Raw genomic sequence first — 70372 nt, forward strand, 5'->3', positions numbered from 1 at the left:
GCGGTGCAAGGCGGTGCATTAACACACATCCCCCCCACCACAGGACTTCTCAAGCACAAGATATCAAAACCCCGGCCTTTCTCAGACTTTGCACACCTTTCCGGAAACGAAACACTGTTTCTTCCTGAGAAACTGAATAGCTTCTTGTTGTTGTTGTTGTTTTTGTTGGTTCGTCATGCAACGCGTATAGTGTGACGACGGGAAGAACGGCTGCAAAGTCGGATCGCGTATAAAGACCAGTTATCTTTCTTTAAGCCTTTGAGTTGAAGAAGTGTGGCCTATAGTTCAGCCTTGAGTTAACAAGATAGGTGAGAGATATGGATCAAAACCCGGCTAAGCTATGCCTTTAAGGTTCTAGTACTGATGAGTCGAGGATAAACACAGAAACATATAATAAGAAATCTGTTTACAGGTATCTTCGTTCGATTTAGCTTCCTTACAGCATTTTACCGCTGACTTGAGTGACCTATAAGCTGCGATCAGGCGAGTGCTTCGTATTTACTTCTTTTCTTTACCGGTCGCTAGAAGAACTGCGCCCTATCTTTTTTTCATGCGACCCCAAACTTGCCAATTGTCACAAGGTAATGTATGCCAGGTCCCTTTGCATAGTTACTAAATTCGGCATGGTAAATTGATCTATGAAGGTGTCTTGTCTTGGTGTCTATGAAAAATGCGATAAAAAAGGTTGACATTACGTGAAATCGTCGGCCATTAGGAATTAGCATTTTGTATGGTACATTATGGAAATTGCCGAAAAGTAAGGGGGGGGGGGGGGGACAAATGTCAAGAGGAAAGAGAAGTTGTTCTCCGTACAAATTAAAATCGTCTTAAACGTGAGTGCTCCAAAGTTCCCATTTCTTTGATAGATTGCTACACTCTTTTTTCTTTTTATAAGAATATTGTTTTTCCGGCCGAGGTTGAATATTTTTATTTTTCTACAGGTCTTAAGCTTAAAATATTCTTGTGAATATTCCTAGATTATAGGGTATGACATTTCTGTTTTCAAATTAATTTGGTGTCTGGAAGGTGCATGTCAAAGTAATTTCGGGACCAGCCTGAAAGTCTCATATGACTCACGTAACTTCTTGCAGAAATGCACAGTAATTATTTACACACATGAATCAATTGGGAGACACGTTTGGGCAACATAGATTTGAAGTCCCCCTGAAGGGAGGGCGGGTTGCGAGACTATAGTTTACAGTCAAAGGCGAAACGGACCACGAGGGAATGAAATCTAATGAGACTAGAAAACTGCTTCAACTAATAATTAACTCTTTTGATCTAATTATCAAAACAAAACTATTAGTATCGAACATACGGCTAGTGCTGTTTTCGCTGCTTTTTTGGCCAGTTTTGTCGCTTAGAAAAGGAATAATTTTATACGGCTTAGTTAAATGCATGTAATTGTACTTTAAATTTTCAACGCACAGAAATCTCAGGCTCGGGCTTATTCGAAAATTTCAGCCTCGATATTCTTATAGAACATATTCTCACAATAAAAAAGTGTACTTGTTATAGATTCCTAACTAACAACGGGAGACAGTCCCGAGCCGAACCGTTAAATTTTGGGGGGTCGTTGCTTTCAGAACCCCACGGCGTCACTTCCTGCTATCAGATACATATTAAAGCGATAGCCAGAGGCTATCGCTATTCATGGCAAGTTGAACTCAAGATGTTTCAAGCGTAGAAGATTACAGAAATCGCTACCGCGTAACAGGTATAGTTTACATGTTTTTGGCTTTAGTGTAGAGTGTGTTTCAAATTTATTTTGTTTAGCGAATGCCTACGATCACTTTTCGATGTAATCAAAGCTTGTAATCATAATATTGGGACATATACCAAACACACTTACGAGCCTTTCGATTATTACAATATGGAACAGTTTACATTATCTAGAATGTCTGTACTGTGTACCGCTGGCTAATTTTTTTTTTTTTAAATTACTTGATCTAAAAAAGATATTTTCTCGTTTGAGATCGAACAGAAATTTAAGCTTAGGAGCTGATGGATCTCAAAGTTTTTGCCTGATTTGGCCGGCTAATGGTTTTCAATGGAAGCAACGTGTTCAATTCGATCAGGTTAAGGATATCGATTTCCGATTTCCGACTTCCGATTTCCGAGAGCTTTCGGGGACTTGCCCTGGCTGGCGGTGTCATCTCTTTATTTCTCGCCCAGTTGGGATCATTCAGGTTCAAATTTAGGAAAACCACGAATTGATCATGATCAATTGATCGATCCATGATACAATTTCGAATGCAAAGATCGACGCGTAATCGGATCCCTGGGAAAAGGTCTCAGCCAGTAGTTTTAGGTAGAATACAGACCATGTTTTGTCTAGCCTGCGTAGTTGGCGGGATTTCTTGCGCAAATGCAGTTTTTCAGATGCAGAACCACTACAGATGCTAACGCCCTTTGGCGCTACCCCGTTCACTCACTGCCTGTGGAAAATTCGCTCGCTCCCTCAGCTCACCCACTAGAGCTTAAATGTACATGTGTTTTCCTGATTACGTTTAATGAATGAAACAAGAGAGAATGAAAATAAATAAGACCCTAATAACAATAAGTGAAAACAAACCTCGATTCAAAGCTAGATTCCCGTAACCATGGTAATCATTATTGTTCTATTTTTCTTGCTATAACAGCAGTGGCTATTAGCAAATTCGCCGTGTTCTTCAGCATTTTTAGGCCCAGGTCAAACGCCTTACTTTAAATGAGCCGAACCCAATTCAACCAGTTAGGCTCATGTGAAGTTCGGCGTTTGACCCAATTAACTTCGACTGATTTTATTTGGAGTGGCTGGGGCGTTCTTCACCCTTGGCCAGCCGTGAATAACGCCTGAAGGCCGACTTTGGGTCAAACGCCGATCTTCACATGACTCGAACCAAACGCGTAATCAAAGGTCTAAAGGCGCCATTTTAACTTTACCTTGAAAAACCACAGACCAGCAAGACCGCTTTTGTTATTTGTTTGGTGTAGCAGTTCGGTTCGACTGAATTAAGTTTGAAGTTTGACTCAAACAGGTGTTCTTTTAATTAGTTGAGTCGACCCAAACTGTCATTAGGTTCGGCTCATGTGAGGTACGGCGTTTGACCCGGGCCTTAGCAGTAGAAAGCTGTTAGAGCGCGTTCTTTCCACTTTTCCTCCTTGCCGTAGTGACAAAAAATGCTTAGAAAAACCTTAACTGAAAACTGACCAGTTCTATCAAGCAGATTTTCTGAGTCGTGGTAAAACATGCATTGAGGTTGTTGGCTCTTGGTCTTGCTTTCTCTAACTTTGAGATCGCTGACCGTGAAAACAGAAGTCACCCTTGCCAATTTATATATTCACACCGGATATAAACTAATATTTCTTCGTGGTAGCTAAATTCAACTAAACTTCGTAACACATCATGACTTCTAAGAAAAAACAAAAAGAAAAAGGTTTGGAAGTTGAAGAGGGTGTCAGACATGAAAGTAGAATTTAAAAGGCAGAGTCTTAATATCTTTCCAACGCAACTTCAATTGCGAAACTTTCAAAAGTTCAATTTCATTCATATAAGAAATAGATTAATTAATTAATTAATTAATCAATCAATCAGTCACTCAATCATCCATCCATCAATCAATAAAAAGTAATTGTTCCAAATTGATTGATCACTGCCATTAACCGTGTTAGTTTATCTGAGGTGTGAGACCAGATTAACGTAGTTTGTTTAACGGCTTAGTTTTGTGTTTGTGTTATTTTACAGAAGGCAATGGACCTTTAGAGCTTGGGCAGTTTGTTGCCCTATTTCAGACCATGTGATGATACTCTTGAGAATTCTTGCTTTCAAATTTTCAAATAGTCACGCGTACATGAATGATTAATTTTTAGATCGATAAAAGAACAATTCCTAAAAGATATCACGTGGTCTATAATAGGAACACAAACCGCTCAGGCTGAAAAGGTCTTTTTTCCTAACCTGTAGCTCCTCTCTTTTAGGAATATTAAGTTAAACGGCAGGATATTCTCAAGACAGCACATAGCGGAGTTCAAGCAAGCCGCACAAAACCCCCATAGAGTCTGGGTGTGAAATCAACCGACTCACCACAAGAAATATTGAAATCCAAACTGCAGAGCGATGAATTACAAAAGATGTTTCTGTTCGACATTGTCAGCTGTAGTTTTTGCGAGCTGTGTATTTTTATCAAGTTATGTTCTCAACAATTCTTGTAGTTTTCTGTCAAATTGCAGACTTGACATTACTTCAACCTGGCAGATGGACACTGACGAGATACTCAAAGACAAAGGGGTAATATTAACTGAGGAAAACAACCTCTTGAGACTGAATTCAAAACACCAACACGACTCCTTTAATGTAACGGACCTGGTTCTAAACGAACTTCACAAAGGATTCTTTGCTGCGATAAGTGAAAACGAGGCCAGCGGTTCATCGTTGGACAGTGTCGTTTGTGTTTCGGAACCAACAGTCTTAGAATGCCAAGAGGCTGGATTTGCTGCACTGCTATTGGCCACTTTAGATCACGTGTCGTACTGCCTCACGCTTGGGATACGCAAGGTGACGATTCATTGGAAAAACTGTCAGTCATCTTGTACAAAAGACCCGCGGATAAATTCATGGCCGGCATTTTTTGAGCCGATGAATGCGGGGACTGAGCTGAGTGCTGACAAAGTCATTTGTTTGGGAGGCACCATCGTCGGTAGAGTTCTTGCGCGTGAATCTGCTCGCTCTCTGACGCGTTTGAGTGCGCAGCAAATCAAACAGTTCAACATAGTTTCCAGGGAAAGCTCTCTTCTGGATGTTGGATTTAGGAAACGGCAAAGTCTGCCAGGCTACGAAGAAGGCGCGATAATTACATCAGAATTACGAAAATGGGCCTTCACTCTCATCACTGAACATTTTCGACCACAAAAGATCATTCTGACACGAGTGAACGAATTTTACACGAATAAAATGCGGGGATTCAGTATTCTCGGGGTCCATGTGCGTGCGACAGATCATACGGCTGAGACTGAAGATCACACTTTGCCCACAATGGAGAAATGGATTCACGATGCTGAAGCAGTATTTGAAACACTGAGAGAACCTAAGAGAATATTCCTGGCCACTGATAACTATGAGATTATTGTCCGCTTTGGAGAACATTTTGGAAAGAATAAGGTGTGACATGAAGATATTAGAAAATTCTGGTCTATATGACTTGGGCTGTGTTTTTCAACAACAACAATAATTTTTATGAGCTCGGAAGAAAAAAAATTCCATGAAAGACATTAAGTAGTCATTAGAAGTAGATTAATAAGATAGAAAGAAAGTACAGTGAAACTTGTATTAAGCGGACCCAATATTAAGCGGACACCCTACAGCCGCTGAAGTCCCAAAATTTTCCTCCCGCATTTACTGTAAAATGAACCTACATTCAGCGGACACCTCTGTTAAGCGGACGCGGACACCAATATTAAGCCATTTTGTTGCACAAAACCTGCAATAAGCGGACACTTCAAGGGCTTTTTACTTCTAAGAGTTCAGCTATAAAAGAGTCCTTTAGCATTGTTCAGTGATGTCATTTTAAAGCTAAGTAGATTGTTCCAGATTGATACGCTAGTCTTTGATCTTACTCTCTGTTACACTGTGTTACAAAAGGGTTAATAGTTAACTATTATTGCACAACATATTAGAACATGCTTAGAGCGGACACCCGGTATTAAGCGGACACTGCTGAGGGTTTCATGGGTGTCCGCGTAATACAGGTTTCACTGTAATTTTTTTTTTTCTAAAGAGAGCCTAGAGGCTAAAAGAACCGTTACGTTTTCGAGTTAGCACCTATTAGCCATTTAATGTTATTTTTATAACATCATTGCTTTAAGTAAGCTTTCTATATTTTTCCATTCATGCATGTCAAACAAGACGCATATAAATAATTTCAAGATTTCAGTTTACTTTCATTTTGTTTCAACTGTCAAAGGCGCGGAAATTGTATTCCCAGGATCACGATTCTTTAATCTTTTTTTCCGTTTCTCTCACTTTTAGTGAAGCAGTGGGTTACGGGGGAGGATATCTGCTTTGATTGTTTGACAGCGAACAGTAAAAAAAAACAAAACAAAACAAAACAAAACAAAATAGCTTGAAAACAGTGTTGTCTACTAGAGACATCCTGTTTGGGGAAACCATGCACCTTTTCTAAAACTTTCCTCATAGGAATCAGTCTGCTTCCAATATTGAATAGAGGGGGTAAGTTTCTAAAGAAACTGTGGTTCTGCGTCGGTGGGGAGTATAATTTGGTTTTGTCAACTGGGTTGATAATGTGAATTGGCCACCGTAAAGAGATTTGAAAGCTTTCGAATCTCTTTACGGTGGCCAATTCACATTATCACATTATCAGAGTGTGACCGTGCGACTAATGTGTAACTTCCCAAACACAAACGGCTAGTAGTACGCAAAGAAGTTTGTAAACATTTTCCATTTCATTTCAGGTGATTTACACTGCTGCTGTCAGGGCAAGCAAGTACTACTCCAAGCATCCAATCACCGGTGGGTTCACAAACGACACTAGTCCTATCGAGATTGGTTCCCAGGTTCTTATCGACATCCTGCTGTTGGCCAAATGTAATCATTTCCTCCATGGCGAGTCAAGCGTGGCGACTTTAGCTTCCCTTTTCAACCCAGAGATGAAACTTTTCTTTATTGGAAATTTAGGACAGGATGTTCTTGTGGTAAGTTTTCAGTTAGGGGGAATAAAATAGTCAGATTCGGATTAGATTCCAATTGATTGTGCCCCCAGTGTAGAGTTTGTTATTGGCTATCGCCTTGCTGTGATCATGAATTGCTGTTTTTCCAGACGAGTCTGTGTTCAAAAACATTTTTGTTCAAGAAGGCATACAAACAAAGCGAAAGATGAACACAATACTTGATTAACTGACGCTTTCGTCTCTTTTGCATTTCAAATCGCTGAGAATTGCAATAGCAGCTATTTTTTTTACGCAAAAGTCCCCGTTATAGTCAGAGAAACCAACTACCCGAAATATGTTGAATTCTGGACTTGCACCCACCTTACGATTTAGTGCATTTATGCCAAAATTGCATGATAATGAGGTGCAAGGATGTGCAAATAGATGACAAGCACCTGGTACTTATTGGTTTTGAAAATGACTGGGCAAAGCAAAACAACAGCAACAGCAAAACAAAAACAAAACAAGGGTGTGCACATAGTTGATAAGCACCTCGCATCCATTGGTTTTGAAAATGACTGGGCAAAACAAAACAAAACAACAACAACAAAACAAAACAAAAACAAACAAACAAACAACAAGGATGCAAGGGTGTGCACGTAGTTTAGAAACACTCGCATCCATTCGTTTGGAAATGGCGCAGCAAAAAAAACAACAACAAAAAAACAAAAACAAAAACAAACAAAATAAATAAAGAAATAAAGAAATAAACCAGATTGAAAGTTAAACTTAAATTACAGCATAATATATTATTACAAATGAAGGTAACATTTACTCAGAATAACTAAGAAGCTAATCTGAAGCTAAGCTAAAAGCTAAGCTGAGTAAAACTAAGTAATGTTTACATATCGGATGTAGGTTGGCGCTAAAGCTTGAATAAAAGAGGAAGAGACAAAAAATAATAATAAAGAATGAATAAATAAATAAATAAATAAATAAGATAAATAAATAAATAAATAAATACCAGTTGAAACCTCATGAGCAGTAAGACTGTAAGATATTTAACTTGATTTTTTTTTAAACGTTTTAAGGGGGAGGTGTTTGATACTTTCGTCAAGAACAAAACAAGGACTCATGAGACGAGAAAGGCGCGCTTCCATATGTACCTCTATTCCCAGTTTACTTGAAAGTTGTTGCTCAATGAATATACAAAAACGGAAAACATTCGATAAGATGTTTTTTTTTTTCTTTAGGACGGCGATTCCAAACAAAAATCTCACTCTGCCATAAGTGACAGTACAGCAATACAGAAAAAGGAGTTAGGAAAGCAAGGTCAGATGGTTAATTGGTATTCCAAAACCAAAGAATCTTACGGTACTTGCCCAAACATGGCCATACGACGGCTGATTGGCCCGAAGAAAGTAAGAGCTGAATTAAGATAAAGAGAATTACAGGAAAGTAGAGTTGCAATCCATAATTAGATGTCGCTTATTTCCAATTCATACCCCATTGTCCATTCTTCGTTTTGCCTGAGAGTTTTTCTGATCGTAGTTATGAGCGTTATTGACGTGTTTATTTTGAAAGCAACATTCTCGTAATTGCGCACTGATTGCACTTTTTAATTCGGAAAACGTGTTACTGTATTGCAGAACATTACTGCTTCACACTCACCGTATTCACAAATGGCGGCCCTCCTGGGGCGAGCGAGCGGTAAAACACGAAAACGAGGCGTTGTAGGATGATCGGAGAAGTGACGGGGCTAACATGTCTGTTTCACTTTGTGAGGACGATATTCCTGGCTCATCTCTAGCTGGCAGAAACCCAGCAGAGCTAAAAACTGAAGAGTCACGTTTTTGGCGCAAATGCAGAAACGAGCCAGCGAAAGGACTGCGGACAAAAGCTCATGTTCACCCAGTAACGTCTCCGATCATCTGTAATATTTTTAATCCTACAACGCCTTGTTTTCTCGTTTGACCGCTCGCTCGCTCCTGGAGGGCCGCCATTTGTGAATACGGTGCATGCGCATGTAGAATATAGTTGTACCATAATAACATACCGATCTCCCTTGCAGCGAGTTCACTATTTCGATTACCACCATCACCACTGCTTGTGTAATATTTCTCAAACTTACTAATAATTACCCGGTCTTAACACGAGAGACAATGTTTCAGCAGGATATCCAAACACTGAGAAGAAAGTTGAAACTACGAGCACGGCGGAGTATTTTTGACGAAATTCGAGGTGTTTGGATAGTCGATGCAACACTGTCTCGAGTGTTTTATATATCTTCTCAATCAAAATAAAAACTGTGGAATAAACGTACAACTAAAATCGTCAAAATCTATGCTAATTAAGACCGGATATCCAAACCTCCTTAACGGTTGTGATTTTCTTTATTTTAACTTGATGAATTATTAATGTGTTTGAGAATGTACTTTTCCGACTACTTGCAATTAAGGATGATTTTCAGTCCGTACTGCGCCCTCTGGAAAGTTTGTATACGTTTTATTTTCATGTAAAACATCACAAATGTGAACATTTCGCAACTACTTACATGAAGGAAATTCAAAGTTTCATGTCAACCGCCATTACGGATGCGAGGCTTTTTGCTTCGTTCTTTCTCATATCACTTGATGAAACAACTTCGCAGCTGTAAAAATCAATGAAGCTGTTGGGAAAAGAACTTGAAAAGCCTCAAAGATAACGTATGTCGTTTGTAACGAATAACAACGATTCGCATTCCATCGAGTGAGACATATAACGTTTATAAACATTAGGGTGCTGAGACTGCGCAGTACGGACTGGAAATCATCTTTAAGGATCAACAGCCATTAGTAAGTACAAAATGCAAACAATCAACAAACAATATTGTTTTTCTTTTTCTAGAGGGATGGCGATTTAAAAGAAAAACCTTTTCCCGACAGTAAATATAGCGAGGAGAAGGAAGTCGAATGGGAAGATGGATGGGAAGATCAGCTTCAGAGCCTTGCTGGGTGTTTCCAAGCTAATGGTCCTTATAGTGCATGCCCAAATATGGCCAAAGGACGACTTATCGATTCAAAAGAAGTCCGGTCATTTTTAGCGAAATAAAAGTGAATAAAATTATGGATTAAACAGAGACTTTTTTGCGTGCTCTTGTAATCTTGGGAAAAACGGCTGCTTTCTCAGCTTGAACCGTTTATGTACGCTTCGACGGCATATCAAGCGAGTTTGTTAACCCAGTGTTTGTATTTTTCGAGCCAAACATACGAGCCCGACAGGCCGCCGGAAGCGCACGCTATTGGCGATAAATCCGGTCATATGAGATTAGTGAATGAATATTGCAGGATATCAGGGACCGATTGAACGAGGGGGATATATAACCCTTTCTAGTGGATAAATTGCTGACAAGTGGATAAGCATTAGCCAAAGAAACGACTGTAGACCCCACTGTAGATAGATATATCGTAAATCTTCGAATTAACCCCCCCCCCTCGAATAAGCGCCCCCTTCGAATAAGCGCCCCTCCTATCGGCCAAATTTAAAATAAGCGCCCCTCATCGAATAAGCGCCCCCCTCCCCTCCCCCTATTTTGTGGATGAGTAATGAGACAACAAAGGCTGTATTATTTTCGTCGTGTAGTATTAGGACAAACAATAGACTGCAAGGCTGATACTACATGAAAAACGTTTCTAGACACCAACATGACAAGAACCGATAAAGTAGGATCGCAACAATGGACAACTGTTTCGCCCTTCTTGGGGCTCGTCAGCACTGTGTAGCGAAGATATGTAACGCAAGCCCAACAGCCAACGCGCATAAATTGCAAAATGACCCGTTCACTATATCAAGTTCAGTACTTTGAACTCACTTGCGCCTCGAAACACGCGTTGCCACATCACGTGTTTCGGGGCGCAAGGAGACAAAGTGTCAAGATTGGTGTCTGGCAAAACAAAAGAATAAATGTGGCTGGACAAGGTCAGCCTAAACATTTAAACATTCAGCCGCATGGCCAGTACCATGCTTTAAAAACGCAGCGTATCAGATCTCTTGTAGATCCTACATTGGCAGCGTTTGTCGTATGCGGTCCCTTGCAGTTTCTGGTTTCTCATTGTAGTATTAGATTTGCACATTGTTTCAATATGTGAACACGTTAAGTGAACACGTTGAACACGTTGAGTACTGACGGTGCCGTGATTTAAACTTTAGGATCACAAAGATCAGCTTTTTATGTCGATAAACAGCTTATGTTGTTGTTTACGCGCAGATGATGTATTGGAAAAAAATGATCCTGCCAGGCCACCATTTGGGAAAAATTAAATAAGCGCCCCGCCTCGATTAAGCGCCCCCTCGAATAAGCGCCCCCCATTTTCTCCTAAATTTGAAATAAGCGCCCCGGGCGCTAATTCGAATATTTACGGTATTCAGTGGACGGCCATATCACAACTTTTCAATTAGAGGACTGGAAACTAGTGAAGCTGTCGGCAAAACAATCCATCGTGTCAGCGGAAGCTCCCTTCACTAGCATAATTCAAAATGGCGGACGAACTGACTATTCCGGGCTGTGTAGAATATCTGTGTCTTTTTGCCCAAGAACACGTGGATTTTCGAATATCGGTAAGTGTATGCAAACTTTAATATCTAGCACAGAAAAATTCTTCTTTAATACCAGTGAATTGGAGAAATTTTGAGTTTTATGAAAAGTTTCCTTGCTTAACACAATATTTTAACCCTGCACTCTTGCTTACAAAACTGAGAATTCCCAGTACTGGCAGAAGCCTCCTCTAGCATTTTTCATGTTCCTCTGATCACGTTTTCCCCAATCGTTTTGAGTCCTCTAAAATACCTTCATGTTTCACCATTGTGTGATATCCACGATATGGATAACAGTTAGAAAGAGAAAAGAAATCTGCAAAATCAACGAAGACTTTAAATTGCTTTTTTGATAGCTTTGGAAAGAGCTATTTAAAATGGCTTCACAAGGAGCCAACTTAAAAGTGTTTTCAAGCTTTTTACGTATGAAGAAGAAATAACTTAATTGTTCTCATTTGTAAGTTTCTGATTTTACTAGGCTTTGAATCAATCAAGGTCATAGAAGGGGTGGTGAATGGTCCTTCAAAAACCATGGGCCTTGCAAAATTTTCACTGAATTTCATGTGTCTCACAGTCTCGTTTTTTAGTGGTTATGTGCGTCTCGCAGTCTCAATTTTTCTCACAAAGCTGCCTCTTGCAATTAAAGAAATCAAAATTTCTCGGGCTTGCTAAGAAAAATGCTAATCTTGTCGTCTTGCAAAGTCTTGCATTTACCATTCACCACCTCTCATAGAGTATGCGACGTTTTAAACGCACCATTTTTAAAATTACAACAGTTTTGTTAGAAGTGAGAGTTGTGAATGTTTTTGTTCTTACTGCAATTTGAGTTCATTTGTATCCATCTGTATGATTTCCACCCTTGCACAATGTTTTGGACAAGAAGGTCACAGTCCCGCAAGTCCAAGGGGCTTCACATGCCTGTGCATGCACAGTTACTATACAGAAGCTGCAAAGAAAATTATCTGTAAAGAAATTCTATCGAGAAAAAAGTTAACTCTAAGCTAGCATACAGTATAGAGTCCAAGGATACAAATTGGAGCATGAAGTTTCAGCGAATACCCTCAAACCATGAACCCTTGACTTTTTTTTTTTAAACATTTTATTTTTGTTTACTATGGGATGAGGGATCTAGTGTCTTTACACTGTAAAAATGCTAATTTTGTATATTGTACAGTGTATGAAGAGCACTAATTCTATAGTCACGGAAAAAATGCGCAAGGTGTACAGTACTTGGTTCAAGTTTCTTTTCTGTATATTTATCTTGAATTATAACATAAATTTACATGTAGGTTTTTTTAAAAATCCTCTAGACCAGATGTCTTTTTATATGCATGCTTGTACAATGATACGTTGATTACTGGATGATCTTGTGTTTTTCTAGTGGGATTTGGTGTTATCCTCGAAGATTGGAGGTAAACCATACCCTGTAACACACCCAGCCAATTAAATTCAAGCATGCATTATCCAGTTAATACTCCCCCGCCGTCTTCCTGCAATTTTTACATTACATCAACCAAACAAGCAATGCATCATCAGGGTGTTGTGAACAATTCCAAGGAATAATGTGAAAATGAATTGATTAAAAATCCATTTTCTCCTGTGTGTTATGTTAGGAATTGTTATCAGTGTCCACAATGTTTAATTTCAAGATACTTGTGCAATACCAGGATCACAGGAAAGAAGTAAGATTAATGAATTGATATATCACTTAACTAGATTAACTTCTGAAGGACAGAACCTTCTCAATGTTCTCTTCGTTGGACAGATGTTGACCACCACACCCTCTGTTAGATATCTGTTTTAGTAGGTTACATATCAATAAGGGACTGAATTAAAAAAAAAAAAACACAAACAAACAAACAAACAAACAAACAAACAAAACAAAACAAAACAAAACCAAAAACAAGCAAACACCTTTTTTCAAAGTCAAGTGCAATATTTCATATATAATATTTCAGCTTTCAGTCTTTTTTGCAAGCCTGGCATGAGGAGACAAATGCATTAAATGCAATATTGAGCACAATCATGAATTAAATATTTACTTGCAAATTTAATGGAGTTATTCCGCTTGTTTCCTGTAGAATCCTCATTTGGTGGTATGTTTGCCTAATGAAAAGTGTGCAAGGTACCTGCTATCCAGAGTTGTTTCTATAAAGTGAGTGTTCGTGAATATGACATTTTAAACTTGTATGATTACATGCATTGTAATGACTTAAAATGTTTTGACTAATCGTGCTGCAGAAAGGCATAGCTGGGAATAAATAGTAAATATGTATCATTTACTAGGTAAAAGGTCCAAATCTATGATTAAAAAAAAAGGTGGTCCATATTACAAGAAGTTGGACTGGCTACGAGCCAGTGATTAGCCAATCAAATTTGTGGATTTATGATTCTGGCCCACTAAGATACTTCAGGAAAATAATAAAATGTATTAGAAAATAGCCCAAAGAAAATATGTGTGTTGAATGGTTTAAGATGAATTCCGCTCAATGTTCGAGCAATAACTGCAAAAATTATTTAGTAATAATCACTCACAGCACTGTAATGTTTTGAATACTATTTCAAACATCTCACTGTAATTCAGTTCTCTAAGTGACCCCGCAGTTAAATCCCTAGGCATTCTTGAGAAATTTAATATTAAACCTCGTAAGAGTGTTTAATGCATGTGTTACTGTGTTTTCAAAAACACAAAACGCCCATTTTTATTGAAATATGGATGACTTCAAGTTCAATTTTCTCTTGTGGGGTGAGCTTGAGAGCTTAATTCTCAATAAGATCTTCTTACCTTTATTCAAAACATTACCATGCTATGAGATTTTTTTGGTAGCTTTATTTTTGCCATTATTGCTCGAATGTTCTGTGGAAATCATACTTGTCTTTCTATAACTCAATAGGAACACAGAACTATTACTAGCACAAGCTGTTGACTTGAAAAAGCTATGGAAACACTCCCCTGTTGGCCTGTGTTAATTCCCACAGCATGTCTCGTTCTCCCAAACTTGGACTCGTGTTTCTATAACATGTTAGAAATATGGTACATGTATGTTTTACATTTCTTAATTAATAGGTATTATAGACTGCTTGTCAGGTTTGATTTGTCAGGTAAATCCCATTTCATTCATGGCCAGCAGCAAGCACATACTTTCTTTGATTGTATTTTTTTCTGTATCTACATGTACATGTAGGTCTGTTTATGAACTCTGGGGGCAAGGAAACAATATAGAAGATTTGAAGCAGTGTGTTCTCAAATATCCAGCCAAGAAAATGGTATGATATTTAGATGTATTTAAATTTGTTTTACAAACAAGCAAACAAATAAACTTGTACAGTGATAAACTTAATGCACATAATTACATTGATGATAGTGTACATAATTAATTCCCCTGAAATGAGAGCATTTTGTTGTTGTGTATAATAAAATATGTGACATTTTAAATGTTTTCATGTCATCCAATAGTTTATTGTAAAAGGCATCCTATACTAAAGTACATGTATAGTTGAACCTGTATTAAGTGGATATCCTCGGGAAATGGCTAAGTGACTACTTAATACAGAGTAACCTTGCAATAAAAACTGTTCAAATACAATCAGTGCTGAAAAGACATTTGACCTCAATTAGAAACATTCATTTCTGGCGTTTTAATGATTTGCAAAAATAAGTTACAGGGAAATCATTTGTTGTACCTCTTGTGTTACATTTTTTGAAACTGTACGAACAAGTAACTGACACTGTGCCACCGTTAAATACAGGTGAAGACAATAGAAAAAGTCCTGTTGGGACTTCACAAATGGTGACCTCTTGATAGAGGTCAACATTACAGTAATTAAGGGAAGTAATTTTTGGGACTTTGAAAACTGACTGCTAATACATGTAGAGGGTGACCACTTAATATGGTGCCGCTCAATACAGGTTCAACTGTTTCTAAATTGTCACGGAACAATAATATTATGACCTACATGTACAAGTACACTGTGCTACAGTATGATCAACATATTTTGATTCATTTGCCTTGAGAGACAAAGTATTAATAAAATAAATAGATCACAGGTGTGTTGCATCTTTGAAGTACATGTATCTCAAACTGAGGAAGTTTGATGTTGCTAAACAAATATATATTAATTTTGTTAAACAACTGGAATTTTTTCATCGTTTCTTACAGCAAGCTTTCACCTCCAGTGGCTCATCATTTAAAATAAGCATTGAATCATTTAATAAAAAGCTGACAGTAAATCAACAGAGAGAACTCATTGATGTAAGTATACAACTTGTGAATTACTCCCATGTAGCTTAATAACCAGATCTGGCATCACTTGGAGAGGTGTGATTGTAAATAATTGTTAGTTCATTAGTATTATCACTTCTGTTTTGTTTAAGCCTGGTTTTCACTAGAGACATAAGCATAAGCACAAACACAAACGCAAACACAATAATTCTTATTTCATCGTAAAAAGCAAGGGCCTTAACACAGGCATAAGCACAAGCAGAAGCAGAAGGATCAAATTTTTTTCTTTTTCTTGTGCTTGCACTTATGCTTGCATTTGCGCTTCAACAAGTGAAAATGAAATACCACTCAGGCATAACACAAGTGCAAGGATATTTACCATACATGGTTATGTTTGGCCAATGAGAACACTGGATCCATATTACCTTACACCTAAACAGTTTTCACAATGGCAAAAGGTTCTGATTATTTTGCTTGTGCTTGTGCTTGGGTCGAATTTCATTTTCACTTGGGTCATCCCTATTGCTTGCATTTGTGCTTGCGCTTAAACCAGTTTGTGCATGTGCTTGCATTGCTAGTGAAAACCAGGCTATAATGCTTTCCACACTTGAGAGATCAGTTGTTTTTATTAGTGAATGAATCTCACAATCTTAATTCACACCCAATTCCGCAGCACTTAATTGATTTTCATTACTTTGATGTAGTACAGCTGTACTTAGGAAGATTGAAGCCACAGTACACCTTGTTATCCACAGCAATTCCAATTCCTTCCTTTTCAAGGCCGTGTAAACCTGACGGCTCCCGATCATGTGTTCTCCTTGCTGCTGGATTATGGAGATGACTCTAATGAAGCCCCTGCCACTCCAGACAGGCTGTTCTTTGGTCGCCTGGTAAGAAGAGAGTTCTACATGTAAGTTGCTAAAAGCAAGGGGGGTGGGGGAAGGGAGAGAGGGGGGTGTGGAGCAGCATTGTTGCTGTTTTTCACAACACCTCCAATGTTATAATATTGATTACCAGTCTTTGTTCAAAAAGTGAGCTCAAGCAGACTCAGCTAGCACTTCTAAACACTTTTACACTACCTTTGCATTAATCTTATATTTAGTAGAATTGTACTTCTGTTCACTGGTACATGTGATGCAGTCTGATTTGGCTGAGCTATAAATATTATACAATATTGGCCGCTGTTGTAATATCGTCTCGAGCTCGCAAATTGTTTGATAGAATTCTCAAGCAATGAAGCTCATTGTTAAGTAAATGACTGTTTTCTAAGATTTACTTTTTTTGCGTAACTGAAGGTTGGATACGGTCAGCGTCACTTGCTGAAACAGTATTCATTGAAGACGAGGCAGTTCATTGGTAATACCTCCATGGATCCTCAACTGTCTTTCCTAATGGCAAATCAAGGACAGGTATGTAGTGACAACCAAAAGAGACTAAGGTTACAGTCCTACAGTATAACTTGATCTAAGATGGTTTCTTCTTGACAATCTCCTTTGAGTACACAAGGTGTCGAAGTCAAGGACTAACCTTTTCAATGAAATGAAATGATTGCAAAGCTTTAGGTGTTGCACTTTTTCAAAACACTCTTTTTTTTTTTTATTTTGTTTGTTTAGGTCCGTTCAGGAAGTCTTGTCTTTGATCCTTTTGTTGGAACTGGTAAGCTCTTTTGTTTGTTTTTCATGGTTACTATTTCGTTTTTCTATAACGAATGGTACTTTAGATTTTCAATGTACTTTTTCTAGGAACTAATGAGAACATTTTTTTGTTTTTGTTTTTGTTTTTGTTAGGTAGCGTGCTGGTGTCTTGCTCTCATTTTGGAGCCCATGTGATGGGAAGTGATATTGATCACACACTTCTTCATGGACGAGGTACACAAACTAAGAGTGCATTATTGTTTGTTTGTTTGCTTTTTTAAGTGTAACCACCAGTAAACAATACGCTGCGTAAAATGCTTACAATATATATTAATATATATATATATATATATATATATATATATATATATATATATATATATATATATATATATACTTTTTTTTTTTTTACAATAATGCAACATCAACACTAAGTTTCAAACAAATGCCAAACAGTGCGCTACTATACTATTCTACTGTTCTATTCCTAGACGGAAATTTAAATTGCTACATATTTTCAAATCACTTGGGTGGGGTTAAAAGTTACTCTTGTTATCATGACATCCTGCACAGGCGCAGACATTATTCAGCCCCGTCCAGAGCCGCTTACTCACTCGCTGTTCCGGTTGTGTCGTGAAGGCAAAATCGTCTTTAGTCAAAACGGTGGAACTTTGTAGTCATAGTTTCATACCTCTTACGGGTGCTAAGAGAATGTGTTGTAGTGTTGTCAGTACACATTTTCTGTTGCCTTTTTGGTCTCAGGTAGAAGCTCTCGAGCCAACAGAAAAGGCCAGTGGAGAGGTAGAAAACTACGCTATTCTTAAATTTTATAACTGTGTTATTCAGTCCGAGAAGTGACAAGGAGTGATTTACTAAAGCTGTAACTTATCTTAATCCAAGTAAGCATGTCAACTGAAGTGTTGATGATGTCAGGTGTAGTAACGTTGACCTATTAAATAAACATTGGGCCTACATAATCAACAAAATGGGACATGTAGTAGCACTCCAAATATACAATGTTGTTGATTACCAAAAAAAAAAAAAAAAAGAGAGAAAGAAAGAAAAAAGAAACAGGAGAAAAACAACAACAACAACAACAACAGGTAGATTTAAATAAGGCTGAAGGCGGGAGGCGATTGACATTCCAGGCTACTGTATGACCCAAACTCGACGATATTGTACTCCAGTTCAAAAATACGATAGTAAATGTGGATTTAGGAGAGTGCCAAACACATAATGTATCTATTCAGTTAAGTTTTCTCTCAATGATAAAAAGCTTTAGCAGTTTCACACATGGCGATGGACGCGTCCTCGACACAGTCTCATTCTAGAGACATTTAATGCGTACCAGTACAGAATTTATAAGTTAGATTTCTGCTCCTACAATTTCCCCATCTTTCGATTTTCGCTATATGGTAAAGCTTAACGGGAGGTTGATGTGTATCGTTTTATATGTCCAAACATAGTTCAGATCACTATGTCCTTTTTTGTCACGATCCCTTGTCACACCTCGCCATCGATGTGTCATCATGCATGAAGTTGTAAAAGATGTCACTATCAACAGAATGTGCCGCAGCATTACTATCTTTTAGATACCCTAGTACAATAGTAAATGTGGATTTACGAGAGCGCCAAACACATAATGTATCTATTTAGTTAAGCTTGCTCTCAAATAATAACGTGAGATGTTTTAACTAAGCGATGTCTCTCTTTCTAAGCTCGAGACGAAAACTTTCGAGCAAACTTTGCTCAGTATGGACTTGGCAGTTATTTTGTGGACGTGCTAGTTGCAGACGCTGGAAGACTGGGTCTCAGAGAGGCGCCGTTATTCGATGCCATTATAACAGACCGTAAGTTACAATTATCGATACATTGTATTATGTTAAATAAATAAATAAATAAATAAATAAATAAATAAATAAATAAATTAATTAATTAATTAATTAAAAAAGTAGTAATAAAAAAAAAGGGATCGCCGTGCTCTTTTTCGAGATAAGGTGCATTGAAGACCATGTGTTTGTAGAAGTTCTCGTTATTTTAAGACGATCTAATCTTACAACTTTCCGCAATAACAGAAGCTATATTTGTGAAATTTAGATCAGTTCAACGTAATCAATTCGACACTACTCAGTCCATTAAGAAAATTGTTGCAGCTGATGTCATTCCTTGATGTAGAATAGGCCTTGAAAAAGAAGGTGAAGTTAACGCAACCGCTGCCATTCTTCCTTTTATTTCTTTCTTAGCGCGCGCTTGATGTACCAGGTGGCGTGACGTTGCCGCATAAATAGGGAGCAGCGCGCGCTAAGTAATAAAATGAACAATGATAAGGCAGATGGCCATTGCTATAGCTTTGCCTGGGTTTGACGATCTTGGATGTTCGGTGACCGCTACTTTTCTTTCCAGAAACAGATGTTATTTACAATTATCTCCACCTTGTCCAGAAATGAACAAAAAATCAATGTGGGAAGTTAAAAAAAAAAAATAAATAAATAGATAGATAGATAGATAGATAGATAGATAAATAATAATAATAATAATAATAATAATAATAATAATAATAATAATAATAATAAAAATCAAGATATCTGTCCATGAGACGTCGAATTCTGCCATCTTGCGGCTGCAAGGCGCGTGAAACTATTGTCGCTAAATGCGAACTTGTTTTTTAAGGAACCTCACCAGTTGACTAAATTCACTTAATAGCTCCACGTAAACAATATTTGGCGGAGAACATTTCACTTCAAAGATCTAATTGCAATATTTTTTGGGCTTACAGACACTGTGGCCTTATTCGCTAACGAAGCCCGATTTTTTTCAGATTTAGGGTGTTCTTCCGAGCATGTTCTCCCCAAAACGAAGTCGGTGACCCCCCATTTTTTTTACATTTCTGACATAATTAACTCATCATCTTACAGTGGTAAAAGTCTCAGAAAAAAATCACTGATGGAAAATTCTCGCACGAACGTCCTTAAGAAAACCACGACGGCAACGACGGCAACGGGGAACGTCGCTAAACAAAAGGTTTAATGAGGAGAACTATGGCTGTGCACGTGCGTTATAATTCTTGGTACATTTCTTTGCCGTCCTCTTCAAAACAAGAAGGTGAAATGACCAGATTCTGTGTTGTCTGGAGAACGTGAACCACGACGGCTATTTTTTTTCAATTTTTGTTTCGAATTTATCGATCTGTCCTAGATTAAGTTTCGTGATAGCTTTGACAGTGATAAACAAAGCAAATGACTCTAGGGAACGGCGAGATTCGTAGGTAAAATGTAAAATCATTTTTTAATCGACGTCTTCCTCGGCGTCGCTGTCGTGGTTTCTTAAGCTTCCTAATTAATTACGTGTACAGGATGCGCAGGAACGATCGGCGCGAACGTCCTTGAACAAGAACTTTGTCTTTCATACTATTTTAAGCTTATTATAGGAACTATAAAAATAAATGTTTGTGGGATTAGAAATGATAGGAGTCAAGATGCAGGTGACCTTATTTTCTAATTCCACTTGTCGTAGTTTGATAACCTGCGCTGATTAATTATTTTATTTAATTTGAAATCCGAGGACGGCTAAAATGGGACCAGGCTACTGGCTTAGTCTAATTTGGCAGTCAGGGGATTTTAATTTCATCTAATTATTATTATTATTATCCGATTATTTCCAGACTGGACTAGGATGTCGTCGTGTTGCCTGTTGATTACGTGTATATACTGCGCATGATAACTTATTAATTTCAAGTTACTCTAGTCATATCCAATATTCACAAACTGTTGCGAGTCGAAAAACGATTTGTACAATTTGACAAACCGTAAAAGACATTGTATACAGTCCGTATGTTTTCGGATAATTGCAACTCATTAAGTGGACTTAAGGGCACTTAGAATACAAATCACATCTCACTTGAGCAAGAGGTGAAACGGTTTAATGCGGTCTGGAAATTCCATCTCATTGACTGGAGGCCACTTGACCACACAAGCAACGCAATACACATATACCTCGTTCTTTAAGCCTGAACGACGAAGTGGCGTGTTTCACGCCAAGGGAAAAAACAACCGGAAGTCATGTCCTTCCCTTGCGTACCAATTGAAGAGGATACTTGATAGCAACTTAAGTTTTAAAACATCCTCTGACCTTTAAATTGGTTTGGCCCTCCGACTTTGTCCAATTTGGCAAACATACCCCACTAATATTCTATGTGCTTTTCGGAAAACATACTCGGTAGCAGGGCCGGGCAGCCTTCTTATTTTCCATGTTTTAATATTGTTTTATTAATTGCTGTAGCTCCTTATGGAATTCGAGAAGGTGCTCGGAAGCTAGATACCTGCGTCGATGGGTAAGATACATTCTATAACTTGTAATTATTAAGTTATATAATCACATGTATCACTTAAAATTACCTACTTAAGATTATGCAACCATATAAAATTATATAACTTATAATTATTAAGTTATATAATTAACTTGCAATTATATAACTTATAATTATTAATACGCCCAGTGAGAAGGCGCCCTAAAATCTCTACTTCTCCCTACTAGCATGAGCTGTGACCCAATGATCGCGCGGGTGAAGTTAATGTCCATTTTGATAATCGAAATAAATGAGTGATTTACCTTTCTTTTTCTCGATGTTTTCTAAAAGAAACAGAAAATAATTTCTCCGTGTTTCTATCGAGTTTACTGTAAATCTACTAGCGTTCTATCACGAATGCTGTTCTCTGATTGGCTACGCTACTCACTATCTATTCTGGGATGGATAGTGAGTAGCGTAGCAGTGTGCCCTTGTTAACGAAATGACGGCCGCTTCTTGGCGTTTTCGAAGTGTCTGTGAAGAGGATTTCGATAAAGTTTCGAACGACTACGTGTAGTAGATTTATATTAAAAGAATTACTATAGATTATTCGCTCTCGATTTCTATGCGTGAAAGTTGACGAGGGCGCGCGATAGAAATCTCGAGTTCATAATCCAATTGTTTAATAGACGCACTCGTGAAAGCCAAGGAGACGTCGAAAAAACCGTGGAAACACTCGCCTGCGGTTCATGTTCCCACAGCATTTTTCGTTCTCCCGATGGTATTCCTATGTTTTCTAAGAGACTAATGCACTTTTGATGTCTAGGAAAAGTACTGACCGCTCTTGCGTTCGCTAGCAGCTTATCTACATTATAATATAGCATGAAAACGGGGGAATGTTTAGATCTGAGGAGGGGCGGTAATTACGCTGATAATAATATACATGGAAAAAAAAATACTCGATTCTGATTGGCTGAGAGCAGTGCAGTTTAAGTGTAACACTAGTGCAAAAAGTGTAACACCAATGCAGAAAGTGTAACACAAGTGCAAATTACACATCGTAATGCTGGATTATGATTGGCTGAAAGAGAATAGAAAATTTTCTAAGCCAATGATATCACGTAAAATGATGACGAAAATTTTGTGCGGAAACTTTGAAAAAAGTTTTCTCGAATGAGAAAAAATGGCTTCAAGAACGATCTTCCGGCACTTCCTCCACGCGAATTTTTTCGTGTTTATATTATTAATAAGTAATCATACGGTTTTTCTCGTTCAATTTGGAATCAATTTTCACTTGTGAGTTTTTCAAACAGCTGAAATTGCACTCCACGGAACGGCTCATGCAATTTCAGCTTTTTGAAAAACTCACTCGTGCAAATTAATTCCAAATTGAAATTGAAACCGTATGATTACCTATACAAACACAATAACCGGAACATACGTGCTCTATAGCAAGTAAATGACGGACGTTCAGCTCCAGTATGCTGCAGCTACATTAAAAATCCGTGTGTAAAGAATCTAGTGGTAACTAGTTTCTGGACCTGTTGGCAGAAATTTTCCATTTTAATAGCCAATAATATAAGAACCTGTTTAGTCAAGTAAGATCACGCAGGTTCTTATAATTATGTGTGATAAATTATGCATGAACTCTTGTTACAGTTAGGCTTATCATAATACAGTTGTGAATAAATACGCTATATTTAAGGACCAAACCCAAGTTTATTGATTTTGTGGTAATTAACAACTATATCTCCTTCGTAGAAATTAAGAACCTACACTGTAATTAAGAACCTACTTAGCGTAAATTGCCAATAACTACCTCAAAATGCAAGGGCATATTTTGCCAGACTTCAAAAAATCTAGGTTCGTACACGTTGGTTTTTGCTGTATGTGCTAAAACTCGATACAAACACGGCGAGTGTTTCTATTTCGCAAATTGAGTAACTAGATCAGTTGTTTGATTCCTGCTGTGAACTTATTTTTCGACATGACATCTTTTTCTTGCGTTCTAGGGATCAGACGCCATCATGTTCAGCTGTGCGAGGCTGCCTCTTGTCAGAAATACTCACAACATTGCTCGACCTGGCAGCGCGATATCTTGTTGTTCACGGACGACTGGTATATTGGCTTCCAATTTATCGACCGAGGTGACTATTGTTATGTTGTTTGAAATGCCTCTGTTCAAAAAAAAAAAAAAAAAAAAAAAAAAAGAAAAAAAAAAAAGTTCAAATGTTGTTGTTTATAGTGGTCAATGCGCTTAGCTACACCTAGCTAGTTCACAGGCATGCCACTTTAAATGAAGGAAACAAATATATCAACTAAACGTGATAGACTTAAAAAGCCCAACCGGCGGGAGGCAGACCAGTTGGCTATTTACAAGCATGACCGAGGAGTTGAACTGGGGTCTACCGAGAAACAACTCCAGCTAAGTGGTCAGAGCGGGACTTGAACCCGCGACCTCCGCATTTCAAGTCCGGCGCCCTAACCACTCGGCCACGCTGCCTCCTAGAGTGGCTGCCTCTGTGTTTTAACTAATGAGAACTTGGGGTACCAAAAATATCTGCCAGTCAGGTACAAGAAAGAAATTGCTTGCAACCGTATTCGGGTTCCGTTTTTCCTCATTTGACACCGAAAGTCAAACAGAGTTTCTGCCTGACTCCGGTTTTGTACTATGATACTAGCTCTCCTTGGTTTATTACACCTTTTGCTGCCGTAGTGAATGAGTCTGAATGATTCGCAACAGCCTTTGTAAAAGTCTGGGGTAACTTCCGAACTTGCTTCTGGAAGATAAACCTTGCGGGGACTGTACGACTTTTCAAGCATAGCCTCTTGACGATTTCTCGAGAGTTCCCCATTAGCAATCATTTTTTTTTTTTTCCTTTGGTTTAATTATCTTTTGTAGCTATGAAGAAGAATTCATTCCAAGTCATCCATGTCTGAGACTTGTGGCGAACAGTGAGCAGTGCTTGTCAAGAAACGTTTCGCGACGGCTGATAACCATGGAAAAAGTCAAAGAACACACGGTAAGGTAACAGAGAGTCAAGTGTACTGAAGTTGTTTCCGGGAGAGAAATACACGTACATTGGAATCGGTACGGGAGTTGTGGCAGCAATCTTGTGCTTGGTAGTTTCGAAGGCATACTCCATATTTGGGTACATAAAGTTTCATCTACATTGTCAAGTCATTCCACGCACATTGAAAATAGAATGGAAACCAGATGTAAATAATGTATCCAAATGTTAATTGTTTGACCATGCCAACACAGGCACGTCTATAATCATTGCTTGTACTTGCTAAATACTGAGTCATCAATATATTCTCTCTATACGCACGTCAGGCTAAATCCCAAAGTTTATGTGAACGCATGTAACAATGAAGATCGCCCTGTTGCAGATAAGAGGACCAAACCTGTCCGTGGTACACCAAAAGTTCCTTGACTCTTGCGACAACTTCAGGGATAATTACTTCAGCCAGCAGAGCTCGTGATCAGCGAGTGGGAGAGGCGAAAGAGAATATGGCATGGCACGTGTGCCACGTGTGATATGGTAGCATGTCTTCCGCGTCTCTTGAGATCGTCCACACTTAAGTTCAAAGAACTGCTAAGGTGTGTAGTTCCGGCTGGTTTCATTTTGACTGTCTACAAATTACAACATGGAGTAGATGGTAACAGATCGGCTAGACCGAGAGAGTCTCTGCTAGCTGGATTTCTTGAGTTGCAGTGAATGTAGTACGTTTGACACTGCACAGACAAATCATGGTTGTAAAGCATCGTGTTAAGAGCGATCGCTTGAATCAATGTTTGTACGAAACCTCTGAAAACATAGAAGAAGCTATGAACTAAAACTTTGCGTCAAAAGCTACAGACGACTGTTTGATTTCTTACTCTGTCAAACAACGCTCATTTACCGTCAGAGCCCGTCAGAAAACGGCTCAATAGGAATTATATGGGAATTCTAATCGTTATGTGGGATTTAAAAAGAAAAATAAGAAAAAATAAGGAAACGAAACACATTCAGGAATGAGGTTTCATAAACCCGAGAAAAGTCGGTGTACATGTTGATGAAATTTTTGGTGTTGTTACTGTCACTTTGTTTGCATTTTGTTCATCCTATTGCTTGCTTAGTTTGTTTGTAATAGTTGTTACTTTTTGTATGTATGTCTGTTTGTTTGTTGTTGTCGTCGTCGTCGTTGTTGTTGTTGTTGTTGTTGTTGTTGTTGCTGTTGTCTGCACATTGCAAAGAACATCTAAAGCGCTCCTATAATTTGGAAGTGGATGTTCATCGTCGTTGATATTCGATGCTTTTTTCCCTTCCTTTTCATTGGCCGAAAGATCACCATGTGACCTGCAAATAAGTGCTAACAAAGAATAGTCTGCTCATGCGCATTACCGTCTGACAATGATTTTGCTTCAAATTATATTCTTCTCAGGTGTGGTCGTGTCCACTTCTGTAGGAAAAAAAACAGAAACAAAAACAACAACAACAACAACAAAACAAAAATAAGCAAAACAAAAGCAAATAGCAGGCTGTTCTTTTGAGCAGCGGAGAACGATTTCTAAATTTCTTCCAGACTTAAAACAGATTTGTTGATCGAAGGATAAAGCAATTATAAAACTCACTTATGGCAAAGTATCGTGATTTGTCAGGGTCTCGCAGATAAATAATTGATCTGCGCGATGTCTTGCTCAATCTCGTTCAATAACTTATGCGCGTGAACCCTTCACAAATTCAACATCCAGAGCTTCTTTATTGGTCCTCTAAATTGTTTATTAATTAATGGAAACTGTAAGATAAGCCAAAACGGACTGCTGAACCGCAGTTTCAGTTACGATAGGAATTAACGCGACCTTACACCGCTCATCACTACTATTGACGCGAAACACAAAATGCCCGCTGAGTCACTGTCAACTCGATGCACAAACGACAATAAGTGTAGTGAATGGTAAATACGAGACTTTGCGAGAAGGCAAGGCTAGCGGTTTTCTTTGCAAGACCGAGTATTTTGACTTTCTAACGTCCCGTGGAGTTAAGCGGGAAACAAGTGAATATGTCGGCGGTTTCTAAAGTCAGTCTTTATTTGTAGCTGCCTTCTTCGCCTATCGTCAAGTATACGTCACTAGAAACCATGATGTTTAAAATAGAACTTCTACCTTTACTCTCCAGTGCATATTTCTGCATGTGATCACAATTCTGCGTACAGTCGAACCTCTATTAAGCGGTCACCCCTTATTAAGCGGCCAGTTATAAAATTGTTGGCGGAAAAATGCTCTACTGAAATAAAACCCCTTCTAGCCGGCCAACTCTAGTAAGCCGCCGCGGCCACTCAGTTTTTGGTCGTTCCCATGAGGGAGTTCTCTATTGTCCTTACCCCTTTTAAGCGGCCACCCAAAATTTAATACAAGTAGTTTGGCTTTTGATGACAGAAAAGAGACCAAACTTGAATTTGACGACTGATGAAAGCATTCTAACACAGGTTTTTACTGATTGCCTCTTGACGTGAGTCTATCTATGTTCACGAAGCAAATACAATATACACCCGATGGTAAAAAAAAAAAAAAAAAAGTTGTGGTGTTCAGTTTAAAGGAGAATGTATTTTCGTGCCAAGAGAATCAAGAAGGTCGTGATAGGCTTTAGTATGTGCAAGAGTAGTAACAAGCATTGTTAGTATTTGAATAAACTGACGCTTTTCCTAAGCAAAGCCTCACGCTAATTCCTGACGAACCGCATATTAAGCGCCAATCTCTATTAAGCGGCCGCCTCCCATTTCCCGGAAGGTGGCCTCTTAATAGGGGTTCGGTTGTACTTGACAATAACATGAAACAGATAGACTACAAAAAAAAAATTATCTCAGTTTAGAGGGAATTAATGCAGGACTTGGTTGAAGCCGAACTCGCAAATTTCTCTCGTGACCCTAACTCAACGATATCGTACCGGATACTTAATCGCCCCTTAAAACCTAGATTGTTCCGGAAAGGTACCCATACGTGATCTCTAAAGTGCAACCCAATATCAATTATACTGATGTGGCACAAAAACAAAATAGCAAAAAGACCTTAACATATTTCAAAAAAAAAAGAAGAAGAAGAAGAAGAGGTCGGATACATATGGACCACGTTTTTTACTTGCATCACGCACACAATATTTCGTGTTTAAAATAGTTGTGTCATTTTGAACAAAATATGTTGTTCCTCGTCAAAGTAAACCCAGAGTTCTCGAGCTACATATGAGAGATGAAAGTGGTAAAGTCTAGGGACATACAAAGAGTTTATATGTCAGAATTCATCTGGGACCATCATATAGGCATTTTTGAAACAATTGTTGTAGTCGTTGGCAAAACCGTATCTGTTCTTTTGTCCAAAGAGAAATGACAGAAATTTCATTTTTTTCACGGGACTTTTTCCCTGTTAAGAATTTTCACGAGCTGACCCATCCTCCAAATTTACAAACACTAAACACACTTGGGTGATAAGGGTCCAAGACCATATCGATCATATCTACACGTCTACACCTTGATGTGGTGGGTACGAGAAAAGGGATGATCACACACAATTTAACCAGCAAACAAGAGAATTTAACCCCTTTCTGGCCTAGGAATAGCTAATCACGGCCAGTGGCGATGGGTTTCCCATCCAGCAAGTAATAGGCAGGGGCCGGACAGATATTTCAAGAAACCATTGAAAATAAGTAAGACTATAGGAATTCTAGCCAGACTAAGACACTGAAACTCTTTTAATGATTTATCGCTCGCTTATTCTGCCATATTTATCCTACGGGATTTATGTATGGGGTCGCGCAGCCAAGTCGTACATTGGCAAACTACTTGTCCTCCAAAAACGAGCTCTTCGACTGATTTATTTTACGCCCAATGATGCTCATGCTATTCCTCTTTTCATTCAATCAAAGATTTTACCTGTAAATATGATCTATTTTGACACGATCGTGAATCTCATGCATGATATTTGGGAAAAAACTAGCCCCTTCGCCTATCGATCAGAGCTCTTTTCACTAGGTCAAATGAAATTCATGGGTACAACATAAGGCATGGCGCAAAAGGAAATTATCTTCGGAAGGAAGTTAAGGCGGAAATTTTCAAACGCTCTTTTTCGAGAACTGGAGCAATATTATGGACTCAAATTTCTCCAGACTAGAGAGATTTATCTAAACAAATCTTTACGAAAAAAATCGTCGATTTTTATTTGAGACTCTTTCAGATAGGGATGACTATGTTGAAGTCGACACCCTGACTCAGATTCTTAAATTTAGTTCCTGATTAATTTCAACCCATAGTTTAGTTTTGTCTCTAGTAAACCATAGCTCCTAGTGTCAAGCAAAATATGTAAATGTACTTGTATTAAACGGTTTCGTAAATCCGTCTTGCATAACAATCGTATTTATGTATTAATGGTCTAATATAAATATAGATGTGGCCCGCCTAAATTAGCCCAGGCTACCTGCGGGTTCGCGCTGTTGCTATTGTCAAGCTTTTTTTTAACTCAATGTGTATATATTTCTGTAAAACTGTAAATATGCGAGTCATAATAAAGATAAAACTAATAATAATAATAATAATAATAATAATAATAGTAATAATAATAAATAACGTTGTTGTTGTTGTTGCTGTGTATACACTTCTATTAACATTTAAAAGAGGCTTAGTGTTCGCAGGATAACTATTATAACGTTATGAAGTTGTTACTCGAGGTTTTCGTCAAGTTAAAATAGCTACAAGAAAAAGTCCAGTGAAAGCAACTTGAAGCAAGTATTTAAAGGGGCGTTGCCTTGTCCCTGGTAACAGTGGCAGTGAACTGTAGGGAAGGCTTAGAAGAAATCATGATCCACAAATTAAGGTTGTATTTAGCACGTTCGCAAGATTGACCGGTCATAGCAGCGGAATTATGCGTGATTTTAAGATCTCCATTTTATTTCCAATTGTTTGCCACTTCCACTCATACTCTACTTAGGGTTGCAAGGGATGAGACGAGAAGTGCAGTTGAGGTTATCTCCTTCAAACAGCTTCAAATTAATAGCGACAACATTTAAATATCGTATTAGTCCGAAAAGTATATTATGAAAATGACAGGAATGCTGTTATCATGCAATCATATACGTGTCAACCTCATTCGCAGGGTCTTCTCGACTTTCAAAATGGCTGGCGTGAGAATCTGCCGACGAGCCGACACTTTGAAATTGTCGAAGAGAAGGTTGAAGATTGCCCCCTGCATGCAGCTGGCGCGCTGGAATTTGAATTGACCAGTAGGCAGGAAAAACTGCACTGTCCAACTGTCGTTACGAAATCTGACGTCAATGTATGTTAGCAGGAAAGGAAATGAGGGGGCGAGGGGGAGGGGGGACGTTTTCTCACTGGAGACGGTATTGAATATTCACGAAAAGGGATTTATAATGCCAGAAACCATATCAGATTGTAGAAGGTGGAAAACTGAATATGAAGCTTTAATTTGGGGCCAAAAATAGGTCACTCGCGTCAAGCAAACATTTTGTTCATCGTCCAAGTAAACTCAGAGTTCTCGAGCTAATTCATGATAAGAAGAAGCCAGAACAACTTGAGCATTGTCTCTATTTTTATTTGCTGCAGCGAAAAAGACTGTTATTCTGTCGTTTCGGTCGGGATAGCTCGTTTTTCACTGCTGCTCGTACTGTGACCGCAGCCACCGTATGCAAGGCCTGAGATATATAATATCATAAGAATACGAAAGCTGCATATATCACGCATCTAAACACAAAATACTCGAAGCAAGTGACGTGTTATTTTTAGAAATCCCTTAAAACACCATTACAATCGCTCTAACCATTTACTTGACAGGAAATCTTAAAACCGGTCGACTGAGCTGGATCAGTGTTACTTTTTCTTTCCCCATGGAAACCTTGGCTTAGGAATTCTTGGGATGGGTATTCTGGGTTTCGGAATACGAGGAATGGGGATTCTCGGCTTCGGAATTCGTGGAATTGGGATTCTTGGTTTCGGAATTCGTGGAATTGGGATTCTTGGCTTCGGAATTCGTGGAATCGGGATTCTTGGTTTCGGAATTCGTGGAATTGGGATTCTCGGCTTCCAGTGGCGGCTCCAAAACGGGTTTGGTCTTGGATCTTCTTGTAACTCATCGTTTCTGAAAAAGAAAACGTAGAAATTTTATCTCAGTTTTTCCGTGAACCACTTAAGCTCCTTTCACAAAGCACGTGAACAAACATAAAAAGATTTACATGATAACTAGTGAGAATTATTGATATCTTCTCCGGAGTATTTGACCCTCAAGATGCTAAAACGTAGAGCAGAATATGTGCAGATTTTGGGCCAATTATATTGCCATGTAGCCACGCTAAGGGAGTGACGATTAATAGCCGCCGCCTACACAGCTACTTCGTATTGAGCAAGCCACAGGTTGCCATGGCTACAAGCGAGAATCGCAGCAAAAATAGGGTACAGAGACACTATATTGTGATAAAATTTAAAAAGGAGCGATGTCTGCTTTAAGACGTTTCTTCTTATCTCTACTTTAAACTATTTGATGTATAAACCCGTCACGTATTCGCTTTAATCAGGATAAACGCGAAGCAATATAAAAAGGGTCTCCCTACAGAGCAATATTAAATGTTTATACTTTTGTTCATTGAAAGGATTCAGTTTTGTTAATCTTCGAAGAGTTGTAAAGTGGACGTTTTGTGCATTTACAGAAAGTTGTTCAACATTGTACAAGCATTCAAAGTAAGGTCATTAGTTATGTTCAAACGAATAGTGAAGGGAATGCGCCGCAGCGGTGACATTAGTTTGGAAGTATGAAACAGCAAAAAGAGTGAGCAAAGGATTGCTGCTGAGAAAAAAAACAAGGCAAGAGCAATAATTGCCAAAATTGCCATTGGTAAAACATAAAAATTAGTTACCCTTCAGAATCTTCTTCGTCATCCACTTCGTCTTCGTCTTCTTCATCTTCGTCTTCGAAGGCGCTCTCATCATTCAGTTCATCTTCCTGGGCGACGTAGTCACTTGTTTCATCCCTGACAGGAAAATCGTTTCCTTGCTCGTACTGAACTGCTGACTCGAATGGACCTTCCGATAAAACAGCTTGCATCAGAAGACCAAGCGAACATCCCACCACGGCGATCAGAACAAACTTGTTCATTGTGGAGTCTAGTCGGGGGCTGTCGTCCGCCAACTGTGAACTGTTGCTTTCAGCGTGGCACCTTTATACTAGAAGGACTCTGGAAAAACTCACGCCCCCAGCTAACGATATTGTTGCCTTCGGTATTTTTTTTTTTTTTTTAGACCTAAGTGGTCAACTAGTATAAATATCTTTATCTTGCACTAATAATCAATCTTATGGAGTCCTTACGTGATCGATAACATTCCTGGGCCCAATACAATTCGTATCGACGTCCGATTCGTATTGCCACGGAAATAACAAGAGGAAATTATGATTGGTGGAATAAGTAAGTTCCCTATTACGCACGGAGAGAGTTACAATGTAATTACGAGCAAATAATTGGCACAAGTTTGGAAGGTATGCCGAGTTGTACGACAAAAAGACTCATCAAACAATTAAGCTGATTATAATTGCCGTGCTTAGATAAGTTTTCAACTAAATTATCTTTACTTCCGATAAATTACGAAGGATTGCTTTTCTAAACATGACATGGCAAGAAGCTTTATTCCTGTTTGTTCCTCACGTCAAAATAATTAATGTTTCCTATTTTATACACGAAATATTGTGATGCAGCTAACAAAACGGACGCCCATATACACCATCTAAGAATTTGTTTTTTTGTTTTGTTTTGTTTTTTTTTTCTGGCCCGAGCTGAATAATTACATTTTTCTGCCGATTTTAGGCTGATAATATTCTTGTGAACATTCCTAGATTATAGCATATGACATTCCCGTTTTATTAGCCCTTGTTGGCGTTGATTTTGGAGCCAGATCACAAACAATAACGCCTGGTATGGCACACAACCTCGTGCAGAAATGATATTACCATCGCACACATGGTTTGTGCTGCTGTTGAAGTGTTGTTGTTGTTGTTTTCTTTTTTGGCTATTTTTTTTTTTTTTTAGGTTAGAGAAAAGAAAAACTTTATATACTGTTTACTTAAAAACATGCAATTGTATCGTATGTAAAAATTTTCAACACATAAAAATACATTCTTTTCAAAATTTCAGCCTGTGTGTTTTTCTTAACAATATGCTTAGAATTTCGGAAATTTCAACCTCGAAATTCTTATAACATATATTCCCATAGAAAAAAAGAGTGTATCCGACCTCTCTCTGTTTTTCTAAAATATGTCAAGGACTTTTAGCTGTTGCGTTCTTGTGCCAAATTAGTATGATAAATATTGGTTTACACTTTAGAGATAACGCATGCTTAACCTTTTTTCCCCGTAATATCCGGATCAACTTAGGTTTAAGGGGCGATTAAGTATTCACTACGATATCACGGTTGAGTTAGGGTCACGAGAGAAATTTGCGAGTTCGGCTTCAACCAAGTCCTGCATTCCCTAAAAACCTCAGATGACATTTTCCTCAGTCTATCTTTTAAGAACAGATAATTAAACAGTTATGTTGTATCTGAAGTCTTCAGTAAACATTACGTCTACCGACGACCTAATAGTCACGTATACTTTGGGAAACGATTGCTCAAGAAGACAGCTAGTTTGAAGACCGACTTTAGGGGCCGTCATACTCACCTGTTACCCGTTTAAGAATCCACTCCAATAGAGTACCCCGTTTTATTGCCAATCACCTTGTCTTGAATCAGTGCCTATCGACGACTGTTCCGAAAACGCGGAGTGCAGAGTGTTCTTCATTTTTTTAATTTTTTTTTTTTTTTCCTTAAAGTGAACTGCTAACTGAAAATCGTGAGTTGAATATATTATTTTGACTGAATGAAATATATGCGATATAACAGTCCACTTCAGGCGGTGTGAATCTTTTAATAATTATTATGTTTCGTAAATGTCTATTTCTAGTTTATCTATGTATCTAATTCTTCTTTCAATTCACTTATGATTTTTTTTTAATTTGTATTTTTTTAATCTTTCAAACTGGTTTGATTTTATTGGTCCCGGCTTTGATAACTGATTTGCAAAATCTACTTCTTGATAAGGGGTGGCGAATGGTCCTTCAAAAACTCTGGGTCTCGTAAAATTTTAGTCGAATTTCACGGATCTCGCAGTCTCGTTTTTTAGCGGTTATGTGCGTCTCGCAGTCTCGATTTTTCTACGAAGCTGTCTCGGAGTCTCAATTTTTCGCAAGGCTAAGGGTCTCTACGTCCCAATTCGTTCCTTTAACTATTTTTATAAATTACGTATTGTCTTTACGTGATATGGAATTTCAGTGAAGCAACTTACAAATTTTCTGAGATTTTTCTTTTTTGCCCCATTCAAAATTATTTGCAAAGAGAATCCAGTGGAGCATAAAGGAGTTAGTCACGATTTGGTCCACAGGTCATGCAACTCGATCACAATCAGTGTTGACCACACAAGACATGAAACTGAAGTTCAAGTGCAACTCACTAAGTGGTTTTTATTCGTGTCTTTTTCCCCTAATTGATTGAAACAGTTTTCTCTTTCATTCCATTTTAAGTGTAGCGAAAAACAAAGGATTAGCTCTGTAATTTGGCATCATTAGGGCTCTTCTGTTGATATTTGTTGAAGTCTTTTGTTCCTTCGACAATGAAATTGTATTTTTAACACAATTAAGTTGGAGTTTTTTTGTTTAACTTTTTTTTTTTTTCTTTTGTCTTCTTCAAATCAGGACACAATAAAGGTAAATTGGTTTTAAAAGATAGGAAATATGAACGTATTCAAAAATCATACTTGAAATGCAATACTCATTTGAAATACTACAAATCAACACTTCTTGGTGAATCATCACTTATTGAAAGTCGTGTTTTCTATGTAAGCTACACCTTGCCGTTATTCATTTCTTTGTTTTTCTTGTCCTGGTGAGCATTTGTTCTTGCAGTCTGCATTTGTCGTCGATGCATTAAATTTCTTCTTTAGAGGAACAAGAATTTCAAAAGCTTGTAGGGTCACAGAGTTCCAGGTCTTTCAGAAAACACACGGAAAATATCACACTTGAGCGACGTCGAGTTAGCAGAGTCATTAGCTTTTTATTTCAATGATCACGTCATGGTTCAGGATCTTATTTTACACCGAATGAGTGCAATAAAGCATGGATTTACATCAAATTAGCTTTTTCTTCGGCGCTGTTGTAGGACATTTTGACAAGATAGGCGACACTCGCATTCTCTTGAGATATCAAAATCAAAATAAAACACACTCGCGGCTGGACATTTTTATATGTCTTTGGGCGTTAATCCTCTTTGTGTAGATAAGTCGACGGATTTTTAAGATTAAAGGATTTTCTCATCTTTTGCGGTTCTGCTGTTTGAGTTAACGAAATTGGAAATTGACGTGCCATTAACAAGACTAGATCTTCGAAGCCACAATGTTATCGTCCACTGTTCCATCGACTTGTGATTGTCTCTTTCGGCAAGAACACTTAACGCCCGCTTCTTTCTCTGTGTGTACATTTCGATTTGATCTTCCAAGTCTATGATTCGATTCTCGAGATAAGCTTCCAAGTTTTCGCGTTCTTGAGCTCGTGCAAGCGTTCGCTTTACCTTGTCCTCCAAGAGTTCGATTTGCAGTTCACGAGCGTTTCGAGATCGTTGCCGCTGTTCCAAGACGTACACTCGTTCCTGCATATCTAATAATTGTTCATGTAGCTCCCTTGTGCTTGTCTCTGAACGTGTGCACCGTTCTCGAGCCCTTACCGTTTTTCCGAGCAAAGCGTGTTCTCTGTCAACGTTCGCTTTATATTTCCTCTCAGCGATTTTCGCTTGCTTTGTGAATGTCGCAATCTTCGTATCGATTTCGCGAGTGTGTTGGCCACCATGTTTCTCTTTGGGCCCGGTGTTATTTGTCTCTTCGCGAAATCGAATCAGCGCTTTCCATTTGCTTTGTAGGCTGGCGATAAGCGTTTCGATTCTGTCCCGTTGCGAGTCTCGCTTGCAGATTTGATCTTCCAATTTCGCTTTCAAGCCCATAATTCTATTGAAACTTCCTTCCACATGATGCAGGCTTTCTTTGGCCTTCTCTGCTCTTTTATCCGCTGCCTGTATCTTGCTTTTTAAAGTAGCCAATTTCTTACGAATGGCGGTAGTGCCTTGAATGTAAAACGCCATGTTGTTAGTAATAGTATTGCTTCCCGGCAGGTCGCTTGTTTTTGTTCGAGATATCTACACATATATTTTTAAAAAATCCCTTTGGCAAGATTGCCACTGTAAAGGGTTTCCCGTTGAGGATAGACAACCCTCGTGGAACTCCGAAACGTTGACTTTGAATGGTGCTGTACAATATGTACAGAAGGATTTGTCGACTTAATTGCATGAGCTGAGCTTGATGTGTATAAAGACCCCTAGATGGCATATGTCATATTAACAAGCGTCACATGACCATGAAGTAAGGGTCATTTTCGTGTGAGATTAGAAGGTCTGCTATATTTCAGTGGCGAATATTTAATACTTATTCATCTTATACAGGAAAAAAAAATGCACTGAGAGAAGGATTTTCTCTTTATCCTTGCGGTGTGGAAACATAGAAACCAGCATGTCTGAAGGATCGTCATCCGTGGCGGTCGCCTGGTCTTGTTTGTGTACATATAGCATTTCAGCATCAACATGAGTGTATTTGGAGAATAAATTCAGTCAGATCATTGGGTGTTTAGGTGTTATCTCGGTCGATAACGTCTAAGAATGATCAAAATGTAAACATGAGGAATGAGTTATCTACCTAGTCGAAGCGAGGAGCTTTTTGAGACGCGGGTTTTCCCTCGGGATCACAAAATTACAAGTTCTTTGTTGCTTGATGAGCCGGTGGTATGCAAATGTTGGGACATTAAATTCCAGAAAGACAAAAATGTCCGTTGAAATCAAATGAATAAATAAATAAACAAACTCTAGACAAATGCAATGAAAGCTGTATAGGGAAGCTGTAGCATGTTCTCCACCGGTGTCTCCTAATCCCGCCCTCGTCGATATTAAAAGTGTAAACTGAACAACTAAGTGTTGTCATTTTATATTTCTTCAATCGTCACCAAGGCTCCTGCTGTTTTTTGATATTTCAGTAGGTCCGGGAAACACTGTTTGTTGTTCGTTAAGTGTGTTGTGATACCGAATACTCGACTCAACGCACCACTCCCCTGAATTCATATCACGGCAACAGTCTGGCATTCTGCCACGAAAAAAAAGTTTCACTGTTTTCAGTGCTTATGAAAGCTGTCAAACTGTGCAATAAATTTTTAGGTGCTGTTGAATTCCCTGATTTATTTCCACTATCGGTCAGTCCAAAAATGGGCTGAAAACTTGGTCAATCGTCCGTTTTTGGCTCATTATTCACTGTCTCGATGAAAACAATCTGAGCAGATTTTTTTCTGCTTGTTATGCCACACTGGTGTTTGAGGTTCGGAGCGGGGGATACCTTTATTATTTAGCCATATAGTGATGTGCAGGTACTAAAGGGTATGGTTTTTTAGCCGCATTAGTCTAAAGGAGAATAAATTTAAAAATTGCTGGTATAAAATAGTATTTATTTTGCACTTTGGCCGGGAATTATTACGTTTCTCCGTTATTAATTTGACGCCGTTCTCCTGAGTACCTGAGGCCTTGTTTAGAGACGTGTACTAATATGATTTTAAAGGTCTGTAATAGCGCACAGAAAATCAAACATTTGGTCTAACTCTGTATAAACACTCCCTCGCCAAATGTTTCGGAAAGTACCTCTCCTCCCGCCCTACACCCTCACACACAAATCCCTTTTGGGGTTTAAGGTCATCACGTTTGGGGGCAGTTCCAAATCTTCAAGCACGTAAAAGTGTTATTTTTGGCCATCATTGGCTTGCCATGTTGTGTCTGTCACTGCTTATTAGCTAAACGTCCAGTTCATTCGGCCCCCGAGAACTTGCTTTCTTATTGTGGAAACTGTAGATACTTTTCTCGCCAGAAAGATTATTTTTGAACTACGTGTTAGGATATGATTTGCCAACGTGGTTGTTTTGATTCACAAGTGAAATGAGAATTAAGGAAAATATGATCTCAGGTGAAAGCTTTGATTTCAAGTCTCACCTCCCAAGTCAAGGCTCACGGCTGAAACTCCAGAAGTGTAGGAGCTCTTGAAAACTGCTGTTGTTTTATTATTGTAACAGCTGTTATCAGGTCTCAGAGCCATGTGCATTGTTTCTGTTGCCCACTGAAAAGGTTCAGCACGTGCTTTTCCCCTCGATCACATTGTAACACCGATCACTTATAGTTTGGGTGACAGAGGCCTTTCGTGCGCGGTTTCAGTTTTCGTTCGAATCTTCCTTTCTGTTTGTCAGCTTTGAGTTTATAATTCTGCTAAATTCATCAGTTACACCCCATTCATTCCCCTCTATAATGCTATTGTCAGGGACGGATATTTGTCATTGTGATCGTATTCACTTTGCAATGAGAAGATATTCTGGCAAATTGTTTTGTTACCGGCTGTTATTTTGTTTTGTGCCTGTTTTTTGTTTTGTTTTTTTGTACTTCAAAGACATTTTCTAAACTTAAAATCCACAGTTTCGCCACAGTTCGTCTGGATATGACCGGTGGTCTATCAGCGCTTTTGAAAAAATCGTCTGTTCTAGTGACCTTTTCTTTTGTCCATTTTCAGGACAATACATTGGTGTCCGCCTTGTACAAGCAAACTGAATATTCGGCAAGTTTCCGTGCAGTGAGCTTGAGGGGCAAAAGAAAGTACTCGCTGTTTTTTTTTTTTTTTTTTTACTCGGTTTTAATTAGTTCTTTTTTGTGAATGTGTCTGTGTTTTACCCGTGTCATCTCATTTAAACCTACATTGGGAGGGACGGGACTTCCTTCCCCTTTAATTTCTTTTCCCTTTAGTTTCAATTTTTATCTTCACAAGGTTTCTTGAAAGAAGCCTTTGTTTTCCACTTGCAAGCTAACAAAGCCGATTTTAGTGCCCGGAAGTGAATTATCTTCGTCTTGTAGAGTGAAAACGGCCTCTTGTATACTTATACACAGAACCTACGTTATACTTAAGTCCTCTCGCCGAGGATTATAATCTTTTCAGGGAAATATAACTGGGGAGAGAGAAAAGTTTAAAAAGTTAGAGTTTACAAGCACACTCAAAATCTGAGTCCCTATCTTTTGCTCGGTTTGTTAGTTGCAAGTCTTTAACTTTGCGTGTTTTATGCTCTTTTTTTACACGAGGCTGGTCCAGGGTACCGGTCAACCACTCAAATCAGATGGGCTTTTTGCTCACACGAGACTCTCTGTCTGTACCCCCTATGATGCTGATCCGATCCTTTTGGAAAAATGGATTTTCTAACAAGCTACAAAAGCTACGAAACCCTGCTGCACTAGTAATAACTTCATCGGGCTATGACGTTGATGTCGATTCCTTGTTTCACAAACTGAGCTGAAAAGACTTGCAATCTCAACGTCAAATTCAGAAAGCCCTAATGGTTTTCAAGTCTTTAAACGGTCTGGTTTCCGAATATCTCACTTCTAAATTTGTAACTCGAAATGAATCAAATTATGTTCTGAGCGACTCGGTTAACAAACTCGTTTTTCCATTTCCGAGAACTAACTACATGAAAAATAGTTTTAGTTACAGCGGCGCAACCCTTTGAAACAGTTTACCCTGTAACATTAGAGAGTTTGGTTCATTAAATCAATTTAATCGCTTTCTCTGTCATAATTTTTAAACACACGGCGTTCATGGAAATCAGGTTTATAAGTAGAATACTGTTGTAAGTTAATATAATGTTAGGATTAGATTTTTAGGTTTAGGATCTTAGACATTTTATTGGAATTAATTGTACCCGATGAATTTTTTACAGTGTATCAATAATGATTAAAGATTAAAGATGGAGGCTCGGTTTAGGAATTGTTCAGGTCCAAAGCTGGATCGGTCCCTTACAAGAACTAAGCCTGATTCGTAACTTGGCATAAGCGCGGTACAGCATTGATCCAGTTAATCACCGCTTCGTTTTTGTATAACAGTCTCCAAGACAATTAGAAAAATAACCTCAACTTCCTCACAACTAGATCATCCACTCTATAGTAACCGACGTTCAGTAAATTGGGAACCGCGGAGAGAAAAGCATAGAGCGCTGCAGCAACAACAACAACAACAACAGAAAACAACAACAAACAGCAACTACTACAAGAACTTATATTTCACCCCAGAGTTATAAAAATTACAATTTCATAGAGTAGAAACGGAAAACAAAAGGGGTGCTATTCTACATGTTTAGGTCAGGGACACAAAACAAAGAAATACAGACATGCACAGAAAAAAGGGAAGTAAACAAAGTTAAGCTAATTACCAGTAGACTGAAATTCGCTGCTACCCAACTAACTGAATGTCTGGAACAGGCTATCCCGTCTCTTCTTAGGAGGAAAAGCCTGAGGGTGGAAAGTCTAAGACAGCATGTGGTTATGGTCTTAACCAGATTTATGTTTCTTTGAAATAATTTCATCCCAATCTGGATAATACAGTTCCTTCATTCACTTGGCGTGTTCGTCAAGATTCTTTGCCTTAGACTTGGTGAGTAATGCAAAAGGACTTTCGGGACAATCCCAGGCGATCGCAGCGATAAAAGCAAACAGTGCTGCATCTGCTAGACAAGGCTTCTCTCCAAACAGGAATTTCTTGTGGCCCAAAATTTCTGAAACCGCAAGCAAATCTTTCTCTCCTATTCCATACACATCAGGCTCCGAGTGTCGACCAACGCCATGCGCCCACAGATCCTTTTTGCATTTTCTTTGCCACATGTAAAATACCAGATGTTTTACTGGAAAGACAAGATGGCCGAACCACCTCTCTCGGAGGACTGGTGCATAGTCAGAACACCAACGGAAGTATACCATGGTCCTGTCGACGGGCGTAACAATCAAAAAGAATATGGGATGAGTTAATCGTCCTCAAATTCTAAACTGGGGACTACTTATCCTGCAAGTTGTCTTTTCCAGATGTTTTGGAACTTGAACAAATATTTACTTTTCATTTAAAGATGACTATTTTATAATACATAGAAAAAGGCGAAATGTTCAAACGTTCACGATTTACGATTTATTCCCGGAAAATTGCCAGATGGACCTGACACTTCCTGGAGGTAAATCGTCTTTTGCTAACCTTCAGAAATTAAGGAAGATTTTTCCGATATCTTCCAAAAATGAAAACGAGAAGTTTGCTGAAGTTGGTAGTAGAATTGTATCATTCTAAGGCGGCCCTCCTGAGGCGGCCATAGAAGTTAACATACTTTCTCGATTAAAAGCTGGGGCCCGAATAAATGCCGGTGTCCCAGTTAGATTCCTAAATAGTTAAGACCCTCGAGGAATTTATAATCAAGACATAATAAACTTTAGGTATAAGTATAAGATATTTTGCTCTCAAAAATACCGAATGAAAACTCGAATAACCTCCCGGCTCGAATAAACTGCAAAAGTCAAATAAATCCCTGGCCCTGATCCCGAGTTTGAAATAAACGCCGGGGGCGTTTAATCGAGAAAATGCGGTACAATCAATTTGAACGACCGTAATGACCGAAATAAGTTGTTGAGAGCTTAACAGTATCTAAAAGTTCGTTGTTGGAAGAGATCATTTGCAAAATTTGATATGATTTCTATCTATGAACCCAGTCCATGGATCACCCTTGTTGACCTAGTCTCTGGACCACAGTTCAACGACCATCCCGCTGGATCCATTCCATAGACTGCCTATGTAAATCCAGTTCACGGACACACTCTGTGGACCCAGTCCCTGGACCACAGTGATGACAGTTCAAGGACCATCCCACTGGATCCATTTCATAGACTGCCTATGTGAACCTAGTTCAGGGACCAACACTGCAGACCCAGTCCATGGGCCACCCCTGTTGACCCAGTCCATCGACCACCCCCGTGGATCAATTCCATCGACGACCCGTGAGGACCTATAGTCGATAAACCACTTTGTCCGACCCATAGAACACCTAAAGTTTATCTATGATTTCCGAAGGGAAATTTTACCTGTCAGTGTGAAGGGTGGACCGTGGACTGTGGCAAGGGTATAAGTACATGTAAGCAATAATTGTAGATGATCAAATGATTTTGAGTGCAATTTGGAATAAATAAGCACAAGTAAATTTTCAAAGACGTCGAAGTCTTTGAAAAAGTTAAAAGTGTATTTTTTTATCCCAAATTGCGCGCGAAAAATCACTTGATTGCTTGTTAGCAATACACAATGTACATGCAATTTAATTCCAACTCTCTGCACTCAATTTCAACATTTTGTACTGTTGGTGATAATTGACGTGCTCTCGGCCAATTAGTCTGCGGTCGGTATATTATTTTAAGCGAAATAAGTCTTTGTCCTTAATGAACTTAATCGTTCCTATTCTATGTGGTGGCTGGTGGCTATCTTACTTGTTCAGTTCATGTACTTTGGATAAGTTACGTCATGTTTCAAAGAAAAGATGCAGGTCTTCTGCTTGTACCAGGGCGTCAGGGAAAAAATGAGCAACAAAAAGGAAGGGGTTGTGACTCAAAACGAAGACTGATCAAACCGAGATTTCAACTCAATAATAAACCTCAACATAAACCATGTTCCACCTCATCACTCTACTCGAGGCCGCGAAAGTGAAGAGGTTGGCGACCCACCCTCCCACCCAATGAGCAGGTCGGGCTTGATCTAGCTGTCCACCCCCAAATCGTTTATTCACTCCTCAGTATCGGCTCCTCGTAACTCTCCTCTTCACAATCTTTACTAAATCCATAAATATCCGTATCCGTATAATACTAAAACGAAAAATAATACTGTAACACAACACTGTAATAGCTTGCGTCCCTCCAATTAACAGCCACTATCGTGTAGCTTGGCCGGAAGCCCCAGTTAGCTCTTAAGAGTCTCGGCTTGATTCCCTTAGCCGGATTTCAAAATTCCACTCAGAGTTTTCCTAATTCCAGAAAATTTATCATTGGATGAGACGATCTTTCTTTTAAGTCCCACCATACGTGCAATGAAGAGCTTCGAATAGGGATTTCACCTACACAGTAGTTAAATGATAACGACAAAAACTAGGAAGTCTAATTGTACCGGGGCTCCAGACCAAGAGGGAGCGACTTCAAAGCGTCTGATTGCGGAACGTCTAGTGGCTACCGAGATATGCGGTATACCAACAGGAGTTACTCACCCTGATCGCTACTCTAGTTCTAACTGAAGAAAATCACAACACCAGACACAGGTACAAATTCGCCATACCGGCGAGCCTCTCAAGAATATATCAGTACAAAAAAAAAATCACCACGCAGAAAAGCCCGTTAGGCATTATCAGAACAAAGAATTCGCCAAGCAGGCAGGCCACCCAGTAATTATCAATTCAAAGTTACTACGCTGGCACGCCTCTGATACAAAATTAGCCACGCAGACAAACCACACAGGCGTTATCAGTTTAAAAGCCACGCCGGCGAGCTACACAAATATTATCAGTTCAAAGGCACTTAAGGTGGTATGGTACACTCAAATGGACCAAAGAGTTTGTTTAAATATGGTGAAGAAAGATCAATTGTGTGCTATTGCACTCAAGAAGAGAAATGAAATTTCTAGAGCTTTACTCAAAATGGTTGCTATGGAAACCAGCCACAGCCTTTTGAAGTAGTGTTTTATAGTATTGACGTCAACACTTCCTGCTCTTTTACAAAACAAGATTTGACTGTCAAATAAGCATATCGTGTAAGTTTCTGTTTTGTTCTGTGCAATGAACCTAAGTTTTGACGGTTAACTCTTATTTTCAGGGCTTTTTTACAGGCTTTATTTGGAAATAACCTTATTTTTACCACACCCAGTGGACAAATCATCTCATGTCACGTGACAGACGTTAAAATGTTACGATTTTTTTGGTTTAAAACATCACGACACTATTGGTCTTTGATGAGCCCAAGTTTCGGGAATTCTCCCTTTAAGTAGAAATGTTGGCGCGAAGTCAGTCGGTACAAAAGTAAACTTTTGAGAAAAATGCACTTTAAGTTTCTTACGCGAAGTATTAAGCATTTAACGAGCCACAAATAGCAGGGGGGTGCAGACTGGATCTCGGGGGAGGGGGTGGAATGGTTGTTCTATTTTGAAAAAGTTACCGCAGTTGTGGGAAATATTCCTTTTCATAAGGGAAATGAATGAGCCTGTGATGGCAAAGCTTTTTACAACTAATCATACCAATCGAATTGTTCATGTCTTTGAAGTTTTTTCTAAATAGTTTCGTTCATATTTGTTAAAACTAAACTATATTTTTGGTCACGTTCCTATAGCAAACAGTGGTTGCCATGGCCGTTACTACGTGAAAAAACTTATACCACTGTGTACTTTCCTTAAATTTCACACTCATCTCGAAGAAAATTCGGCAAGATCGTTTCAGAGTTTTTTTGACAAGTCCTCAAGGGTGTTAAGTCTGGTATTTCCAAGAAATTGAGTTTTTCATGAACATCGCCATATATAAGGGTACCATATCCCCTTAACGCCGGCAAAACCTCGCAGGCAATAACAAGAAAACATGCCACACAGGCAAGCTACACAGGATCTATCAGTTCAAAAGCCTACAACTATAACAGGGCAACCACGATGCAGTGAGCCACAACACAGTGAACCACAACACTGTGAACTACAACACAGTGAAGTACAACAGGGCCCGGGGGTACTCCTAGAATTTTTTCTTTTTTTGGGGGGGGGGAGGGGGAGGTGTGGCCCGTTTCCCAAAACCCTTACCCTTATGACCAAATCTGCAATTTTCCCTACCCTATTTATAAACCTGACCAAAAATTCGATACCCTGTTTAGGGACTGTGCATTATGGGGGGGCATAAAAGAGAATGACAACAAGAGAGAGGGGGAAATTTAATATGTGTGGGAATGCCTTGTTTGAAAGAAGACCATGTTCGTACTTCCTTGAGTACCTTAAGTTTTCCTGCACTCCAACGTGCGACGGATGCCTTAATGAAGGTTGGACAAGAGGCGTCAGTACCGTAGTACCTGTCTTTATTTCCTCTCAAAACAAACGTCGAAAACTCACAGTTCACAATGGGCTCAAGCTCAAAAGGTACATATCGACCGCACGGCCTCGGTAGAGGAACAAAGTCACAACAACTTGAATAGAACTCTTCGCTTCCATCAAAGGCATACGTGTGTGAATGTATACGAAAGAGTGAGGTTTTCTGAAAATTACTAAAAGGTATTAAGTTCCAAATGCTTCTTTGAATAGCAAAGGCGAAATGTTAACTTACCGAACTGTTTGCTTCGAGCTAAACGAACAGCACAATAACAACTTTTGACAAACTCCTGCGATTCAAAAAACTCGCTTACTTGAACACATGGTGACTAAAGTCCAATGGTCACATCACATGACCGACAAAAAATCTCCCAAGAGGAGTCGGGAGTGACAAGAGGTGTCTCAGTCCAACGTTCTCCAGTTCCAACCCTAGATGCCACTTCGCCTGGAAAGTATTTACCATTCACTAAGGCAACGTCCACTGGAGACCAGATCGACAAGTTTCTCCTAATTGTCCAGATAAAGGGATTGTTCAACGAGGGAAAATTGCCCTCTTCATTTGAAGTGATCATGTACCGGAGGAAGAACTCCAACAAGTAAACTAGGTATGAGGGAATCAATGGGGGAGACTTTTTCAAGGGGGAGGGGGGGGGGGAGAGGTTTAGCCTTAATATTTTCATTATGTGAGCGGGGGGGGGGAGGGTTGAAATTAATTTTTGCTTAATGGGAAGGGGGTGTGATAGACTACGAGTAGTCCCTCTTTCGCTTAGTCCGTCGTGCGTGACGCGAAAGAAAACCGCGAGAAAAAAATGGCCGCGCGAAATCCTGGAGGCGAGGAGCACGCGAAAGGAGGGACTACCGCCTAAGCTCAAGAGTTTGAATTATGCGTTGCTCTCACAACGCAAAAATATGATTGGCTTATGTTAGGAGCGTTGACAACGTGTTGTCAACATTCGAGATACCTGTGACGTCTTGCAGGAATGTTTTGGAACCGGAGCAAATCGAAGCGGTACCAGAGCAAATCGAAGCGTTGGAATCGCGCTTCGCAAGCCGTGATGTTCTTGCGAATCTGCCAACAGGCGCTTTGGAAAGATTTAAATTTATCCAGTGTTTTGTTTGGCAAAGCTTTCTGCCTCCACCCCGACTGCGAGCGTGTTAGTGATTTCGCCGCTCAACAGCATCGTCTAAGTCAGCGAATATAAATTCACTGAGCTTGGCCTTTCTGCCGTCCATTTGAAAGATTGAACCGGACTCTCACTTGACACCGGACATTCACCTGAAATTGGATGATCTCCTATGTATAATGTATAATGTATAATGTAAATTCTCGGTTGAAACTCTGTTTCAACCAAGAACTCTGCAATAACTTTTAAACTCTGCAATAGCTTTTAGACGCAGCGAAAATCGTTACAACAGGCCTCATTCACCGTCTTCTTTTTAAAACTTCTTTGACAGTTTCGCTGAACGAGCACTGAACGAAGATATACTTCTCACGGCATATGTTTTTGCCTGGCTACTTGAAGAGTAGAGTAGAGCGATTTTATTCAGATTTCCCAGGGCTATTGATAACAGGCGATAATAAGAGGACGTCAAGATGAGAAACCCTACACCAAAAAATCACTCGGCCGTGAAAGGGCAAACTCTTGGGCTTAGGCGGTAGTCCCTCCTTTCGCGCGCTCCTAGCCCCCAGGATTTCGCGCGGCCATTTTTTTCTCGCGAATTTCTTTCGCGTCACGCACGACGGACTAAGCGAAAGACGGACTACTCGTAGTCTAGGGGTGTGACTTAGTGTTGGGGCATACTTCACCCATTTCCCAGCCTCCCCGCCCTCCAGGTAATTATTGCACAGTCCCTTATGACAGTTGCGGCTGACACAGTTGCCCTAAACATAGGTTTTGAAGGGCTTTTGCTTATGGTCTTATCGATAATGATGAAAAAGTGCCAGTTCTTTTAAACAACATACCCAATTCAAGACTACAGTGCAAAAACCATACCCTATTTATTACCAAAACGGCTGAAAACCATACCCTTTGGGGCCGCACGCACCTAACCACGATAAGTGAACCACAACACAGTGAGCCACAACTTACAATGAAAAAGGAAACAATGTTATTGTTTAGAACTCCGGCAGAAATGTCCCAATAATAAGGAAGTACGAATGTTTCTATTGCTTATTATGTTAAATTTGTACTTGCTGCCATATGAGATTGTTATTTCAAGCGTGTTCGACCAGGGAAATAGGCCAGAGGTCACACCAGACGTTCTCTCAGCAGATTACGTGCTCTAAAGTGGTACTATGACGAAAATCGCATCTTTCTTATCAAAACGAGTTTTAAACGTAAACAAGTAATCTGTATGAGAAGAAAAATGCTGTTTACTATTTTCAAATATCTCGTTTCGTTCCAGAAATATTCCAGTTCTTAAAATATGCAAATTAGTCAAGTGATGACGTCATACACTCAACCAAATTTGATCAAATATGATGAAGAAAGATATCTCAGCCAATTTGTATCAGAAATGTTTGATTCTTTGCAGCAGTAAAATTCTGCTAAATGTGTTCCACAATACGGGCTTAACAGTTTTGTTTCCATGGCAACGTACTGGGTTCCTGACTTCCCCAATATTAGAATCAAACCAAGTGAAGCGTACGCCTCAAGGTTACATTAATGAATTGGTTATTTGAATATTAAACCCGCTAGTCGTTTCAAGAATGCAATAATGAATTGATTATTGGAAAACTGAACCCACTAGTCGTTCCAAGAATACGGCTAATGGGTTTAATGTTAAAAAAGAGTCAATTTAATATTGATTTTGGAACTCACAAGCGATCTACAGCGATATTGATATATCAATTAACAATGCAAATTGATTTTGCATAGTTCTTTACCCATGAAGTACTGTGCACATGTGCATAACACATTCAGTTTTTTTAGAACTCATTGCTCAGTATCAGTAGTAAAAATCAAAACAGGTCGAGTGTTCCACCAAAATAAGCTTGATGATTATTCGTAAATTATGATTGCTGTAAAAATTTGCGCTGTGTCACGCGCGAGTTGGCTTAAAAGCTGGTTCATTCTGTGTTTTACAAACCAAGCTAAAATTTTCCCATGGACCAGGTCCACGAAATGGATCATGTTTTGACCCCCTATCTCTTGTGTTGTGTGACAGTCATGCACTAAAGTCTTTACAACAACTATCACAAAACCCACAGCATAATAACCAGGAAAACGACCAATGTAAAAACTTAACACCTACCAATAAGTGTTTTCCTCCAACATGGTTCGTACACTGTGAGCTATGGCTTTCTCTTTGGCGCTCAAATGAGAATCAATATCCACTTGGAATTCTTTGTTTAGAAACTGAATGCAGAAATTTGAGTCAGCAACTTCTTGTCCATTGAGCTCGATCCATGGCATTTTCCCTTTTCTGGAAAACATTAAACCATATTCATTTTCGTACGGGATCTTTGTCATGCGAAGGAAAGTTTCCAACTTTAAGCACGGAGGACTTGCACTCACCACCACATCGTACGGCGCAAACTGATGTAGGACAACTGTTCCTAAATTGGTGGACTTCTCGCACTTTTGTCCCTTTGGAAGTCGCTTCAAGAGAAGATAAATGACAACAAATGCAAGTGCAGCGATGCCAACATATGGAACAGACGCTGAAATCTCCATGGTTGTTACTTTTCCGGAAGGCCGAAGTGCGCGTGAAGAGTCCCACGTCCTTGTCACGCAGCCACAGAATCATTACAGTAATTTGCATCTGCCGAGTGTCGATATCGATGTCACTAATCAAGCATGACTTAGAGTATTAAGAAATGACTTTGATGAAAGACCGTACACCGGAATCAAGAGAGCGGCGGAAATCGAGTCTAACTAGCATGAGTGCACGAGACTAGGGTCGGGTTCTATTGGGATTAACCGTTTTAATCGCAACCGCTTTGGGATGATACGGTTGACGTTTCTCAATGGAACACTTTTCCAACCCTTTTCGGTTGAAACGAGGTAACTCCTGGGAATGCTCTTTCCACCGTTTCAACCTACTTTGAGGCCGGTATAGCAAGTCGATCAACCAAACCAACCGAAAACGATTTTTTTTCCAATAGAACACGAAAAGAACCCACCCAACAAGAAATATAGTTGATCCTCATAGAACACGACCGAGGGGTAATCAGGGAAATGGGTTTAATTGGTGCTCTAGCCGCTGTAAGCTTGCAATGATTGGCTTTGTATGTGTTATATCTTCAGACTCTCGATTGCAGACCTGTACCGTGCAGAGATCAAGACGGGAACTTGGAAGAAGATGTCTAACAGTTCAGACAAGTGAACAGGTCATACAAACTTCATCAAGAAAGCCGGGTCTGGATCTAAAGATGCTGATCGATTCTTTCGTACACTTATCTTCCATTTTGAGGACGTTGTAGCATTGTTTTTCTTATTTTGATTAGTTTGAGTCATCTTTGGAAAACTCGAAAATTCCAAGATGTGGTGGCTGTTTATTGTATATATATATATTAGCTTACACAAATTTGACGTCATCGTCTTATTTTGGTTACCTTGAAGGCAACATTTTAAGCCCTCTAAGTTAAATTAACAGTTCTAAAATATTTTTGAGGTTCCGGCCGGATCGGTAGAATATTCGCGAATATTTTTGAACTTCCGAAGGGAGATTCCCCATTTGTTGAAGAGATAAGAAAAAAAAAAAATAAAAAAGTTCTGTCCAAAGAGGAATAACTAGAGTTACGTAACAATCCTAGGGGAGCACAGCGATGAAAGCAAAATATCGCTGCATCAGCTACTAGGCTAGGTAATTAAGTTTTCTGCAAACAAAAGCAATTTTGTGGTTTAAGATTCCGAGACCTCAAACAAATCTCTCTACCCGTTTCCATATACTATGCTTTTGTAACAGTGGTAGCCTCATGAAAATCGTAAGTGGGAAAATCAGGACCGATAGACTATACAGCTGAGTGTCAATCATCTAGTGAGATCTAGCTATAAATGAAAAAAAATAAAAAATAAAAAAATAAATAAAAAATAAAATAAATAAAGTCGCGGATAGAAGGAATATATATACGTCCATGATTCAATACGTTTAATATGTTTTTTTCAAATATCACCTCTGTACAAAATGATCCAAAATGTTTTAATAAATACATTTATTTATGAATAAATGAATAAAGACACAATTAATTCTAGAGAGGAACGCCAGCATTTCAATCACTTATAAAATGATCCAAAATGTTTTAAATAAATACATTTATTTATGAATAAATGAATAAAGACACAATTAATTCTAGAAAGGAACACCAGCATTTCCATCACTTATAAAATGATCCAAAATGTTTTAAATAAATACAGTAATTTATGAATAAATGAATAAAGGTACAATTAATTCTAGAAAGGAACGCCAGTATTTCAATCACTTATAAAATGATCCAAAATGTTTTAAATATATACATTAATTTATGAATAAATAAATAAAGACACAATTAATTCTAGAAAGGACCGGAACGCCAGTATTTCAATCACTTATAGATTCCTTGAAATGATTTTATCCCAGTCTGGGTAATACAGTTCCTTCATTCTCCGAGCGTGGCTTTCAAGATTTTTCGCTTTAGACTTTAAGAGTACATCAAATGGACTTTCTGGACAGTCCCAGGCGGACGCAGCAATGAAAGCAAACAGTCCCGCGTCTGCTAGACAAGGCTTTTCTCCAAACAGGAATTTCTTTTCGCCCAAAATGTCCGAGACCGCAAGCAAATCTCTCTCGGCTATCCCGTACAGATCTTGATCCGAGTGACGCCCGATGCCTTGAGACCAAAGGTCTTTTCTGATCTTGCTCTTCACGCGGTGCACCAGAAGGTGTTTGAGTGGAAAGAAAAGATGACCAAACAACTTTGCGAACAATTTCTTCCGTATGCTCGCTCCGTAGTCAGACAACCAGCGGCAGTGAACAAGGGCCCTGTGAATGGACATTAAAACAGACCGGTAAACATCAATTCTCGGGTCCATGCGGCCATTGAAAATAGAAACTGCTCTCCAATAGCTTTAAAAAGCAGGCGAACGATCCATAAACATACAGGAAATTATGTCGTTTCCCTTCTTGTGTTATCCTTAACACTCGGCTAGTTATCAGCCGCATATCATGAAAATAACCAAACTTAAGTTTCAGACGATAAACTCATGTAAGACGCGGGAGAACGTGATAGTACCCAATGATGCATGAACTATACTTTTCATAGTTGGGTTGTCATACAGAACCATGAAGATAACAAGGTTAGCCGGTATCTCGAGAAAACCCAAACAACTTTAATTTCAAAGTCGTAGGTTGGGCTAGGCTAGCCATTATTCTCGGGTTTTTCCCACCCTCCCGCTGTTACGATCGACCCCACTGACAGAGAACCTGGAACTAGCTAAAGGCAGACTTCTATTTCAAACTGGCGTTTTATTATTCTACATGTACCCCCGGCCTTAAATCGAGAAAGTGCGACATACACCTACCAATAAGTGTTTTCCTCTAACATGGTTCGGACACTGTGAGCAATGGCTTTTTCTGTGTTGGTCAAATGAGAATCGATATCCACTTTAAACTCCCTCGTCAGAAACCGGATACAAAAATTAGAATCAGCAACTTCTTGCCCGTTGAACTCGATCCATGGCATTTTTCCCTTCTTGGAAAACTTCAAGGCATAATCATTTTCGTACGGGATCTTTGCCATGCGAAGAAAAGTTTCCAGCTTTAAGCATGGTGGAGAACCGTTCACCGATAAATCGGTTGGAGCGAACTGATGTAGAACGGCTGTACCAGGCTTAATGGATGTCTTCTTCTTGCTCTTCTTTGAAATCTGCATAACTTTTCGTAGCAGTAGTCGCTAGTCGCTTGTCACTGACGATGTGTGTTGTGAAAGGTATACTGCTGAAACTTCACACCTCCGCCTCAAGTCGACACTAAACGCTAGAGCTGTGTAGCAACCCATTTTATAGCTGCAATCGAAGTCTATATATGGTACATCCGCTACTTAACTGATAAATTTGTAAAACTACGCGATGGTAAGGACATTTGTCAGACTTTTTCCTTGACATAACCACAATTGGGTGTCATGAGATAAACGGAACACGAACGGTGACCCGCTGGCTTCACGAAACACACTAATAACACCTTATAACGGATGAGCATCGACTCTTGCTTATAAACACTCGCCGAAAAGACAAAACTTCTTAAAAAGTAACACTTTTAGAACTCGCATAATATTGCTAGAAAAATTAGTTTGTTCTCAATTAATTACGACAGAAATCCTGTGTCCGGAGCTTAGCGGAAGTGGGGAGTTCAGAACGAAACAAAAACAGGTGTGTACTGAAGCGTAATAGACAGATCGTGAGGATCCTTAGGGAGGACGAAAGGGTCTTCTTGTATCTTGCTGGCTAAAATCGAACATAAAAGTCAAAAAAAAAAAAAAAAAATTAACTTCTTAGCTCAAAAGCTTTCTGCCATTCAATGGAATTGTCCACTTTACAATATCATTTAGTAAAACGGATCATCGGCTAGTAATCCAGGAAGCGCAAGACACTTGTTAAGCCAAGGCGTGACCGGAAATGATGCTAGTGGTGTGTTGAAAGTTCTGACAATGATCAGTTACGTACGTACACCAAATGGCACATCTTGATACTCCATAAGGTACGCTAGGTCTGAAATGCAATGCACCTTGCCAGATATAAGCCGCAGAAGCTTTTTTTTTTTGTTGTTTTTCTGTTTTTTGCTAGTATATATTAATTTAAAGCTGCCAATTTTTCCCTTGGTCTCGTACAGCTACGTTATCGTGACAATTGTTCGTGGCGTGATATGCCTCATAGTACAGAACGTCCGTTACGCTACTTTATAGTCTCGCTTAAACGCACTTTAAAGCACTTCCTTTTCAGAGTTTTTTCCTTATTGCGCATATACAAGTACGACTGGAAAAGTCCATCGTACAAACAGCCTTAAAATTCGTCCTTTTTTAGTAATTCTAAAATACGGATGCTACGCTTGCACGGAATAAAATGTCATAATAAATCTTGATGAATATTTACATAGAGGGATCAGGTTACGTGTTCATGAAGAGAACGTCAATCCGATTGCATCTGATGTCGTGCCTAATGTAATATTTTGGAGCTAAAAATACAATGTTATAGCATTATCCCCCTTTTGGTGCAGCTTGCCTGTTTCTGTCTGTGACAAAACTTTATTACAGGTGTAATCGAAATCCACACATCTAAGAGATTCGCACTTTTACTAGGTAGCTATTGCTGAAAACAAACAAGCTGAAACAAGCTGAATATACAGAGCAGGAAAGCAAAACGAAATACAAATAAAGTAAGCAAAAGTGACGAAAAAATAACGAAACTTACAAGATTTGTGTGGCGACTACGACGACTAAAACATAATGAAAACGACAACTAGAAAACTAACTGTAGAAGAAGCTACACCAAACAATAGAAACAACGGATGAAAAAATGTACACGAAAATGTGAATCGTTACGTAAACGAAAATAACTGACGAAACTAATTAGAATAAGAAATACACGCGGAATAATTGAGAAACAGAAAACAATGGACAAAAAGACGCAAAGCCACAACAAAATAGAGGCGTCGTGACTACAACAGGAACATTGGATCTCATTTGCGGTGACTTTATTTGTTTTTCAAAGTAACTCGTGAACACGTATTTCCGGTCACTCGTATTGCGCCTCTGTTTAACAAGGTAAGTACAACGTGTCCGGGCTTATTGTTTAATATAAGTTGCTACATAAGCGGGAGTCAAGAGTTTCTTACAGACTGTACATCTACAAGCTGATTAGTCCAAAGTCAATTGAAATTGGCCATCTGCAAAACTTGCGTGTTATTGTCCTTACTATACAGAATCTATACATGTGCATGAATGGTTTTAAGACTTTTAAGTTCAAGGAGAACGATTTATTTGGCCGTAAATAGGCGAGAAATTCTTGTCATGAACATATCAGCAGCCCGTTGTGCCCGACAGTCAAGCCGTTGGGTTTTAACCCGTTTATATTTACTGCAGAACTGACCACAGAAAAGGCAAGAGATAAATATTTATATATATATATCTAATATCAGTTAATCCCTAAGGAATATGTCACACAAACTGATGACGTCAAAGGTGGTTTTTGGGTTAAAACCCAACTACTAGACTGTCCTATACAGAGCGATTCAACTTTCCGCCTCTGGAAATGTTCTTGTCGGGAACTTTTTCGTGCATTACGTCTAATAAATTCCCCTCAATGATGACTACAAATAGAAAAGGTTGTGGTTAGTTGGCTGTAGTCTGAGGGAAAAATCCCGTAGTAAATTTATAGAGCGTACAGTGCGATCCCAAGTTAATAAATTAACGTCAAGAAAACGGAGCTTTTCGAAAACGATGGTGTCACGATACTCATGTGATCTCCCTGACCGAGTTTTCCTCAAACTCAAACGAATTTAAATTGACCGGTGATTTTTGCGTTTTGAAATTCCTCTGGCGTACTGTAGACAGAAAACATTTGATGTGTTTTTAGAGTGAAACCTCCGTTTTCAAAAAATCTCCGGCGCAGGGTGGACGGGGCCTTATTTGAAATAAGTCCAAAAAAAAAAAAAAAAAAAAAAGCTATTGCGAGGCTGAAATGAAACCCAAAATGCAAGCCATTTGCTAATACAGTGGAACCTCGGGTTGCGACCACCTCCTCGCCGGTAAGCGACCACCCCTCCTCAGCGACCAGTTTTCCAATTAAGCAACCAAACTTTTCCAAGTCAAATCACTATATTTGGAACCTCTTGTAATTGACCACCTCTCGCAAGTGACTGCGACCACTGCTGGAGCTAAACATTTGAAATTTTCTTTTGTTCTTAACCTCCCGTAAGTCAATGGACAGATAATAGAGCGAAAATTGCATAATAAGGTGTTGGGCATTATCGCATTCGTTGGATAGTACAAGAGACTGAAATTTCTCAATCGGAAGCACCAGATTGTTTTTTTCAAAATTGACTTTTCACATGAATAAAACATTTAAAACATAGATAGGTCTCAACAGTTACCTTATACTAATGAGGCAAACTTTTGACCCAATCTGATCTAAGCTCTCGTAAGTGATCACTTTCCGTAAGCAACAACCTAGGCTTGACATTTTGGGTGGTCGCTTACGGAAGGTTCGACTGTAACAATAAAATGTTCATCACGTTTTATAATGCCTGAATGAATAAATGGACGTGTCGCAAAGAATCCGAGAAAGCAGATAACATCGTCCTTAACTTAGTCAGATTTATGTTTTTTCGAAATGATTTCATCCCAGTCCGGATAATACATCTCCTTCATCCGCTGGGCATGCTCCTCAAGATTCTTGATTTTAGACTTGGTGAGTTCAGCGAAAGGACTTTGCGGACAGTCCAAAACAGAGGAGGTGATGAACGCAAATACGGCAACGTCAGCCAGGCAAGGTTTTTCACCAAACAGAAATTTCTTCTGGCCTAAAATTGCTGACACAGCAAGCAAATCCCTCTCAGCTATTCCGTACAAATCTTGCTCCGAGTGACGACCAATGCCGTGCGACCACAGATCCCTTCTGACCTTTCTATCTACCTTGTAGCATGCGAGAAGTCTGAGAGGCAGGACAAGATGACCAAAGAAAACCTTTCGCATGTGCTCGGCGTAGTTAGTGCACCAGCGGTAGTATACAATTGTCCTATAGAGGATCAAGGAGACGGAAATTAAATTATCTCATTTGTCCTATCGGAAATATGATGCCTAATGGTAAGTATCGAGCGGTCTAAGGGCCTGTTTCCAAGGAGGGAGTGTTACCCTAGCGAGCGGGTTAACCCTAGCTGGAAGGCAAAAGATAGCCGAGGTTTACAAGCAAAATTTCACTGGTAGGGTAACCCTAAAACCAGGGACATTTTAATGCGCGGTTACACTCAGAGTCTGGGAACAAGTAGAAAGTTAACCCGGGTAGGCGGGTTAACCATACCTGGAGTGTTTACAAGGGAAAAGAGTTAACCCGCCAGCCAGGGTAACCCTAGCACGCAGATAGGGTAACCCGCCTACCCGGGTAACCAAAGCTGCCTAACTGCCTTGTAAACACGACGAGTGAGTGAGTGCTAGGGTCACCTGCTTGCTAGGGTAACCCTCTCTCCTTTCAAACAGGCCCGAAGTCATTATATGTTCCCGGCCGGGAATGTTGTGTTATACTTTCAAAGCGCCTCTTTCTACCCAAGAGTATGCCCCATTAATTAATCCAATTCATCGTTTAATAGCGACATACCTGGACAAACATGTGAGTCTGATGGACTCTTGGCCCTTATGCAGTTTTTAGATTGCGTTAATATAGAGCGGTTTTCAACTGAGTGTCGTAAAACCAAAACCAAACCAATTACTTACCAATTAGACTACTAAGCCAATCTCAAACCGTAGTAAAACCAAAACCACAACCAAAGTAATTATCTAATTACTTTCGACACTCAAATGAAAACCGCTCTATTCAACACAATTCAGCATATTTAATTTATCTCTTTATATGTCCGTTACTATTAGAAACTGAGAAAATGCAGGTTCTTGTCCTTCATAAAGACATAAAAATATTCAGGTTTGAAAGGGATTCGAATCCATGACCTCGGCGATGCCGGTTCAGTGCTCTTCCAACTGAGCTATTAAGCCAAGTGGGAACTGGTCAAGTTTAGGGTTAGATAAATTATGCCGGCGTATTTTCGAGCATAATACTATGGTGCGAGCATCGAGCTCAATGCCAGCATAATAGTCATGTCTAGGAGCATAAAAGTTGATAAAATTATCCTGCTAATAAAAACATCAAAATAATGTGTTTAAAAAATATCAATTGTGGGCTTTTTGGCTGCTTTATGCTGCTTTCTTGAAGGCCTGGTTTTCTGTTTGAAGGCCTGGCTACCTTACTTTATGACTGGCTCCCCAGGCAGTTTTCACTTGTCATGAACCCAACTGAAGAGACTGCTGACATTTAGCTCTTGTTGCTCCGTACTAAAGCATTCTATTTCAAAGGCGTTGTTGTTATTTAAAAGAACGACATTAAATATTAGATATGTTAGCACCTATTTTGTCTTTTTTTATTTCCGCAAAATTCACCCCGCATCCTTGAGCATAATGCTAGGGCACGAGCATAATTTCGAGCATAATGCTATAAGTTTAGGAGTGACGCTCAAAACCATAATACTCAAATTTTCGAACGTAATTTATCTAACCCTAGTCACGTTGTGAGGTGACTCCAAGTGGACACGTGACCCGATCAATTGACAGTGATTGGGACTGGATATGTTGATACGCTTGTTTTAGAATTCTCGCTGTAATAATTAAACGTAACGGTCAAATAATAATAATAATAATCTCTTCATCGGAACATAAGACTGTGTAACTCACCAGTAAGTGTTCTCTTCCAACATGGTGCGAATACTGTGAGCAATGGCCTTTTCTGTGTTGGTCAAATGAGAATCAATATCTACTTTGAACTCTCTCTTCAGAAACTGAATACAGAAATTGGAATCAGCAATTTCTTGGCCGTTAAACTCGATCCAAGGTATTTTCCCCTTCTTAGAAAACTTCAAACCATATTCATTTTCGTACGGAATCCTTGTCATGCGAAGGAAGGTTTCCAATTTTAAACATGGAGGGCTAGCATTTACTACCAAATTGGTTGGAGGGAACTGATGTAAAATGACCGTACCAGGCCTCGGCTTCTTGGTTTTTTGCTCTTTTTTAAACATCTTCACAAGGAGATAAATGACAACAAATGCTGTGGAAGCGATGCCAGCGTATAGAATAGACACCATGGTTTAACTCGTCGCAACTGTAAAGAGTGAATTCCCATGCGTTTTGTGCATGGATGGCATGACTTGGCACTTCTTTGTCACGCAACAAATCAAATCTTTATCGAATTTGCATATCAATGCAGCATTCATGAAAATTAAGCAACCATGACCACGTTTTGTAGAATAAAGCGAAGAGTATTCTAGATATATAGACTCTAAAGGCCAAGAGGAAGCAAGGAGTATCCTTTCTAAAACTAAAGTTTGGTACTTGAGTTCTTCAGGTAGACAGCCGTTTCCACAAGAAATCGGTCAATTTGAATTTTAGAAATACTGCCATGATCGTTACGACCTTCTAGATAATGTAATAGTCACATTTTATTACGAGTGAATGTGCGCGTCATCCCTGACCTAGTTGATTAGTTATGCAAAGAAAAGGGAGACATTAGGCAAGTGTTCAACAGGCTTTTCATAGTGAGAGCTCTTCAGCAATACTTAAATGTAAAATTGATTCTTCTCTTAGCCTGAATCTTGCAGATGTATGGGTTTTTACGGTGACAGAATGTTAGAGACTTAAAATATGCGAATTAAAGCCAAGATTTTGCTTTTGAGCGCGGCCGAGATCAGGACCGACATGCTGAGGTCTACGAAGCCGGTCGGCTCTTTTTTTTTTTTTTTTTTTTTTTTTTTTTGCGAACGTTAGAGTTTCTGGCTCCAGCAGCGCGAAAGGCTCGAAAATTGCGAAGGCAAAATAGCCAAATCGTACTGCAAGTCATCCGTCTACTAGCGCACCTGGAAAGCAAGAAAGAGACGGTGAGATTCATCTTTCTTTAAAAAGATTTATTTTCGAGTCTGGCAATATGCAGTTTCTCCAGTTTGTAGACAAATCTATTTTTACAGGTTTTTCAGACAAATCTATCTGAAACCTGAAAAAGACCCAAGCAAAGTCTTGTCAGGTATAACAAGAGAAAATGGGTACAATTATTTTCTAAATTGTTGCGTTTCAAGTTACGATGACTGTACTGTACATCTAAGACTACTTGAGAACCAACATTTAGCTGGCATAGCGTAACAAAGACATGGCACAAGCCTCAACCCTGACCTCTTGTAGGGTTCATGCGATGTTTATACAAGACTCATGCAAAGCTGACTTTTGGGGTTGGATCCGTTAGGTCTCTCAATGCTAAGCATGCTCAGTGAGGCTAACTATGCAAATTGAAAAATATTTACAAAACCTCCCACGACAAGAATATGTTGGACTCTCTTTGACTGATGACCTCAACTGAATTGGCGAATTGTTAAACTGACACCGGCGGACCATCTGGGTTCCGAAATCACGAAATTAAAAGAACACTTTCCAAAAGGACAAAACGTTGAGGGTACGGTAACATTATTAAACTCTTATAAGATATTTCAGTCGTCGTCTGATCTCAATTATGCTACCTCCGGCTCTATTCCCCCCCTTTGCCAGGCGCTTAGAGAGAGTAGGGTAAACGAGAGGAAATCTCGAATTGAAACGTGCTCGTGTGAGTGGACCTCGGAGGGTGGAATAGGACTTGGCTAACTGCCCTCAAAATCGGTCATACAGGTTAAACTTCTTATCTGGTTAAATTTCCACCCTTCACCTACTCATATTAAAGTAATTAGTCAAACTGATCATCAGTGTCGGTTGTTTAAAGTTTATCCGGGATTACACATGATAAGCTAAGGCGTAACCGGAACTGATACTTGGGAAGGGTCTCAAGCATCTGTCACGTATCAGCGCCAGATGAGCCATCTCTTGTTTTCAATTCCCTTGGAGCTGGTTCAAAACTGATCTTATTTAACAAGGTTTCAATTGCACTCGTCTTTTAACTATGTTGACTTATACCACCATCTCACTTCACTGTTAAAAAGACTACATATTTCCTCGGTCTCGTTTACAGAACGCCCGACGTAACTCCCCGCACGAACTGTTCGGTAATCGACCTAAATCAAACTCAATCGAACTTGTCGAATACTTGGTTCGATTATGTTTGGCAATCGAGCTAAGTCGAACCAAAAAATGTGCGAGGGCTCGATTGTGAACTATATCGAAAGTAACTGAACTTCTTCGAATGTTGAAGCCATTACTCGAAGTAGACGAGATTTCTGAAAAGTCTTTAGCAAGTACGAACAACAAAGAATTGAATGAAACGAACAATAGAAATTATGTAACAAGAAGCTAAGAGCAACGCAGTGAGCTGAAACGAGGCTGGTTCAACAGTATAATGTTCAAAAGTGTAGCTGCTCTCGTCCCCTCCCGGGGGAGGGGGGGGGGAGGGGCAACTCAGATATAAAAAGGACGGAGCCGCTAAGAGGTACCAAGATCCTGTTTGGTGGGAGTGGCTTGAAAGTTTATTCTGCCCTAAAAGATACAAATCATCCATACCACATTATCTCTTGTCATATTTTTTTCGGCTCAACGCCTTAAAAGGTACTGCAAAAGCTTCCGCTGTGGACATTAGTGAGGCTAAGCACCCTAAGAGGTAGCAAAACCGCTTTTTTTTAACCTCTAAAAGGTACGACGAGCACCCCGGTCCTTTTTTAATTTGGGAAGCCCCCCCCCCCCCCCCTCCCCGCCTCCTTCGGGCTCTCGAAAGTTTGTAATTCTTTTCATTGTCAGCAGCTGTTTTGTTCTTGGGCTAGGGACATTGTTCCTGTTGTTTGTTCTATGCTACTCTCAAAGCCATTCATGATGTGAGACCTTACGAGAGCTGACTCCACACATAATGTTCTTCGTAAGACAGCCTAGAAAAACAAAACATTCAGAAAAACATTATAACTCCCGTTTTTAATCGAATGTATTCCAGATTCGACCATCGAACTTATTCGAACTCAGTCAAAGTGCGATTGCGTTCGATTAATATTACTCCATTATATTTCTTGCGAGTTTGATTGTGTCTGATTGCCGAGCTCTATCGAACCTAATCACTCGATTAAGTTCGATCAATCGAACGTTTGATTTAGTTCGAGCAGTTAAGTCGAAAAATGCGACAGAGGGGCTCAATGACGTCAGCCATGCATTGCCACTCACGTCATTCTCGCTACCAGTGCCCGCGCGTTTTGGATCAGCGGTGATTGAACTCGCAACGCACTCGACAAAATAAACAATAGCCCTTTTCACGGTTAATTTTTCTCACTTGCATTACATTGTAATCCAATGTGGATGCGAGGCAATTTCGGGCTAAGACTAAACAATAGCCCGAAATTGCCTCACATAAATGCTAGATTTTATTGTAATGCAAATGAGCAAAATTAACCGTGAAAAGGGCTATTGGAACCCAAAACGTCTGCCTCCGGGTTTGATTTGCGCTTGCGCTAAAGTGGAAAATAGAATCAACTGTCCTTGTTTAATCATTCTAACTGGTATGCACTTCCACCACGCAATTTAATCCACCTTTGGAAGTAGTTATTTTCATAGCAAGAGAACATCAATGACGTGACATCCGCTACATCGACAGTTTTTTCGGTGAATGAATATGTTTAGTAAACGCTACCTGTTCACTTCTGAATTTGGACAAACATAAAGATATTCTAAACGATGGTCTGTCAACAGCTGTTTCTTTATTCTTTCTTTTTTCCTTAGAGACAATTCGCAATTTTTATTTGTTTGACTTTCCGCTGTAATGAACTATAAAAGATATATCAGAGTAGAAAAATATGCTATGGCGGGTGATAAATAGCGAGGACAGCAAGAGCCAGGAGTGTCTGACTGTCTCCACATCTTTACTGGGAATCTCTCAGTTTCCAAAAAATAACAATAGAATAAAATAAAATAAACTACTACGAAAGTCGCAAAAAACTACACGAGCCAAAACTACTAAAGTCGTAATGTCTTCATCTCTGAGGAGTCATTCAATCAAAAGATATAGCCACGGTGGCTAGCATACGTTAGTTATATAAGACGACATTCCCCTCTTTCGACTCGTTACAACGTAAGTTTTCTCTAAACACGATATTTACATGAACGTGGAAGAGAATATTTTTTGCAATTGCTGGCTACTCAAGCAATTACTAAGAACTTGAGAAAATGGAATAGAAATGGAAACAGAAATAGAATTTGGAAAGACCATACTTAAAATGTGAGCCGCAATACGAAACCGGAAACGAGTAATATATTAAAGCTAGTACTAATGTGATATTTAAAGGAGTTCAGTCACAATATTTGGGGTTATTTTGGCCATGCTCAAAATTACCTTTAAATTGAAGTAAACTTGAAAATAATGGTTTACTAAGGATAGAAAGGCACTTACGAGAAACCGACAAAGGAAAAAGGATGGTAGAGGATGGAGAAGATTAACACAGGCTAAACGTTTCAAGATGCGCAAGGCGTGACCTAATACACCTTTTGCTGTTCATTTACAGAAAATATCCATTCATTTGAGTCCAAAATTGATTGTGAGTGCTCATGCAAATTCTATTATTGAAAGTCTTTTGCTGAAAAAGGAATGTCCAAAAGTGTAAATGATTGTCGTTTCGTGACAACGAATTTCATTTCGACAAAAATGAGAATACATTTACAGCCAATGAATGCCAAAGGAAGGTATTGTTTATCTTCTGATGATTTTGATTGTTAATACATAATCAAGTGTTATTCTTGAACGTTCCTTACGCGCAAATGAAGGTCATATTGGTGTTAATGAGAGTATATTGACCATAATGAAACAGATGTGGACTCACATGAATGGATATTTTCTGTAAATGAATAGCAAAAGGTGTAGTAACTCTTTTAAGATAACTGGTCTATATCGAAAGAAGCTGTTGCAGGGAAACCGGAGAAAACATAGGGTATGTCATCTCAATCAGATTTGTGCTTCTTCTTTGAAATGATTTCATCCCAGTCTGGATAATACATGTCCTTCATTCTCTGCGCATGCTCCTCAAGATTCGTAGCCTTGGACTTGGTAAGTTCAGCAAAAGGACTTCTGGGTAACTCCCAAGTGGATGTAGCGATGAAGGCGAATACTGCAGCGTCAGCCAGGCAAGGTTTGTCTCCAAACAAGAATTTCTTCTGGCCTAGAATTGCTGACACAGCAAGCAAATCCCTCTCAGCTATTCCATACAGGTCTTGTTCGGAGTAACGACCAATACCGTGTGACCAGAGGTCGCTTCTGAACTTTCTTTGCAGCCAGTAAAATAGCAGATATCTGATTGGCAGGGAAAGATGACCGAAGAATGATTCTCGCACGGATCCGGCATTATCAGATAAATAACGGTAGTAAGCAATGGCCCTGTCAACGAACAACGAAAAAGAAAGACAGTTAATGTAAGTTCATTGGTCTTAGCAGATTTGGAGGCATTCTTCACGGAGCTCGTTTGACAACAAGGGAGGGAAAGTACGATGTTCTTACTCGACATTTTGAGGTCTTCTGTGATCTATTACTGAACAGACGCACGGCAACATTAGAATCTACTTGTTTTATATAATGCCGTAATGATTCGATTTAGCGTCCTCCTTTCATAAGCGCCACCTCTCCAAAAAGCATCCCTGTTCAAATGTGTTTTTATTAATAGGCGTCCCTATTTCAATAAGCTTTCCCATTCAAATAAGCGTTCCCTTTCCGAATAAGCGCTCCCCCCCCCCCCTTAAATGTGTTTATGAATAAGCGCCCCCTTTCCAATAAGCATCCATATTTTAATATTATAATATTTTCACGCGACAAGTATCCTTTTGATAAAACATATATATTAATGACGTCATCCATGCGTCTGTTCTCCAATTGATCATAAGTAAGAGCCGATCAAAATGAGAGAATAATTCGACATACCATAATTATAAATGTTAATTGGTTATTGTTACATGTCAATATTTCTTTAAAATCATGGCAAAAACTTATTAGAATCTAAGTGGAATTCAGGTGTCTATTGGGACTAACTGGTGAGTTATATCTCATGGTCATGCAGTTGCTGATTTTATATATAATGTAACAGACTCGGTCATTCCACAAAACCATCTTGATACTACATGTGCAAGGTACATCATTCTGTAAACGACGTCCTCTGCGGTCGCTTAAAATTTATGCCGAATCGTCAATGCAATATCATCAAGCAAGATATCTATATTACCTTATTCATTATTATATATTAATTTTCATACCTTTATCTTTCTAATGATTGCCCTCTCAATTGTAGCCTTTAAACTCTCAAATATAGTGAAATTTGCAAACAACTCTCAAACCGAATGGAATAAAAGTAAACATATCCCCACTCAGGTACACACTGCGGATCTATTCTAATTAGTAAGCTAGGGATTGTATTGTCACGCTTTACTCACTGTTTAACAATGGAAAATAAATCGTTTAGAAATAGCGAGCCGTGACTGGCGTAGCCTTCAGTGCAGGCGTTTTCCGTGTGTTCACGAGTTATCGGTATTGTTGTCTCTCTTTTAGCCTCACGTCTACTAATTAGGACCCCTTTTCGTCTCTTGCGAGATGGCGCTCATCTTATCAAAATGCGTGCGCTCGCTCGCCAAAAGAAGAAGTCCTTTTCTTTTTTTGGTAGTGTATATTAATTTAAAGCTGCCAATTTTCACCTTGGTCTCGTACAGCTACGTTATCGTGACAAATGTTCGTGGCGTGATATGCCTCATAGTACAGAACGTCCGTTACGCTACTATACAGTCTCGCTTAAACGCACTTTAAAGTAGTTCCTTTTCAGAGTTCTTCCTTATTTCGCATATACAAGTACGACTAGAAAAGTCCTTCGCACAAACAGCCTTAAAATTAGTCCTTTTTTAGTAATTCTAAAATGCGGATGCTACGCTTGCACGCAATAAAATGTCATAACAAATCTTGATGAATATTTACATCCAGGGATCAGATTATGTGTTCATGAAGAGAACGTCAATCCGATTGCATCTGATGTCGTGCCTAATGTAATATTTTGGAGCTAAAAATACAATGTTATAGCATTATCCCCCTTTTGATGCAGCTTGCCTGTTTCTGTCTGTGACAAAACTTTATTACAGGTGTAATCAAAATCCACACATCTAAGAGATTCGCACTTTTACTAGGTAGCGATTCGCTGAAAACAAACCCACATCAACAAGCTGAATATACAGAGCAGGAAAGCAAAACGAAATACAAATAAAGTAAGCAAAAATGACGAAAAAATAGCGAAACTTACAAGATTTGTGTGGCGACTACGACGACTAAAACATAATGAAAACGACAACTAGAAAACTAACTGTAGAAGAAGCTACACCAAACAATAGAAACAACGGATGAAAAAAATGTACACGAAAATGTGAAACGTTACGTAAACGAAAATAACTGACGAAACTAATTAGAATAAGAAATACACGCGGAATAATTGAAAAACGTAAAAAAATGGACAAAAAGACGCGAAGGCACAACAAATTAGAGGCGCCGTGACTACAACAGGAACATTGGATCTCATTTGCGGTGACTTTATTTGTTTTTCAAAGTAACTCGTGAACACGTATTTCCGGTCACTCGTAAAGCTTATAGCTGCGCCTCTGTTTAACAAGGTAAGTACAACGTGTCCGGGCTTATTATTTAATATAAGTTTCTACATAAGCGGGAGTCAAGAGTTTCTTACAGTCTGTACATCTACAAGCTGATTAGTCCAAAGTCAAATGAAATTGGCCATCTGCAAAACTTGTGTGTTACTGTCCTTATTATACAGAATTTATACATGTGCATGAATGGTTTTAAGACTTTTAAGTTCAAGGAGAAAGATTTATTTGGCCGTAAATAGACGAGAAATTCTCGTCATGAACATATCAGCGGCCCGTTCTGCCCGACAGCCAAGCTGTTGGGTTTTAACCCATCTATATTTACTGCAGAACTGACCACAGAAAAGGCAAGAGATAAATATTTATATATATATATCTAATATCAGTTAATCCCTAAGGAATATGTCACACAAAGTGATGACGTCAAAGGTGGTTTTTGGGTTAAAACCCAACTACTAGACTGTTCTATACAGAGCGATTCAACTTTCCGCCTCTGGAAATGTTCCTGTCGGGAACTTTTCGTGCATCACGTCTAATAAATTCCCCTCAATGATGAGTACAAAAAAAAAAAGGTTGTGGTTAGTTGGCTGTAGTCTGAGGGAAAAATCCTGTCGTAAATTTATAGAACGTACAGTGCGATCCCAAGTTAATAAATTAACGTCAAGAAAACGGAGCTTTTCGAAAACGCTGGTGTCACGATATTCATGTGATCTCCCTGACCGAGTTTTCCTCAAACTCAAACCAATTTAAAATGACCGGTGATTTTTGCGTTTTGAAATTTCTCTGGCGTACTGTAGACAGAAAACATTTGATGCGTTTTTAGAGTGAAACCTCCGTTTTCAAAAAATCTCCGGCGCAGGGTGGACGGGGCCTTATTTGCTATCGAAATAACTACAAAAAAAAAAAAAAAAAAAAAAAGCTATTGCGAGGCTGAAATGAAACCCAAAATGCAAGCCATTTGCTAACACAGTGGAACCTCGGGTTGCGACCACCTCCTCGCCGGTAAGCGACCACCCCTCCTCAGCGACCAGTTTTCCAATTAAGTAACCAAATTTTTCCAAGTCAAATCACTATATTTGGAACCTCTTGTAATTGACCACCTCTCGCAAGTGACTGCGACCACTGTCAGAGCTAAAAATTTGAAATTTTCTTTTGTTCTTAACCCCCCGTAAGTCAATGGACAGATAATAGAGCGAAAATTGCATAATAAGGTGTTGGGCATTATCGCATTCGTTGGATAGTACGAGAGACGGAAATTTCTCAATCGGAAGCACCAGATTGTTTTTTTTCAAAATTGACTTTTCACATGAATAAAACATTTAAAACATAGATAGGTCTCAACAGTTACCTTATGCTAATGAGGCAAACTTTTGACCCAATATGATCTAAGTTCTCGTAAGTGATCACTTTCCGTAAGCAACAACCTAGGCTTGACATTTTGGGTGGTCGCTTACGGAAGGTTCGACTGTAACAATAAAATGTTCATCACGTTTTATAATGCCTGAATGAATAAATGGACGTGTCGCAAAGAATCCGAGAAAGCAGATAACATCGTCCTTAACTTAGTCAGATTTATGTTTTTTCGAAATGATTTCATCCCAGTCCGGATAATACATCTCCTTCATCCGCTGGGCATGCTCCTCAAGATTCTTGATTTTAGACTTGGTGAGTTCAGCGAAAGGACTTTGCGGACAGTCCAAAACAGAGGAGGTGATGAACGCAAATACGGCAACGTCAGCCAGGCAAGGTTTTTCACCAAACAGAAATTTCTTCTGGCCTAAAATTGCTGACACAGCAAGCAAATCCCTCTCAGCTATTCCGTACAAATCTTGCTCCGAGTGACGACCAATGCCGTGCGACCACAGATCCCTTCTGACCTTTCTATCTACCTTGTAGCATGCGAGAAGTCTGAGAGGCAGGACAAGATGACCAAAGAAAACCTTTCGCATGTGCTCGGCGTAGTTAGTGCACCAGCGGTAGTATACAATTGTCCTATAGAGGATCAAGGAGACGGAAATTAAATTATCTCATTTGTCCTATCGGAAATATGATGCCTAATGGTAAGTATCGAGCGGTCTAAGGGCCTGTTTCCAAGGAGGGAGTGTTACCCTAGCGAGCGGGTTAACCCTAGCTGGAAGGCAAAAGATAGCCGAGGTTTACAAGCAAAATTTCACTGGTAGGGTAACCCTAAAACCAGGGACATTTTAATGCGCGGTTACACTCAGAGTCTGGGAACAAGTAGAAAGTTAACCCGGGTAGGCGGGTTAACCATACCTGGAGTGTTTACAAGGGAAAAGAGTTAACCCGCCAGCCAGGGTAACCCTAGCACGCAGATAGGGTAACCCGCCTACCCGGGTAACCAAAGCTGCCTAACTGCCTTGTAAACACGACGAGTGAGTGAGTGCTAGGGTCACCTGCTTGCTAGGGTAACCCTCTCTCCTTTCAAACAGGCCCGAAGTCATTATATGTTCCCGGCCGGGAATGTTGTGTTATACTTTCAAAGCGCCTCTTTCTACCCAAGAGTATGCCCCATTAATTAATCCAATTCATCGTTTAATAGCGACATACCTGGACAAACATGTGAGTCTGATGGACTCTTGGCCCTTATGCAGTTTTTAGATTGCGTTAATATAGAGCGGTTTTCAACTGAGTGTCGTAAAACCAAAACCAAACCAATTACTTACCAATTAGACTACTAAGCCAATCTCAAACCGTAGTAAAACCAAAACCACAACCAAAGTAATTATCTAATTACTTTCGACACTCAAATGAAAACCGCTCTATTCAACACAATTCAGCATATTTAATTTATCTCTTTATATGTCCGTTACTATTAGAAACTGAGAAAATGCAGGTTCTTGTCCTTCATAAAGACATAAAAATATTCAGGTTTGAAAGGGATTCGAATCCATGACCTCGGCGATGCCGGTTCAGTGCTCTTCCAACTGAGCTATTAAGCCAAGTGGGAACTGGTCAAGTTTAGGGTTAGATAAATTATGCCGGCGTATTTTCGAGCATAATACTATGGTGCGAGCATCGAGCTCAATGCCAGCATAATAGTCATGTCTAGGAGCATAAAAGTTGATAAAATTATCCTGCTAATAAAAACATCAAAATAATGTGTTTAAAAAATATCAATTGTGGGCTTTTTGGCTGCTTTATGCTGCTTTCTTGAAGGCCTGGTTTTCTGTTTGAAGGCCTGGCTACCTTACTTTATGACTGGCTCCCCAGGCAGTTTTCACTTGTCATGAACCCAACTGAAGAGACTGCTGACATTTAGCTCTTGTTGCTCCGTACTAAAGCATTCTATTTCAAAGGCGTTGTTGTTATTTAAAAGAACGACATTAAATATTAGATATGTTAGCCCGTATTTTGTTTGTTTGTTTGTTTGTTTTTTTTTTGCGCAAAATTCACCCCGCATCTTTGAGCATAATCCTAGGGCACGAGCATAATTTCGAGCATAATGCTATGAGTTTAGGAGTGACGCTCAAAACCATAATGCTCAAATTTTCGAGCGTAATTTATATAACCCTAGTCACGTTGTGAGGTGACTCCAAGAGGACACCTTACCCGATTAATTGACAGTGATTGGGACTGGATATGTTGATACGCTTGTTTTAGAATTCTCGCTGTAATAATTAAACGTAACGGTCAAATAATAATAATAATAATAATCTCTTCATCGGAACATAAGACTGTGTAACTCACCAGTAAGTGTTCTCTTCCAACATGGTGCGAATACTGTGAGCAATGGCCTTTTCTGTGTTGGTCAAATGAGAATCAATATCTACTTTGAACTCTCTCTTCAGAAACTGAATACAGAAATTGGAATCAGCAATTTCTTGGCCGTTAAACTCGATCCAAGGTATTTTCCCCTTCCTAGAAAACTTCAAACCATATTCATTTTCGTACGGAATCCTTGTCATGTGAAGGAAGGTTTCCAATTTTAAACATGGAGGGCTAGCATTTGCTACCAAATTGGTTGGAGGGAACTGATGTAAAATGACCGTACCAGGCCTCGGCTTCTTGGTTTTTTGCTCTTTTTTAAACATCTTCACAAGGAGATAAATGACAACAAATGCTGTGGAAGCGATGCCAGCGTATAGAATAGACACCATGGTTTAACTCGTCGCAACTGTAAAGAGTGAATTCCCATGCGTTTTGTGCATGGATGGCATGACTTGGCACTTCTTTGTCACGCAACAAATCAAATCTTTATCGAATTTGCATATCAATGCAGCATTCATGAAAATTAAGCAACCATGACCACGTTTTGTAGAATAAAGCGAAGAGTATTCTAGATATATAGACTCTAAAGGCCAAGAGGAAGCAAGGAGTATCCTTTCTAAAACTAAAGTTTGGTACTTGAGTTCTTCAGGTAGACAGCCGTTTCCACAAGAAATCGGTCAATTTGAATTTTAGAAATACTGCCATGATCGTTACGACCTTCTAGATAATGTAATAGTCACATTTTATTACGAGTGAATGTGCGCGTCATCCCTGACCTAGTTGATTAGTTATGCAAAGAAAAGGGAGACATTAGGCAAGTGTTCAACAGGCTTTTCATAGTGAGAGCTCTTCAGCAATACTTAAATGTAAAATTGATTCTTCTCTTAGCCTGAATCTTGCAGATGTATGGGTTTTTACGGTGACAGAATGTTAGAGACTTAAAATATGCGAGTTAAAGCCAAGATTTTGCTTTTGAGCGCGGCCGAGATCAGGACCGACATGCTGAGGTCTACGAAGCCGGTCGGCTTTTTTTTTTTTTTTTTTTTTTGCGAACGTTAGAGTTTCTGGCTCCAGCAGCGCGAAAGGCTCGAAAATTGCGAAGGCAAAATAGCCAAATCGTACTGCAAGTCATCCGTCTACTAGCGCACCTGGAAAGCAAGAAAGAGACGGTGAGATTCATCTTTCTTTAAAAAGATTTATTTTCGAGTCTGGCAATATGCAGTTTCTCCAGTTTGTAGACAAATCTATTTTTACAGGTTTTTCAGACAAATCTATCTGAAACCTGAAAAAGACCCAAGCAAAGTCTTGTCAGGTATAACAAGAGAAAATGGGTACAATTATTTTCTAAATTGTTGCGTTTCAAGTTACGATGACTGTACTGTACATCTAAGACTACTTGAGAACCAACATTTAGCTGGCATAGCGTAACAAAGACATGGCACAAGCCTCAACCCTGACCTCTTGTAGGGTTCATGCGATGTTTATACAAGACTCATGCAAAGCTGACTTTTGGGGTTGGATCCGTTAGGTCTCTCAATGCTAAGCATGTTCAGTGAGGCTAACTATGCAAATTGAAAAATATTTACAAAACCTCCCACGACAAGAATATGTTGGACTCTCTTTGACTGATGACCTCAACTGAATTGGCGAATTGTTAAACTGACACCGGCGGACCATCTGGGTTCCGAAATCACGAAATTAAAAGAACACTTTCCAAAAGGACAAAACGTTGAGGGTACGGTAACATTATTAAACTCTTATAAGATATTTCAGTCGTCGTCTGATCTCAATTATGCTACCTCCGGCTCTATTCCCCCCCTTTGCCAGGCGCTTAGAGAGAGTAGGGTAAACGAGAGGAAATCTCGAATTGAAACGTGCTCGTGTGAGTGGACCTCGGAGGGTGGAATAGGACTTGGC

General features: G+C 39.2%; 8 protein-coding genes across 8 annotated transcripts; 2 read left to right on the forward strand and 6 right to left on the reverse strand.

Annotated features, from left to right (window-relative positions):
* Positions 1-3749: 3749 nt before the first annotated feature.
* On the forward strand, positions 3750-10203 carry LOC145494860 (uncharacterized). The gene is made up of 3 exons (XM_081474426.1): positions 3750-5140; positions 6451-6690; positions 9532-10203. Exons 1-3 carry the CDS (start codon positions 4100-4102, stop codon positions 9733-9735), a joined length of 1485 nt encoding a protein of 494 aa, XP_081330552.1. The 5' UTR covers positions 3750-4099; the 3' UTR covers positions 9736-10203.
* A 942-nt stretch (positions 10204-11145) lies between these two features.
* LOC145494760 (tRNA (guanine(10)-N(2))-methyltransferase TRMT11-like) lies at positions 11146-25858 on the forward strand. Its single transcript, XM_081474330.1, has 15 exons — positions 11146-11241; positions 12831-12899; positions 13299-13372; positions 14403-14484; positions 15378-15470; positions 16196-16330; positions 16736-16849; positions 17054-17096; positions 17228-17308; positions 17837-17875; positions 18793-18924; positions 21353-21404; positions 23372-23506; positions 24262-24382; positions 24753-25858. The coding sequence occupies exons 1-15, from the start codon at positions 11161-11163 to the stop codon at positions 24843-24845; spliced, it is 1344 nt and encodes a 447-aa protein (XP_081330456.1). The 5' UTR covers positions 11146-11160; the 3' UTR covers positions 24846-25858.
* Positions 25859-29098: 3240 nt separating this feature from the next.
* Positions 29099-31553, reverse strand: LOC145494833 (uncharacterized). The gene is made up of 2 exons (XM_081474408.1): positions 31256-31553; positions 29099-30483 (listed from the first exon to the last, which is right to left on the reverse strand). Exons 1-2 carry the CDS (start codon positions 31492-31494, stop codon positions 30216-30218), a joined length of 507 nt encoding a protein of 168 aa, XP_081330534.1. The 5' UTR covers positions 31495-31553; the 3' UTR covers positions 29099-30215.
* A 420-nt stretch (positions 31554-31973) lies between these two features.
* LOC145494814 (uncharacterized) lies at positions 31974-38164 on the reverse strand. Its single transcript, XM_081474387.1, has one exon. It carries the CDS (start codon positions 35550-35552, stop codon positions 34719-34721), a length of 834 nt encoding a protein of 277 aa, XP_081330513.1. The 5' UTR covers positions 35553-38164; the 3' UTR covers positions 31974-34718.
* On the reverse strand, positions 38159-48937 carry LOC145494816 (failed axon connections homolog). Its single transcript, XM_081474390.1, has 2 exons — positions 47686-48937; positions 38159-40287 (listed from the first exon to the last, which is right to left on the reverse strand). The coding sequence occupies exons 1-2, from the start codon at positions 48105-48107 to the stop codon at positions 39921-39923; spliced, it is 789 nt and encodes a 262-aa protein (XP_081330516.1). The 5' UTR covers positions 48108-48937; the 3' UTR covers positions 38159-39920.
* A 1024-nt stretch (positions 48938-49961) lies between these two features.
* On the reverse strand, positions 49962-51378 carry LOC145494817 (failed axon connections homolog). Its single transcript, XM_081474391.1, has 2 exons — positions 50934-51378; positions 49962-50394 (listed from the first exon to the last, which is right to left on the reverse strand). Exons 1-2 carry the CDS (start codon positions 51281-51283, stop codon positions 49962-49964), a joined length of 783 nt encoding a protein of 260 aa, XP_081330517.1. The 5' UTR covers positions 51284-51378.
* Positions 51379-53878: 2500 nt separating this feature from the next.
* On the reverse strand, positions 53879-57419 carry LOC145494810 (failed axon connections homolog). The gene is made up of 2 exons (XM_081474384.1): positions 56843-57419; positions 53879-55142 (listed from the first exon to the last, which is right to left on the reverse strand). The coding sequence occupies exons 1-2, from the start codon at positions 57250-57252 to the stop codon at positions 54713-54715; spliced, it is 840 nt and encodes a 279-aa protein (XP_081330510.1). The 5' UTR covers positions 57253-57419; the 3' UTR covers positions 53879-54712.
* Positions 57420-65990: 8571 nt separating this feature from the next.
* On the reverse strand, positions 65991-69011 carry LOC145494811 (failed axon connections homolog). The gene is made up of 2 exons (XM_081474385.1): positions 68435-69011; positions 65991-66718 (listed from the first exon to the last, which is right to left on the reverse strand). Exons 1-2 carry the CDS (start codon positions 68842-68844, stop codon positions 66289-66291), a joined length of 840 nt encoding a protein of 279 aa, XP_081330511.1. The 5' UTR covers positions 68845-69011; the 3' UTR covers positions 65991-66288.
* Between the last annotated feature and the right edge of the window lie 1361 nt (positions 69012-70372).

Source organism: Orbicella franksi, chromosome 8, assembly GCF_964199315.1.
Source record: "Orbicella franksi chromosome 8, jaOrbFran1.1, whole genome shotgun sequence".
Taxonomy (NCBI): Eukaryota; Metazoa; Cnidaria; class Anthozoa; order Scleractinia; family Merulinidae; genus Orbicella; species Orbicella franksi.

Excerpts from the sequence above, each read along its gene's own strand:
- LOC145494811 (XM_081474385.1), bottom strand. The coding sequence starts at position 68,844 with ATGGTGTCTATTCTATACGCTGGCATCGCTTCCACAGCATTTGTTGTC. Across the intron at positions 66,719-68,434 it reads TTGGAAGAGAACACTTACTG|GACAATTGTATACTACCGCT; the intron begins GTGAGTTACACA and ends GATCCTCTATAG.
- LOC145494760 (XM_081474330.1), top strand. The coding sequence starts at position 11,161 with ATGGCGGACGAACTGACTATTCCGGGCTGTGTAGAATATCTGTGTCTT. Across the intron at positions 11,242-12,830 it reads ACGTGGATTTTCGAATATCG|GAATTGTTATCAGTGTCCAC; the intron begins GTAAGTGTATGC and ends GTGTTATGTTAG. Across the intron at positions 23,507-24,261 it reads CTTCCAATTTATCGACCGAG|CTATGAAGAAGAATTCATTC; the intron begins GTGACTATTGTT and ends TATCTTTTGTAG.
- LOC145494860 (XM_081474426.1), top strand. The coding sequence starts at position 4,100 with ATGAATTACAAAAGATGTTTCTGTTCGACATTGTCAGCTGTAGTTTTT. Across the intron at positions 5,141-6,450 it reads AACATTTTGGAAAGAATAAG|GTGATTTACACTGCTGCTGT; the intron begins GTGTGACATGAA and ends ATTTCATTTCAG. Across the intron at positions 6,691-9,531 it reads TAGGACAGGATGTTCTTGTG|AGGGATGGCGATTTAAAAGA; the intron begins GTAAGTTTTCAG and ends TTCTTTTTCTAG.
- LOC145494817 (XM_081474391.1), bottom strand. The coding sequence starts at position 51,283 with ATGCAGATTTCAAAGAAGAGCAAGAAGAAGACATCCATTAAGCCTGGT. Across the intron at positions 50,395-50,933 it reads TTAGAGGAAAACACTTATTG|GGCCCTTGTTCACTGCCGCT; the intron begins GTAGGTGTATGT and ends GTCCATTCACAG.
- LOC145494833 (XM_081474408.1), bottom strand. The coding sequence starts at position 31,494 with ATGAACAAGTTTGTTCTGATCGCCGTGGTGGGATGTTCGCTTGGTCTT. Across the intron at positions 30,484-31,255 it reads GACGAAGAAGATTCTGAAGG|AAACGATGAGTTACAAGAAG; the intron begins GTAACTAATTTT and ends TTTCTTTTTCAG.
- LOC145494816 (XM_081474390.1), bottom strand. The coding sequence starts at position 48,107 with ATGGAGATTTCAGCGTCTGTTCCATATGTTGGCATCGCTGCACTTGCA. Across the intron at positions 40,288-47,685 it reads TTGGAGGAAAACACTTATTG|GACCATGGTATACTTCCGTT; the intron begins GTAGGTGTTAAG and ends GCCCGTCGACAG.
- LOC145494814 (XM_081474387.1), bottom strand. The coding sequence starts at position 35,552 with ATGGCGTTTTACATTCAAGGCACTACCGCCATTCGTAAGAAATTGGCT.
- LOC145494810 (XM_081474384.1), bottom strand. The coding sequence starts at position 57,252 with ATGGTGTCTATTCTATACGCTGGCATCGCTTCCACAGCATTTGTTGTC. Across the intron at positions 55,143-56,842 it reads TTGGAAGAGAACACTTACTG|GACAATTGTATACTACCGCT; the intron begins GTGAGTTACACA and ends GATCCTCTATAG.